Source organism: Dioscorea cayenensis, chromosome 6 (genome assembly GCF_009730915.1).
Source record: "Dioscorea cayenensis subsp. rotundata cultivar TDr96_F1 chromosome 6, TDr96_F1_v2_PseudoChromosome.rev07_lg8_w22 25.fasta, whole genome shotgun sequence".
Taxonomy (NCBI): domain Eukaryota; kingdom Viridiplantae; phylum Streptophyta; class Magnoliopsida; order Dioscoreales; family Dioscoreaceae; genus Dioscorea; species Dioscorea cayenensis.
The window spans coordinates 7,462,128-7,534,216 of NC_052476.1; the positions used below are offsets into that span (position 1 = coordinate 7,462,128).

At 32.0% G+C, this 72,089-nt stretch overlaps 3 protein-coding genes across 9 annotated transcripts; 2 read left to right on the forward strand and 1 right to left on the reverse strand.

The window, feature by feature from the left end:
• Positions 1 to 1,626: 1,626 nt before the first annotated feature.
• LOC120263096 lies at positions 1,627 to 3,852 on the reverse strand. Its single transcript, XM_039271005.1, has 4 exons — positions 3,250 to 3,852; positions 2,541 to 3,150; positions 1,850 to 1,926; positions 1,627 to 1,758 (listed from the first exon to the last, which is right to left on the reverse strand). Exons 1-4 carry the CDS (start codon positions 3,850 to 3,852, stop codon positions 1,627 to 1,629), a joined length of 1,422 nt encoding a protein of 473 aa, XP_039126939.1.
• Positions 3,853 to 38,696: 34,844 nt separating this feature from the next.
• LOC120263097 lies at positions 38,697 to 39,590 on the forward strand. Its single transcript, XM_039271006.1, has one exon. It carries the CDS (start codon positions 38,697 to 38,699, stop codon positions 39,588 to 39,590), a length of 894 nt encoding a protein of 297 aa, XP_039126940.1.
• A 4,306-nt stretch (positions 39,591 to 43,896) lies between these two features.
• Positions 43,897 to 54,753, forward strand: LOC120263353 (trimethylguanosine synthase-like). 7 transcript variants are annotated; one of them, XM_039271211.1, is made up of 12 exons: positions 43,897 to 44,016; positions 44,142 to 44,199; positions 46,781 to 46,832; positions 47,118 to 47,200; positions 47,332 to 48,436; positions 48,596 to 48,698; positions 48,795 to 48,922; positions 51,496 to 51,727; positions 52,134 to 52,269; positions 53,544 to 53,638; positions 53,720 to 53,843; positions 54,335 to 54,753. In XM_039271211.1, exons 1-12 carry the CDS (start codon positions 43,934 to 43,936, stop codon positions 54,401 to 54,403), a joined length of 2,268 nt encoding a protein of 755 aa, XP_039127145.1. In that variant the 5' UTR covers positions 43,897 to 43,933; the 3' UTR covers positions 54,404 to 54,753. The 7 variants fall into 7 exon arrangements, 6 of the variants coding, with proteins under 6 accessions (XP_039127145.1, XP_039127146.1, XP_039127147.1 ...); XM_039271212.1 differs by having other exon boundaries at positions 47,332 to 48,328; XM_039271213.1 differs by having other exon boundaries at positions 47,332 to 47,380.
• The last annotated feature ends 17,336 nt before the right edge of the window (positions 54,754 to 72,089 follow it).

The window sequence follows — 72,089 nt, forward strand, 5'->3', positions numbered from 1 at the left end:
ATAAAATATGAAAAAAAATCTTTGAAAGTTTCACCGGTGCTTTGGCATGAAAACCGGTAAAATTTCCACCTTTTTCACTAAATTAATAAAAACAGTACAAATGTGTAATGTTTACGCACACTTTAGTAATTAAAAACCAAAAAGTGCGCAATTGGGTAATTTTTTTTTCTAAAAAATACAATATTTTTTTAAAAAAACCACGATTTGTATTTTTTTTAAATAAAAATTTGATAAACCATTAAATTTATTTTAAAAAATACAATACAAGAAAATAGAACAAAAGAACTAAAACAACCACTATTACTTAGTACTTGGTATAATGGAATATTGGTTTAATTGCCGTACAGGTCCCTGTAATTGTGTACTTTCGGCCCTTTTAGTCCTTGCAATATTTTTCAGTACAACTAAATCCTCCTATTTTATTGATTTGGGCCTTTTCAGTCCGAGGTGCAGATGGCGTTAACTTCGCCATTTCTTTTGTACCGACGTAACTTTTTTTATTACAAAATAAGGTGTAAAGATGTTGACTAGGTGATAAGGTGGTAATCGGATCCGGATCCTAAACCGGATCCGAATTGCAAAAAGGGGAATTTGTTATCAAACCGGCTGAAGAACCCACACCTCCATCTCCCACCCTCGGTGCCGGTGGAGAACACTTGCCGTCCGTATGAAACCCTCCTTCCCCTCAACTCCGGTGAAGCCCACCCACCTCCAACTGCCTCGACAAACCTCCACTCCAAGCCCTCGTTAGTGCAGCCAGGGTTTTGCAAACCCTCAATCACTCCAAGGTGTCGTCGGTGCAGCCAGGGTTTTGCAAACCCCCCTCCATTCAAGCCGTTGCATCCAGGGTTTGCTTCATTCCAAGCCATCGTCGGTGCATCCAGGGTTTTTTAAATCTTGTGGTTGATCAGTCACATTGTAGTACAAACAAGATGATTTTCCATCAAATTTTGAGATGTGCCATGTAGATGTCAATGATTTTCTTAAACATGTTGTCATCTTGAATGCAAGGTTGTTCAATGAATTCAATAACAGGTATCCACGACAACACAACATGGAAAATGAACATTTAATTCTGATAACAAATTGGTGATCTTGAAAGTGTCTTTCCAACTCTTAATGACAATTACATTTAGCTAACAAATAATGAAGATTGAAGAGAGAAAAGGTCTTGAAGACTTAAATATTACTGTTGTATTAGCTTAGCAGCTTGTATTTCCAGTCCATCCACTTCAATTCGGTTTGACGAAGGTCTCAATAAACAGATAAAGAGTAAATCAGATTTTTTAAAAGCAACCTGGTGTGCATGCTGATGAAAAGCCATTTTTGAAATTTCACATTTGTCATAACATTAATTAAAGTAAAGAGTAGCTGCAAACATTGACTGCACAACAAACAATATTTCATTGGCATAGTTGAAATTTCACATCTGTCATACATATTAAACCACATAGGTTTGTGCATAAACAACACCACACCAAATGCCATTGTTTTTGTCAGCAGACAAGGAAATTACAGTATTGCATATCATTAGTTTTGGCAGGCAATTTACAAAACATCCACTATCCAGGGTTGAGTCAAAAATACAAAAGAAAAAGGAGGTAGGCTGAGAAGTGTTTCCTTGCTTCAGTTGTTATGCTCTGTTGTTATACTCTGTTGTGTTGGGAGATCTAAGTTTCGATCAATTGTTGTAGATGTCTGATGAGCACTTTCTTTACTTAGTTTTGCTTGTGCAGCAAGCCTTGCATCCCTCCTAGCCTAAATATCAGAAACCAAAAAATTGTGTTAATCCTCTAAAAAGTTAATGATGCCCTAAGTTGTGTATGATATGAGAACATAACAAAAATACCATTAGTTCACTAGCAGTAATATATGATGTGTCATGCATCATTTCCTTCCAACAATAACTTCTCCACTGTGAGTACCCTGCAGAATCAAGTAATTAGATATTGCATTTCATTGTAAGTCACAAACAGTTCATTAGAATTCAGTAAGCAAACACTGAGTATTGATAAACATTAGGTTGAAAATAGCGTAAATTTTACTTACTATCAAAATTCGAGTGGCAAGCATACTGCCTACTTGTCTTATTGGCCTTGATGCAACTGTGTCCTACACATTCATTGTAAATTTGTTTTGAGAACAATGAATTCACAATGGGAATAAATATGCAGTTAACATATTAATAGTAAAAAATATTTACTTTGTTAGGTTTTTTCTGACAAGTCAGCTTGTTGTGACCTTGAACTCCACAAATTCCACATTTGAAGATCCTACCAAATCTTGAAATTTTTGTATTGCTTTTTTTTTCCAATGGTTCCCTTCTCCTTTTCTTTGTAGGTCTTCCAGGCATCCTCTTGCTTATAGGAGGCAGCAGAGGACCTTCCTCACATGGGGCCAGAACATCCTGCCTCTTAGTGGACTCACTGCAAATTAGTATGCTTGTAGGTATTTCTCCTTGGGGAGCCATATAGATAAATAATTAAGTGGATCTCCTCCTTGAAAAGCAATTGCTGCCAAAGCATGCTGGCAGGGAATACCACTCTTGTCCCATTTCCCACAAGAACAACTCTTATTCTCTAACCTAACAAAATAACTTTCCCTCTCCAACAACAACATATCATCCCAGATAACTTCATGCTCTGCAGCCCCATTCCAGTCAACCTGCCATTTTGAGCTTTTGGTCCTCTCTTTCTCAAACTTCCTAACTATGTTTGGTCCAAAATTAACTTTCCATTTCATGGTATAGCTCTTCTTAACAACTATCCTTTGCATGACATACCTTCTTATTTCTTCAAGCATTGTTATTACTAGTTTGCTCCTAGCTTCTACCATCACTCCATTGAATGTCTCGCGCATATTGTTGTCGATAACATCGCACTTGACAACATCATTGAAGAAAGCTCCACACCAACCATTGGCAGGCCATTTCTCTAATAACTCCTCTACTGCCTTCTCTCTTCCATTCAAATTCCTCATCTGTTGTAGCTGCTTTGGAAACTCAGGTACAGTTGTAGCCCTAGTAATATTCCAAAATTGGATTTGAAACTCTTTCCCTTGGTGTTGCTTCCCCCATCTAGCATATATATGCCTTGCACACATCCTGTGCTCGATTAATGGTAGAAGTTCTTTAACTGCATGGATTAATCCCTGGAAGAAAGGCAAAACATTTAATGAATCAAATAAATTCAAATACAATCAAATAAAAAGTCAATCATAAATTTTTCTTAGTTTCTGCATATCACTAACAAGTGACCATCCGAGACCATCTTCAATACACAGATCTAACTGCAACAACTTAAGAAACCAACTCCAGCTTTCAATGGTTTCTTTCTCCACAATTTCCCAAGCTATAGGGAACATCTGGTTGTTCCCGTCCCTCCCTACTGCCACTAGTAATTGCCCTTTCATTAGACCTTTCAAAAAGCACCCATCGAGACCTATGATCCTCCTACAGCCAACCAAAAAACCTTCTCTAGCAGCTGTAAGATAGATATACATCTTTTGGAAGGTTGGTAATGCATCTGGACTCAACCTTTCAAAAACAATTACGACATTGCTTCCAGGGTTTGATGCTTTTAATTCTAATGCATAACTATTCAGTACCTTGAAATCTTCAATAAATTGCTGTTCAACTTTCTTAAGAACCAATCTCTTGGCATTTTTGCAGACCCAGTCAGTGACGAACACACAAGTCTCCTTCCTAACTAGTGCTTTTAAATGCCTTGGCTTAATGACGCGTATGGAAGCTATCACATCACCAAATTTCTTCACCACTACTTGTGCTATAACTCTTTTGTTCTTTGTAACACCCAAAAGGCATGAATGTGTAGAGACATAATGCTTCACCATATATATCTTTTTGGTACTACACCATGAGCAGAGAATTAACCAACTGCAATCTTTGCCAGAACACTTGGCCCTCACCCTCGAAGTATCATTCTTTATATACTTAAACTCAAAACTTTTCCTTGTGGAGAAATCAACAAGTGTATTCTTGAATTCTTTTAAATCTTAAAACCTAAGATCCAATCTAAATTCCTCCAATGGGATAGCAGGGTCATGGATTTTTCTGGTTGATTTATGTCTGACAGCATCATCAGCTTCCGATCCACTACTATTATCACTGTAACTGCCAGGGTCTGATGACTCAAAGTAGTCACTTTCATACCCACCAACTTTCCCAAACTCACTTCCTTGTGGTTCCTTGTTCGTAGCATAAGACTCTAAATTATCCCTTTCAGATGCAACTTCCTGTACTCTCTTTTTCAATTTGACATATTTGTTCACCTTCTTCATGGCTTCCTCTCTTTCTTCATCTTCATCTGAGTTTTTAATAAATAGTTGATCATCTACAATCCTCTCTTCATCATCTTCAGCTGAATCAGATCCATTCTCATTCTCCATATCATCATTCATGTTCAATTCCACATCACTTTCAGCTTCAACCATTTCAGATTCAATCATTATGCTTTCTGGTATAGTATTGTTGTGTTTAACACTTGAAAATTCAACATAAATGTCTGCTGTCCAGTGCCTCATTAAATGGTCAACTAACCCTATAATTCCCTCATCATCACTAATAACCTTCAATGCCCAGAAGCATCCATAAAGAACAAATTGACTGAATTTGTAATATCATGGCCTAATTCTTTTAAGTCTCCTAACAAATCCCAGTAACAAGTCTTCTCTAGATCAACAGTAACTTCATCAATAAAACCATTGACATATTTAATCTCCTCTTCCTTTAATAAAGTTCCTCCATGGTGGTACTTAATAGTATATTCTTTCTCAGCAGCCATGCTAAACTAAACAACACATAAATGCAAACTAGTTACTAATTTAAAAAGAAACTAACTATACCACTACAACAAACTAATAAGGAACACAACACAAGAATTAGAACACATTCAGTATTATAATGAAAAAAAAGTATTACACAACATAACCATGAGATGTCACAAATCTGAACAACAAAAATAACCAATCTGACACCAAAGTTATAAATATATATCATGGAGATGGCCCACACATAGAAACAAGCCATCAATGAAGCCAATATATGCCTTTCTAAATCATCTAAATAAGATCAGTCACTTTCATTGTAGGGCCACAAAAAAGACCTAACTTGCTATTGTTGGTACGCTTGCAAGTGAACACAAGCAACGGCAAAATTTACTAAAAAGGGAGAAAAGAGTGCAAAACAGGGGCATTACCATATTCTTTATGGCTATCTAGAGGGGTTTGCAAAACCTTGGCTACGTCGATGACGGCTTAGAGTTCAGGAGTGTTTGCAAAACCCTGCTACACCTACGACAGCTTGGAATGAAAGAGGGTTTGCAAAACCTTGGCTGCACCGACGACGGCTTGGAATGAAGCAAACCCTGGCTGCACCGATGACACCTTGGAGTGATTGAGGATTTGCAAAACCCTGGCTGCACTAACGAGGGCTTGGAGTGGAGGCTATCGGCCGGTTGGAGGTGGGTGGGCTTTAGCGGAGTTAAGGGGAGAGAGGGTTTCGTACGGACGGCAAGTGTTCTCCACCGGCGCCGATGGTGGGAGATGGAGATGTGGGTTCTTCAGCCGGTTTGATAACAAATTCCTCTTTTTGTAATTCGGATCCGGATCTAATTGCCACCTTATCACCTAGTCAGCATCTTTACACCTAATTTTGTAATAAAAAGCCACGTCGGTATAAAAGAAACGGCGAAGTTAACGCCATCTGCGCCTCAGACTGAAAAGGCCCAAATTGATCAAATAGGAGGATTTAGTTGTATCAAAAAATATTGCTGGGACTAAAAGAGCCAAAACTACATAATTACAGGGACCTATACGGCAATTAAACCTAGAATATTATAAGAATGGTAAATGGACATATCTAGGGTCAAATCTCTGAGTCGATAGTATTGTTGCAGTAGTTTGCATACACTATAGAATAGAAGATGTCGTTTTTCTCTCCTTCATGATTATATGGTAGGGGATTTTTTTGAACTCGGTTTGATTTCTATAATATCTTCTGGACGTGTACATAGAAGAACTCTAATCGCCTTATGTGATTTCTGGCCGAGTTAATAAAAAACAACAAAGAACGAGACTAGAGATTTGGGATATGAGGAATATTTTTTCTATAATATATTGAGAACAATAACTTTAGATTTATTTATTTATTTTAGACAAAATCTTTTTAACAAATTATGAATATTATTGAAGCATATTATTTATCTTAAAAAATTAAAAATAAATAAATAAAAAAATAATATTATTGTAGAATATTATTATTTATTTTTGACAAAATCTTTCACTTTATTAGCAATGAAACTAGCATCATTGCTATTTTTTTAATTAAAAAAAATTGCCGCAATAGTGACTAGGTCGTTAAGAAAGACAAGAGTGCAAGCTACAACAGAGTAAGTGGAGGTGAGGCCGCGCTCACATTTGGTGCTAAGACCATCAATGCACATCACTACTCACATTTCTAGAAAAATATGCTTTCATGTGTGATTCGAACTCTCACGTGTGAAGGGTTCTCATGAGAACCCAAATACTAATAGACCATTTGATTGTTGGTAAAATAAAAACCTTATTTATGGACTAAAACTTTAAATTAAAGAATCAAAATGAATTTGTTTATTATGTTCATAACAAAAGAAAAACAATGACATTAATTAAAAAAGAAAAGCAATTATTCTAAAATGAAATTAAACAAAATTAAAAACACATGATATAATACAATTGTGAAATTTATCCATTCGACGTGTTAGTTTGAGTTCTATTTTGAATTCAACTTCGTGATGATATTGATTCAAACTGAATTCAAACTAAATAAAGTGGTCCATGACTTATCTAGTAGAATCCTAATTTAACTCTAATTGGTACTTTGAATTGTGATCTAACTTAAACTTTTAAGTTGAGTTAATCCTTTGATGGTAAGGATTATATATAGACAGCACCAGGGGTCCCCAATCTATTATTCTTGCAAATACCTAGCTCCATTTGTGGGAGAGGACGGGATAGATTGGAAGAGTCCCTGATTACTTTTAAGCGTGGACTCAAGACTCTTGTCGTCTTCAATAATTTGCTGTGGCTGGAGGTAAGTGATCTCTGTTTCTGCATATAATATACAACATAGATGTCGTAATGGAGTTTGATGAAAATCTAACAGTTGGTATCAGAGCAAGGTTTTATACCTCTGCCTAGCATGATTAAATTTAAAACATGTATGTTTTTTGTCAGAAATAACATGCATGAATTAGGGTTTGTATGAATTAAATCCCATAATGTTTATGCATGCTTTGTAATGAAATAAATTATGATAATTTAGGGTTTGAAAAATTGAATATTAGGCTCAAAATTGAACCTAATATAAACAAGGTAACACCCTTGTCAGACTGCAGATGGGCCATGTAGCGCCAGCGCTGGGCTGGGCCATGCACGCTAGCTGGCCGCACGCCTAGCAGGCCCAAGCCACTCGCAGGGGCACAGTCTGCGCGCAGGCCATGCACATGCCTGCCCACGCACGCCTACCTGCGAGCGCAAGGGTACAGGCCGCGTGCAGCTTGCCCGTGCGCGGGACTTGCTCGCACGAGCCGGCCTGGCGACGCGTGTGGCGGAGGTCTGGCCGCCTAGTGCCGGCCGGCCGGCGGCAGTCTGGCCGGCGACTGCTACCCACGGGAAAAGTTAGGGTTTTTGTTTTTATTTTTATTTTTTATATTTTCCCCTAACATTAGATTTAATTATTTTATTTTATTAATTCATTAGTTTGAATGATCCTTTGAATAAAATATATTATTGGGTGTTTTTGCAAAAATTGCATTATTTTAGTGTATTTTTGCATATAGAACCCTGTTTAGTGATTTATTTAAATTGGAGGTTTTGTTTGTATGAATTATTCATACATTAAGTGCATTAATTATAATTTGTATAATTAATAATTAACATTGAATTTGTTTATGTATATGGTTAGTATGTCATGTGATCGAATGAATTTTTTGTTAAATTATGGAATAGCCACAATCTTCATGATTTTAATTTTAAAAATGGTAAATTACACATTATGAGTGTGATAGATCACATCTAGGTTAATTGGCATAAATTGTAATTAATTATGATTAATATAATAATTTTGCCCCACAGGGATTTTATTATATTTCTTATAATTAATTAGAATAAAATAATGAATAATTTTTATTACTTAAGTCGCCCACATGTATTAAGTAATTTTAATTATTTATTAGTTTTATCAGGTGGCAAGTTGCGATTAATTATGTTTGATATAATGAATTTTCTCCACAGGGATTTTGTTATATTTATGTAATTAATCAGGATGAAATAATGGTTAATTTTTATTTCTTAAGTCGCCCACAGGTATTAAGGAATTTTAATTATCCATTAGTTTTATCGATGGTTATGAATCTATTTTGTATTTATATATTTTCCCACATGCAGATTATGATAACAAATTGGTTCATATTTTTTTTCGGTATGGCTTGCATTGGTAAGCATACCAACTTGTTTTATTGCCTTGAATATTAAGATTAATATGTATGTTATTTTATTTATTGTAGCTATGCAATCAGATACTTTTGATAAAAAATGTCATGTTCCTATGTTAAGGGGTGATAATTATAAAGATTAGAAGGAGTTGATTCTCCTATAGTTGGGATGCATGGATTTTGACTATGCTATAAGGAAAGGTGAACCACCTGTGCCGACAAACAATAGCACTCCGGGTGCAATTGCCTTGTATGAACGGTGGGAGCGATCTAATCGCTTGAGCATGATGTACATTAAGATACGTATATCTACTAGTATCCGTGGTTCAATCCCAGATTGTGCAAATGTAAGAGATTTGCTGAAGGCAATTGATGATCAATTTGAATCTTCAGATAAGGTTCTTGCTAGCACTCTCATGACCAAATTATTATCCATGAAGCTCACAAGTGTTAAAGGTGTGCGAGAGCACATCATGAGGATAAGAGACTTAGTGGCTCAACTTAAGGCTTTAGAGCAGATCGATTTTTCAGATGCTTACCTTGTGCACTATATCTTGCACTCTCTTCCACATCAGTATAACGCTTTCAAAATCTCATATAACACACATAAAGATAAATGCTCTATTAATGAGCTTTTGACCATGTGTGTTCAAGAGGGGAAAGGTTGTTATTAGAAAAGAGTGAAAGTGCACATATGGCTACTCGAGATAAGAAGAGAGGACGAACCAACCTGAAAAAGGATAAAGAAAAATTACCTGTTCAGATCGAGAAGGTGTCCAAGTGCTTCTTTTGTAAGAAGAAAGGGCACATGAAGAAGGATTGTCCGAAACTCAAGATTCACCTTGAGAAGAAAGGTATTGAAATTTCTTTCGTTTATTATGAATCTAATATGGTTGATGTTTGTCATAACACTTGGTGGATTGATTCTGGTACAACAATCCATATTTCTAATACCTTGCAGGGCTTCTTAAGCCGAAGGATACCGACGAAGAGTGAACGGTTTATTTATTCAGGGAATAAAATTCGTTCACATGTAGAGGCAGTCGGGACATGCATATTAGTTTTAGATTCAGGATTTGTTTTAGATTTGGAAAAGACCTTTTATATTCCTAGTTTTTCTAGAAATTTAATTTCAGTTTCACAACTTGTATTATTAGGATATTCCTTTAAGTTTTATGAAACATATTTTTGCTTGTTTTATAATTCTTCTCTTGTTGGAAATGGTGCATTGTGTGATGGTCTTTTTCAAATGTATTTACAAAGTAATGTTTCTTATAATGTGTTGCATGATCAAGTAAATGTTGGTATTAAATGTAGTATTTTGAATGATAAATCTTCTATGTTATGGCACTAGATATTGGGACATATCTCCATAAAGAGAATTGAGAAGTTGATGAATGATAGAATCCTTGATTCTCTTAATTTTACCGACTTTTAAACTTGTGTGGATTGCATAAAGGGTAAGCAAACCAACAAATCTAAGAAAGGTGCTAGGAAGAGTTCATACTTATTAGAGATAATACATACAGACATTTGTAGTCCAGAGATGGACTCGTATGGTCAGAGATACTTCATCTCTTTCATTGATGATTATTCACACTTTATGTATCTCTACTTGCTTGATAATAAGAGTGAAGCATTAGATGCTTTCAAGATCTTTAAAGTTGAAGTAGAGAAATAATGCGATAAGCAAATAAAGATCGTGAGATCATATAGAGGTGGAGAATATTATGGTAGGTACACAGAGGATGGAAAAGTACCAGGTCCATTTGTGAGGTTTCTAGAAGAGCATGGTATTGTGGCCTAATACACTATGCCTGGCTCACCAGATCAAAATGGTGTAGCTGAAAGAAGAAACCGTACTTTAATGGATATGGTAAGGAGTATGCTTAGCAACTCCAAACTTCCTCGATATATGTGGATTGAAGCTCTTAAGACAGTAGCGTATATATTAAACCGTGTTCTGACCAAGGCAGTTTCTAAAACTCCATTTGAATTGTTCAAAGGTTGGAAACTGAGTTTGCAGCATATGCGTGTTTGGGGTTGTCCAGCTGAAATAAGAGTGTTTAATCCACATGAGAGAAAGTTGGACCCAAGGATTGTTAGTGGTTATTTTATTGGTTATGCCGAAAAGTCCAAGGGTTATAGATTTTATTGTCCATCATATAGCACTAGAATTGTGGAATCAAGAAATGCCAAATTTCTTGAGAATGACTTGATTAGTGGGAGTGATCAACCTCTAGACTTTAGTCTTGATGAAGATCATGAAGAAACTCTAGACACCAATCAAAGATTGATTATTTCACATGATAAATATCAAGATTTGGAAGACATTGAAATGACAATCATTGAGGAACCACATCTTGCTGATCTAGTTGATCAAGTCCCACAACATCAATATGAAGTTATTGAGCAACAACTTCATCAAGAAGATAATGATGTGGCATTAAGAAGATCGACTAGAATTAAGAAATCGGCAATATCTAGTAATTATGTTGTGTATTTACAAAAATTTGACTATGATTTTGGAGCCGCTGATGACCCTAAAACGTTTTCACAAGCTATTAGTTGTAGTAATTCTAAGTTGTGGTATGATGCTATGAAGGATGAGATGGAATCCATGGCACATAATGGTGTTTGGGATCTAATCAAGTTGCCTGAAGGGGCAAAAGCCATTGGGTGTAAATGGGTCTACAAAACTAAGAAAGACTCGCTAGGTAACATTGAGCGTTACAAGGCTAGATTAGTTACTAAAGAATTTACTCAGAAAGAGGGCATCGACTATAATGAGACTTTTTCTCCAGTTTTGAAAAAGGACTCGTTTCGTATTATAATGGCATTGGTTGCTCATTTTGACTTGGAATTACATCAGATGGATGTGAAAACGGCTTTCCTTAATGGAGATCTAGATGAAGAGGTGTTTATGAAACAACCTGAAGGATTCTTCTCTAGTGAAGGTGAAATCTTGGTTTGCAAGCTTAAAAAATCTATATACAGATTGAAACAAGCATCCTGATAGTGGTATTTGAAGTTCCACAATGTTGTCTCATCATTCGGTTTTGTTGAGAACATTAAGGATCGATGCATATACTATAAATACAGTGGGAGTAAGTTTTGCTTTTTAGTCCTATATGTTGCTGATATTTTGCTTGCAACCAATGATAAGGGTATGTTGCATGAGGTGAAGCGATTTCTCTCTAAGAATTTTGATATGAAAGATATGGGCGAGGCATCTTATGTCATTGGCATTAAGATACATCGAGACGGATCCCGTGGTGTTTTGGGTTTATCTCAGGAAGCCTATATTAATAAAATTCTTGAGAGATTGCCGATGGAAAATTGTTCACCTAGTGTTGCACCTATTGTGAGAGGTGACAAGTTTAACTTGGACCAGTGTCCTAAAAATAACTTAGAAAAAGAACAGATGGAAACCATCTCGTATGCTTCAACTGTTGGAAGTCTTATGTATGCTCAGGTTTGTACGAGACCGGACATTGCATATGTTGTGGGGATGTTGGGAAGATATCAAAGTAATCTAGGGATTTACCACTGGAAAGCTGCAAAGAAAGTAATGAGGTACCTTCAGGGTACGAAGGTGTACAAGCTTACATACAGAAGATCAGATGACTTAGAAGTCATTGGGTACTCGGATTCAGATTATGCTGGCTATCTTGACTCTCGGAGATCAACATCCGGTTATATTTTCATGTTGGCCGGTGGTGCTATCTCATGGAGGAGTGCAAAACAGACTTTGGTTGCTACTTCCACTATGGAAGCCGAGTTTGTTTCATGTTTCGAGGCGAGTTCCCAGGGTATTTGGTTGAGGAGTTTCATATCAGGGCTTAGAATCATTGATTCTATATCCAAGCCATTAAGGATTTATTGTGATAATTCTGCTGTTGTGTTTTTCTCTAAGGATAATAAGAGTGGCAGTCGAAGTAAACACATCGACATCAAGTATTTGGCACTAAAGGAACGCGTGAATGCCGATGAAGTAACGATTCAACACATTAGCACAGAGTTGATGATTGCAGATCCTTTGATGAAAAGAATCGCACCGAAGTTGTTTAGAGATCATGTTGAACATATGGGACTTGGTTCTTCTCTATGAACAATTAGTATCACTTTAGTATTGTACTCTTAAACATTTATTTATTTTTTATTTGTCTTCTCTTTGAGTGTATACATTAAGTTTGAGAATGACAATTATTAAGTTTATGCATTATTATTTTGCGTGTATTGGACCCGAATGAGCATCTGTCTTATTCATTATGATAAAATGCCATATATAGGTTTTACATTAAAGAGAGAGATTGCATCGTAATGCATGGAAGGTAATACTTGGTTATAATGATGACTTACCGCCATGATTCGTGTAATTTATTTCTTTGATGTAGAACATACTGATTTATAGGTTAATGTGAATGGATATTAAGACACCTAGATAAAGTTGGACCAAGTGGGAGAATGTCAGTTTGAGTTCTATTCTGAATTCAACTTCGTGATGATATTGATTTAAACTGAATTCAAACTAAATAAAGTGGTCCATGACTTATCTGGTAGAATCCTAATTTAACTCTAATTGGCACTTTGAATTGTGATCTAACTTAAACTTTTAAGTTGAGTTAATCCTTTGATGGTAAAGGATTATATATAGACAGCACCAGGGGTCCCTAACCTATCGTTCTTGCAAATACCTAGCTCCACCGGTGGGAGAGGACGGGATAGATTGGAAGAGTCCCTGGTTACTTTTAAGATTGGACTCAAGACTCTCGTCGTCTTCAACAATTTGCTATGGCTGGAGGTAAGTGATCCTGCTTCCGCATATAATATACGACATAGATGTCATAATTGAGTTTGATGAAAATCTAACACGATGAACATGTATCTGTTTTTCAATTTTGTAGTTTATATGAGATATGTGCATGATTATGTTGTCTATTGATGGATATCCTTGTTATTAAGTTAGATTGGAAAATTATTTCTTTTTTATTTTAAAAATACAAAATAAAAGAACGAAAAAAGAACCTATTAGTCTGATTTCACACTTTTAATTTTTTTAATTTAAAATAGTCCACTTAATTTTTATTTTTATTAATCTAGCTTATTCTATTCTTATCGCAAATAGAATTCCTATTACAACAAAACTTATTGAAAGATTCAGAGTCGAGTTAGGAAAAAAAATCTCCCACAACTCTTTTGATACGCATACCTATCATTTTACTCATCATCATCATGCATAATAGATAATTAACTGATAGAATAAGATCTAATAATCGACTATGAAAGAAGACTATGAATATGCCTCACATGCTTTTTCTATGTACCGTTAACTAGAGATGGGCACGGGCCGGTTAACCATGCTCGGCGGACACAACTTGTAACATGCCCACTGGGTTTAAAAAAACTTTTAAAAATAAAATTGTAAAATACTATTTTTAAAAATAAGAGAAATGTAAAACACAATAACAAATTTTTATTGTGCCTAGGATTGCTTTTATAGGTGAAGAAAATAAAAATTGGGAGAAAAAAAACAAAGTTATTATTTATGATCAACATGTACAGAGATACACTTTATACATAGGAGAATACATGAATATACATAGGAAGATCTAACATTAAAATAGCCTAAACATAAGAATATATGGCTATAATCTTCTAAACATAGGGCTGCTAAACTAAGAAAGCAATATACAAAGGAGGAAGTAAATATGTATACATATTAGGAAGATATTTGAGTATAATTCTTCCAATACTCCCCTTCAAGCTGGATCTAGGAAATTTATGGATCCAAGCTTGCTTAATAGCCGGTGAAACTTAGCAGAGGGCAGAACCTTTTGTAAATATGTCAGCAAGTTGATCATGTATTTGCACATAATAGGTCTTGATAAGCTTGGACTGAATTTGTTGTCGAATGTAGTAACAATCAACTTCAATATGTTTAGTCCTTTCATGAAATACTGGGCAGGTTGCAATATGCATAGCAGCTTCATTGTCACAAAAAAGAGTCATAGGAGTGGTAGATAAACAACCCAAATCATCCAGGAGAACTTTTAACCATATAAATTCACAGGCTGCTGCTGCCATAGCACGATACTCGGCCTCTACTCTAGATCGAGCTACAACATGTTGCTTTTACTTTTTCATGAGACAAAATTACCACCAACGATTGAGCTTCTTCAACCTTGAGTTGAATTATTAGGTTCTAAATTTACATCAGTTGATTGTTAATGGCAAAACTCAACATTCGGTAAAGGAAAGAAATCCTTTACAAACTTCCTCTGATCAATAATCTGAAAGAAAGGTCTTGTTTCAAAAAATCGAACATCTCTACTTACATAGAGTTTCTTTGAGAAAGATTCATAACACTTATATCCTTCCTTAGTCTGTGAATATCCCAGGAATACACATTTGATTGTTCGTGGATCAAGTTTGTCATGATGAACTGCTGGTAAATGCACAAAACAAGTGCAATAGAAAATTCTCAAATGAGATAAGTCTGGTTCTTTTCCATACAAACACTTAAGAGGAGATTTAAAATCTTGTATTTTACTGGGTAAATAATTGACAAGATAAGTAGCAGTGAGAACTCCGTAGGACCAAAAGGATTTTGGAACATGCATCTGAATCATTATTGCTCATGTTTTCTCCAACAAATCACAATTATTACGTTCAGTTACCCTATTTTGTTGAGGTGTATGAACAAAACTGGTCTGATGTAATATGCCATTAGAGATTAAATAATTTGTCATGTCATGAGATGTATATTTTGAGTTGTTATCTGACCTAAGAACTTTAATGCGAGTTGAAAATTGAGTTGTAATCATCAAGTTAAAATCTTTGAAATAACTAAAAACTTCAATTTTTGATTTCGAGAGATATATCGAGGCAACCTTCGAGAAATCATCAATAAAGGTTACAAAATATATAAAACCATCAATAGAAATCGAAAAAGATCCCCAAACATCTGAATGAATAAGTTCAAATGCTTGAGTAGATTTAGAAGATGATAACAGGAAAGGAAGATCTGGTGCAGTTGACTCATCATGTCCTTGATTGGTGGTTCTATCTTGGATAAATCCCTGACCATTTTTCTCTTGTAAGTACTTGGCAAAATCATTAAGCAAAGTAATGAGATTAGAATGGAAATATTCAACAGTGTGAATAGCCACATGAGCCTTGTGATTAGGAATTGGTTTTTTATTTCCTTCCTTCTTGTCCTTTGTAAAGATAGGCTTCAATTATGGGTGAAGATTCCAGTATTGATCCATTGTATGTCCAATTCACTTATAGTAATCACACTTTAGACATGGACGCTTACCTTTCTAGTTTCTTTGGTCAGCCGGTATGTCACGCCCCGACCGTGGCCGGGCATGTGGCAATCGCTATGATAATAAGGAGTGGACCCTACAACGCCCCACCTCCTAGTCGCCGTAAGGCTCAAAGCAAACCTGCTAGCACAACTTACTAGAGAAAAGCCAATAACAGTAGCAGAACTAGACAGGGTTCCAATTACAACCAGAAAGTACAAATACATGAACAATACACAAAATTCAAGCCTAGTGGATCCATAAAGTTTACATGCACACTACAAACTAACTTAGACAATGAGAAAAGGTAGGTTAGTCTATTGCTTACCCAGCATAGCCCAGCCCAATGTCACAGTCTGAGAAAGAAGAAAGAGAGTGGTGAGTAACAAATGTTATCCAGTGAGTGGTGACAGCATAGATATAACAGAGTAATAAAACATTTCAAATAATAATTACCACAACAATAATAATATAAAAAGGTAGCTCCAAGTATTCAACAGATTAACAAATAACACAATGATTAGAAATAGTACAGGTAAGTCACATTTTCCAACACATTGAGCACCGCTCAAAATACATGCTGGCCTCAAATAATTCCCAAGCTAATTGTGGTCTGCGACTAGCTACGGGACCACCAAGGTGTTTTAAGACATTTAAAAATTCACAATGCTGCTTTCCTTGGTGTCACCATCAAAATCCAAATGCTACAATGCAATTCTTTCGGATTCCAACTCAAAGAATCCAACATCCAAATGTCTAAATAAATATATATACATCAAATCATATTCCATGTATACATGTAAACATGCCCCTTTCAAGGTACATATGTATAAGTATACTAGAATCATCTTTGCCAAATAAGTCCATGCTCAAAATATCCATATATATATATATATATCAAATGAAATCTGATTTATCATTAAATTTGAGTTATGAAACACATAAAGAAATACAATAATACTCTTATTAAATCTATGGAATTACGAATTGCACCACTCACAAAACCAAACGTCTCGCATCGAGAAGGGCTCACGGATCGGCGATTTCCTTCCCCTTGGAGGGTCCTTCGCCACTTAGAATCAAGCAGGGAATCCAAGAACCAATGAACACAAGAATGAAAATAAAATGCGTGCGAATGCATTGTTACATGTCGAACATGTAACTCTACGGTTTTAGGGGAAAATAACGTCATTTTGGACCCAAACGACCTCAAACCGAAGTAAAACTAGTTCCAATGGATTCCAAGTAAGAAGGGCTTCGATTTGGACCAAAGAAATACAAGAAAAACCCAAAGTTTTTTGGTGTTACACTAATTTCGGGTTTGCTACACTAACCACAAATTTGCTACAGTAAAACCGGACCTTATTAGATGGTTTCTTGCCGATTTACAACACCAAATCACGAAATTTCTTTACAAGCATTCACACAAATGAATAACAACAACACTGGCTTCAATTTAAGCCCAAAAACAACTCAAACTAAGGTTTATTTCTAGGGTTTCAAAGATTTTCAAAAACTAGTAAATACGAAAAAATTACAAAGAGAAAACCTTGGATTTAAGCCTTACCGAGCTTAGGAGAATGAGAGGAAGGGAATAGGAGCGTTGATTTGTTGGAAAAATTTGACAGCGAATTTTTTTTTCAAAGATAAGGTGATCGGCCGAATGGAGGGAAACAAAGCAAAGAAGAAGAAGGAAATGGAAATGAAAGAAAGAGAGGCATCCACGTTGCTTTTCCTCTCACTTTTCAATTTTTTTTTGAAAAAGGGAAATTACCAAAATAGCCTTAATAATAGAAAATAGAAAGAAATGAGTCCAAAAGACCATTTTACCCTTGATTTTTGGCTGGTTTTCACATACAACCTACTATGCAATCATGCAACTATGCCATTAGTGCAAAATGACCATTTTGCCCCTAATGCATGCACAAAAATTGAAAAAGGCCTGAGGTCAAAAATCAGGACAGGGTACCACACGATAGATAACTGAGATAAGCACGTACTTCTGGAGAAATGGTTGTGGTACCACCTAACATAATCTTTTGACGAACTTCTTCCTGTTGAATTGAGGCACATACATTCTTTAAGGATGGCAAGTCAGAATTCATAAAAACATGGCTCCTAAAATCCGCCAGGACCAAGACTGGCTAATAATTGAAAAACATGATCTTCTTCACTCCTTTTTCGCAAGACAACTAGGTCAATAGAATGAGGGTGATTAACTTCCAATTCATTCTACAAACCTTTTAACCTCCCCAGTAAATTAACAAAAGATTTTCCATCTTGATGAAGATTAGTAATATCTTGCTGAATTTGAAAAGTACAAGTAGAATTGTTTTGATTACCATACATGCCTCGAATAGCTTCCCACAAATCCAAGGAAGATTTAGAATAGCTGAATATCTCTACAATATTATGTTCCATTGAGTTAAGGATCCATGACATAACCATCTCGTCTTTTGCCAACCAAGACTCATGTCCATGTGACTCAATAGATAGAGCTTCTTCTTTGCCATTGATAAATCCCAATCTTGATCTCCCACCAAGGGCAATAGTTACCGCTCTTAACCAAGGTATTCTTGCCTCAACAGAATTGAAGTCTATTTTTGAGACATGTTGACATCACTTTCTGTGGTCATGCTTGAGGAAGATACATCAATCACCTCTTTTGATGAATTAGATGATTCAATTCTTCCTTTGTCATCCATGATAAAAAAAAAATCACCAAAAGAAAGATGGGATCACTGCTCTAGTACCATGAAGAAAATAAAAATTGGGAGAAGAAAAACAAAGTTATTATTCATGATCAACATGTACAGAGATACAATTTATATATAGGAGAATACATGAATATACATAGGATGATCTAACATTAAAATAGCCTAAACATAAGCATATATAGCTATAATCTTCTAAACACGGGTCTACTAAACTAAGAAAGCAATATACAAAGGAGGAAGTAAATATGTATGCAGATTAGGTACATTTGAGTATCTTCTTCCAATAATAGGCAATTGCCATGTCCTTTTCTTAAGATTAGTTGATGTGGGACTAAATTTGAATAGTATAAGGCTTACTTATTTTTATATAATTTAGTAAAGGAACACTATCAATAAAAAAAAAATCTATTGTTGATTTGGCTAGAGTATTGGTATTATAAAGATGGTGTCATGAGTTCAAATCTTGTTAACTACCCTGTTCATATGCATCATCTATGTAAACATAAGGTAGGTACATCATAATTAACAGTTAGGCACTTTCAACATATAGAGATGAAAGAGAAAAAAAAGAAAAAAAATGAATAAAGAGGTTTCATGAATCATCCCAGTTGATATATCATCAAGAAGGTTGGGTTGATGAGAAAATATTTGTTTGGTGAACTTAAACAGATGCTTCCATCCTCTGCATTGGTTATAAAGCAAGGTATTCTAAGAAAGGCATGGTTGTGCACAAACTTTGGTGAAGCAAGTGGGATTAAGGTTCGCGCACACATGGACGCTGAAACACCCGCACACAACCACTACTCACATCCCCAGAAATGTGCCCGCACACATGATTAGAATTCTCATCACTTGTGAAGAGTTCTAATGGGTACTTTGCTATTAATATACCACTTGGTTATTGGTAGTCAGTAAGGTCACACTTGAAAAGACTATGTAGTGCTTGGGGACTATAATCCAAATGTAAGTAGAATTCATGGTTGTGGGACTTCTTATGTTGTTGTATATGATATCTATATATTTAAGTGGAAATTCTACTGATATGAAATTTACAACCTACTTCGATTCCCATTTAAGTTTTTGTACAACTTCATCATGACATGGATAGTATTCCTCTAATCATATTTAAATCCAAATAATGAACAATAATGGGAAAAAAACAAACATTTAGTAAATATTATTGAAAATCTTGTAAACATTACCTTCAGTTTCTCAATTAGTTCCTTTGCATTTGGAGCAAAGATGATATGGCGCATATTTAGTTTGATGAAACCTTCTTGTATGCCTTTGTCGATTTTTCAGTGAGTCATAGTAACCATCAACATTTAGCATTCCAATATGAAACAAAGGATAAGTTACTAATTTTTCTTTTCACAATTTAAACTATGTATATGTAGAATTAAAATTAGATTACCGGCTTGTTATATATGCCTATTTGTGCCTATGTCATAACCTCCTGCATTGTGATATAAACTCAAATGATGAGTTTATGTATTTCAATTACTTACTTCAAGAAAGTAAATATAAAGACCAGTGAGATTATTTGTTATTTCTGTCCATAATGGTTGATAAAAGAGTCATAACAAAATGGAAGTAGATAAAAAATATTTCTCATTTCTTAATGATAGTTCAATGTTTAATTACAATCATTAGTAAGCTCTAATGGGATTATATATTATATAGTAAGCAACACAATTATATGTATTTTAAGTAATACAAATGATGAAAGTATGATTCATTCAATTCTTTTATTATTTGGAAGTTTGAATGGCAACTATTAACATCCACTTAGTATAAAACATAGGGAGAAAATAGATAATACACTAACCTTGCAAAACAATAAAAGCATCAGAGTACCTTGCCATGGTGCATATTTGCAACTACCTTCACTTCTCCCACAATAGCACCAGTTATCTAACAATTTAAAAGGAAAAAAATAGTAAAATATTTGTCTTTGATATTTGAGCTTTGAGTTTTTACTTCTCAGGATTTTGTATTTTTTTGTTTGTTCATTGATGGGAACAATGCAATAATATGTTATCCAATGGCAGGGCCTGTAAAAAAAAAATCATACCTCTTTAACCATTAGAGTCTTGGGAATCACACTAAACAGATGGATAAAATATTTAATTAATGTAATCAAAATATTTTCATTAAATTAATGAGCTTAAAATAATTATTCTTTAAAAAAAATACCCAAGAACATGGCTTCCACCATTAAACACAGCTTAAGCAATCAAATCCATTAATCCAACACTCTCTCCTCCATACACCAAATCAATGGTTTTCAACACCTGAAACACCAATATTTGCTAAATCATTTCAAAGACCTGAATTTATTAACTTATTTTCAAGAAGAAAAACATGTAAGAAAGAAAGAAAGAAAGAGTAATGAAAAGAAAACTAAAAGAAAAAAAGAAGTTGAACCAATTCTTTGGCAAGATCATTCGTAGCATCCCAATAACTCTTATTCCCTTGGCTACTACCCCAAAAAACACAAATCCTCTTGAACTTACAGACATTTACTCCTTTCTCTTTGTCCATTTTCTTGCACACTCTCTCTTTGTTTAGATTAGAACATTGCAAATTAAAATAAACATCAAAAATAAAATGAACAAAACAAATTTTACTCTAATAAAGATTAAATTAATAACTGTAAGAAATCAAAGAAGTCAACTTGCCTTCGACCATGAGCTACTAAGAGATTTGCATATTGAAGAATGGCACACATTAAACATTACAAGGAAGTAATTTATATATATATATATATATATTTATGTTTTTTAAATAATTAACATATGAAAAAATTGCAAGCTATAGCAATACATGCGAGTTATCTTCTCGTTATATGTAATATTTTTTAAACAAAATAGTGTTAGTGTCCATAAATATTTTGAAAAATATGCTTCACATAAATATTGCCGTCATAAATACCATTTAAGGGAAAAAAAGGTGTTAGCATCATTTTTAAATGATTTTAAATAAAAAATAATTATGTAAATAGTACATTTATTAAAAACATTATATAAAAATATAAATATAGTTATTATATTTTCAATTTTTAAAATTTTAAAGTAAAGGAAGGTATATATAACTCAAAATATAAATTGTATTTCATAAAATAAATTGATGTCCCTAATAGATATGCCATTCTACTTCGAATATTTTAAAACATTTTAAAATATATGATTATGTCTAAAAAAATACGAATATAAAAAATTGAAATCTGGTAATTTTATTTACATCTTAAAAATTTGTTAAATTTAATTGTTTTTTATATCTGAAATAATTTAAGAGCTTAAATGATTAAATAAAACACCACATCAGAAATAGGTATACATATTAATAATATATTAATATTATATATATATATATATAATATTATATTATATAATGAATAAGGTATGGAAGACAATCAATTTAACTAATTATTATAATTTACGTTATCAATTTAATCTAATTATATTATTTTATTTATCTTTCTAGCTTTATTCTTACAATATTTTTCCATGTATTTTCAAAGGGATGTGGAAGAGGCCTTCACATAATTCTATTTTTTATTGCTGTGTATTTTGGAAGCTTAAATATAAAGTCATTAATCATTCTCTGTATCCACAAATATCGGTGCAATACATTTATTTAATATATATATATATATATATCGATTATTTACATATATTTATTTGATTTATTTATTTTTCCTTATCTCCTCCAGCAAGCCTTTATTTCCTAATGGATGATTATATTTTATATTGATTTATATATGCATATAACTAATGATTTATTTATGTGGAGTACATATGTCAAAAAATAGTAAGAATAAAGATAAAATACAGACAACATGACAATTTCAATATAATAATAATAAAAAAAACACATACAAATATCATCTAATACCAAAGTCTCTTTAAAAGGAAATAATTGTGTCTCTAAAGCAATTAAATATAAGAAAACTTTTGCCATAATTGAGATTGACTCATAAGACATGACCAATGAGATGAGATAAAGGCTACCCAGGCTGGACACAGGTCGGTTAACCGGCCCTGTGGGTCTGACCCGTTAGGTTGCGGTTCATCGGAACCCTAACCCGGACTCGGCTTGGCAAGGGTATAGAACCCGCTGGGTCGAGTTGAACCATCTAACCTGGCGGGGTTGGTCATAGGGAGACGAACCTGGAATCGGCCCGGCTCCCTGTTGACCCGGCGGGCTGGGCTGAACCACCGGGTGGACCTCTAGACGGACCTGCAAAAATGTTCTCTCTTTGTGGCAACCATGTGGATTCATCTTTGAAGTCATTTATGAAGATTGTTCTCTCCTTGTGGCAACCATGTGCTAATGTGCCCTTTTGCAAGCTGGATATCAGTGATCATGTGCCCAAACATTAAAAAAAAAACAATAGACTGATCTAGTGAACATGCAAAAATTGAAGATTGATTGGCATCGGTGCTATCATTGTCAATATTTATTAGCATAGCTAGGAATTAGAAGTTGTTTGTCTTTTCTTATTGCGCTTTTGTGTGTATTATATGAGACATAAACTTTGTATAGAAGATTTGGATTACTTAAGTGTCATTCCCTAGAGCTAGTTGTCAAAAAAATAATGGCAAATGAGTATTGAGATTCATATTTGTATTTTTGCAGTAGAAATTGTGTGGAATCTGCTCATGCTGCATCCAAGCTTAAGATTCAGGTTGGCGAATGGCCACTTTGTGCTATGATTTAACAACGTTTGTGTTTAACTATTCACTAATACTAATGAGGATACTCTAGATCCCATCCAGCTATCTATTTTCTTTTCAAGTTTACAAAAGATAAAGCTCTCTGATTAGATATTTCAATCCTTGATTTGGATGTAGTGGGATCCATGTAAAGATACCCACCCATCCACCATATAATTATTGTTTCTAAATTAATATTTAATAATTTATATATAGTTTATTTGTATTTTATCAAAATTTAAAATAAATGATATTATATTAAATATTAAATTTAAGGTGACATGTCCCATATTGATATAGGCATCCCAACTCTCATTAAAATTTAGAATTTCTTCTGTTTTGTGTGTGTGTCGGTGTGTCAAGTGAGATTTTTTTTAAAAATATATGTTTTTAGTTGTTACTAATTAAACCCTAAAATGTTAAAATTATTAGCATTAGCTAAGGTTTGAAATTTTATCACTTGCAAGCCCTTGAAGTAGACGGTTAAAGATAATCAATAAATTTAAAATGAAAATATAACCCTATAAGCGTGGAAAATTATTTATGAATACTCATAAAAGATTGATCTCCATTGAGAGAGGACATCCAGGTTTTGAAACCAAAAACATAAGTAGAAAATTGCATTTAAATGAATTACTAAAAATTTAGAAAATTTAGAAAATTTCAAAATATACTAAATTCGAAAATGAATGGCTTACACTTAATTTGTTTACTTGTCGAACCAAGTTGCCTACGTATCCTCCTGGGTGTGAGAGGAATCAAAGCCATGTAGTTCTCTCTTACCTTGTATAACCGGTCACCCACTTACCTATTCGTTAACATCTAGGTCTTAGTCAGACTCATTGGCTGTTGTCACGCCAGGTGTGCTCATCATGTTATCCATGTAGAAGAAATCAGTAACATATGGACTTTATTATTTTGTTTCTTGTTGCCGAACTTGAACACGTTTCCAGTCATCCATGCAAACTTGAATTTCAATATTTTGTGGGGTCAACTGCGAATGTGTTGTGTCCAACATGTTCCCACTTGTGCTAAAAGTCTGCTCTCAAGCTACTGTAGACATAGGGCACACAAAAATATCTTTTACCATTAGTGAAAGAATGGGGTACGAGTTTCCATAACCTTGCCACCAGTGGAGGATGTTGAAAGTCATGTATGTGTTGATTTCTTCTGAGAACTGAAAGGTAGTGTACAAATACAAGTCGAGCTTTGTATATTGTGATCTCCTTGACTTCTTCTTTGCTTGCCTCTGTCGGAATTATTCTCCTGCGCTATTACTAGATTGTCCTACTGCCTCCTGTGCAACCTGCGGAACTATATGACTATATCTAATACAATAGCTATCATATAATTCAACAAGTTGACTCTTAGCATTAGCAACAATTTTATTGACATCCACAATATTATCGAAGTCCAGTTCAGAATCTTGAGTATCCACGTCACTCATGGGCAAGCTCATGGCAACCGGTTGGGAATCTTGTCCTCCATTGAATTCTAAGAATTAGTAATTTGCTTCCAAATATTCTTGCAAACCTTCTAGTTTCTACCTTGGATCAAGAATGAATGCAACTAAAGCAATATGAGGTATATTCTTATAATAAAAAAACTATTTAATTTTCATAAAGATCAACACAGTAAACAATTGTGGATTTGTTCTAGACTTCCAAAATTGTTCAGCCACATCAACAGCACCATATAAAAATAAATGGGAAGTAGGAAAATAAACTTGAGGAAACAAATTAGTACATGTGTTAAAAACCGAAAGCAAATCAATAATATTAGTAATAACTACCCAGTTATACTCATATAAACAAAAACCAACCAACGAATCATTAATAAACTTAGTCAACAATGTCTTATAGGGAAATGTTGCACTAAGAAGCCGATAAGTAGAGTTTAATCTTGTTTTGACATCTTTAGGGAATTTTTTGATCCTCATATTATGTGCTTTACAATAGCGAGCCCATTGTTTCATGAGAATCATGCATTTTCCTAGATAAGCTATGACCTCCTTAGCAGGGAGTACAAATTCTTTAACCTCTTCCAAACCACTTCATAAGTTCAAAACATGACAAACACATCTTATATGAAAATATTTGCCACCACGTGAAGGTCTCAAAAAATTTTCTAGAGGTCTAATTGAGGTCGTATTAGCGGAGGCATTATCAAAAGAAATCGAAAAATTTTTAAGCATTAAACCAAATTCTTCGATAACTCCACAAATAAGTCTATAAATATTATCGGTGGTATGAGACTCCTTGAACACCCTAACAGTGAGAACACGCTTTTGGATATTCTACTTGTCATCGACCCAATGTGCCGTAATACCTATAAAAGAATTTTCATGAAAAACATATGTACATCGGAACATACAAAAACAGAAGAGTTAAAAGTACGAAAATACTTACAAAGTTGTTCCCTACCATTATTGTATTGTTTGAATATTGTTCTTTGAATTGTCCTCCGTGAAACCTTCTTGCACACTGGTTGTAGTGTGTCATTGATGCATTCTTGCACTTGACACCGTTCAGCGCTCGACGAAAATTGTCTCCACAATTTTATCCTTGTATTTTTCTTACGAAAATGTAAATAGAGATGATCGAGAACCTGTACATTCATCCACAATGAATCTAATTTGGGACTGTGATCGAGTATGTCTAAGCTTGTCCGGGTGCTTCTTCTCCATGTGTTTGTTGAATGTGCCATATCCTACGTCCTTACAATGCTTAAATTCGGAACCACAATAATTACATTTACCATGTGTTATAATGACATCATTATTATACAATTTTGAAAAAAGAGTTTTAAAAATGCTAGATTTGAGGGCGGTTTTCATGGAGTTGTTTGCTTGTCCGGTTTGTGAGGGTACATCGACAGGTACCGATTGTTCCATTGGGCTCTCAATATCCTGAAATGGATTGCTCTCTTGAGTAGGTGTGGGAGTGGAAGCCAACCCAACAATGATTTTTCCTCTCGAGTATCCGGCACGTGAAGCCATATTGTAATGTCTAAGAAAAACAATGAAAAATAATATATATCTATATATACACACAATTAAATTGACATATCTACAAATATTTAGAAAAAAAATACTAGAAGCAAATATTTACAACTAATAATTTCATTCAAATCTACGACAATAATTTCATGCAAATATTAATAAAAAGAACAACTCTACAACTAATAATTTTATTCAAGTCTACAAAAATAATTTCATGCAAATATTTATATAAAAAACAAGTCTACAAAAGGTACAAATAATAATTTCACGCAATTTTTTTAAAAAACCACAAGTTGAACTAATAATTAAAATAAATACATCAAGAATACAACTAATAATTTCATTCAAGTCTACAACAATTATTTCACACAAATATTTTAAAAAAAAACAAGTCTACAAAAACTACAAATAATAATTGCATGCATTTTTTAAAAAATCACAAGTCTAAACTAATAATTAAAATAAATATCAAGAATACAACTAATAATTTCATTCAAGTCTATAACAATTATTTCACACAAATATTTTTTTAAAAAAACAAGTCTACAAAAACTACAAATAATAATTGCATGCATTTTTCAAAAAATCACAAGTCTAAACTAATAATTAAAATAAATATCAAGAATACAATTAATAATTTCATTCAAGTCTACAAAAATAATTTCATGAAAATATTACAAAAAAAGTATACAAAAACTACAAATAATAATTTCATATATTTTTTTAAAAAACCACAACTCTAAAGTAATAATTAAAACAAATATCAAGAATACAACTAATAATTTCATTCAAGTCTATAAAAATAATTTCATCCAAATATTTTAAAAAAAGTCTACAAAAAATACAAATAATAATTTCATGCATTTTAAAAAAACCACAACTCTAAAGTAATAATTAAAATAAATATCAAGAATACAACTAATAATTTCATTCAAGTCTACAAAAAATAATTTCATGCAAATATTTTAAAAAAAAAGCTCTACAAAAATTACAAATAATAATTTCATGCATTTTAAAAAAAACCACAACTTTAAACTAATAATTAAAATAAATATTAAGAATACAACAAATAATTTCATTGAAGTCTACAAAAAATAATTTCATGCAAATATTTTTTAAAAAAACAAGTCGACAAAAATTACAAATAATAATTTCATGCATTTTTTTATAAAAATTACAACTCTAAACTAATAATTACAATATCAAGAATACAACTAATAATTTCGTTCAAGTCTACTAAAATAATTTCATACAAATATTTAAAAAAACAACTCTACGAAAACTACAAATAATAATTTCATGCATATTTTAAAAAACCACAACTCTAAACTAATAATTAAAATAAATATCAAGAATTCAACTTATAATTTTTTTCATGTCTACAAAAATAATTTCATCCAAATATTTATTAAAAAAAACAAGTCTACAAAAACTATAAATAATAATTTCATGCATTTTTTTAAAAACCCACAAGCCTAAACTAATAATTAAAATAAATATATCAAGAATACAACTAATAGTTTTTCATTCAAGTCTACAACAATTATTCCATACAAATATGTATTTTTAAAAAATTCTACAAAACTACAATAATTAATTTCATACAATTTTTCTTTTTAAATAAGACAAGCCTACAAAACTACAACTAATAATTTCATGCAATTTTTTTAAAAAAAACACAAGTCTAAACTAATAATTAAAATAAATAAATCATGACCAACCTTGTTAGTTGGCGACCTTCTAAATGAAAGAAATTAATAGATAATCCTAATTTGCACCACTCCAAGTCTCCAAGACTCCAAGTACCAAATTGCAATATTAAGCCTTGATAATGTTGAATTGAAATAATTAAACTCTAAGAATCCAAATCCAAAATCTCCCAATATTATGCCTTGAGAGAGTGAGATTAAGAGAGAATGAGAGTAGGAGAGTTGAGAAATAATGAGATTAAGAGAAAAAGAAAGTAAGAGAGTTGGGAAAGATTGATAATTGGTAAAAACTAAATAATGTGGGGATGAGGGATATATATAGAAGTTTATAAAAATTTTATAAAAAATTTTTTGAATTTTTCAAAATTTAAATTTTGAATTAAAAAAATAAAAAAAATTCCCCAATGGCTATTGCAACCATTGGGGAACAACGGCTCTCAACCCGGTGGGTTGGGAACCGGGTTTGACCCAGGGGGCCAACCTGCCGAGTCATGGGTTGGGGAAACTCCAACCCGTAACCGGTCCGTCTACATGACGGGTAGGTTACGGTTCATTGAACCGCCCTAGGTAAGGCTGGGTCTGGTTTCTGGACGGCCCATGCCGACCTCTATACCCAGCTGCTTCCCATCCAATCCCAATATCTAGTACCATTCACACTTAAGGGATGTTTGGTTATCTGTAAATGAAATTACATGTAAGTGAAATTACAGTGTAAGTGAAAATGCTGTATTTTAACTTACATCACAGTTGTTTGGTTTGCAATAATTTGAAATGTTGTATTTGCTTTTTATTTGTTTGGTTTGATGTAAGTTGAGGGGTATAATTATTATGTAAGTGAAGTGGTAAGATTACCTCTATCACATATTGTTAACACTAGCTATTTAATATTATTTATAATCTTTTTAATTATATACTAGGATTCAATTTTATCTTTAAATATTATTAATTACTTTAACTCTCATAATTTAAGGTTAATACTAATTTAAAAAATTAATTAATTTAGTGTTAATACTAATATTAATTACTTTAACTCTCATTAATTAATTTAACTCTCCATCCTTTACCTTAATATGAAATATATCTGATTATATTCTTTATTACTAGTATTGTTATTAATACTACTATTCTTGCTGAAATTATTGTTTTCCTTGTTATTAAAATTATGATTAATGACGATGTTAATATCAAATTCTAGTTAGAATTCTATCTATGACAAAATTTATGCAACTGGAAAAATTATTATTAAAATAAGAAATATTAAAAGATGGAAAACCTTATTCCTCAAATTAGTATAAGCTAATAATGCTCAAAAGATGGGTTTATTTACTCTTGAAAATAAGGTCTCTTACTTCAAAAATTAAAAAAATTATCCCTTACTCATCCATTAGTTAGTCAATATTTTGAGAAAGAATGGTTTTCTCTTACTTAACCTTTGCTGCAAAATAATAACAGAAGAAAAGAGATCATGCTCTTTAAATTACAAATTGATTGCCTTGAACATTCTCCCAAGTAATAGCTACTTAGAAAATTACTGGAACCCCAAAATACATAAAAAGAAATATGTAGGGCTCCTGAAGAGAAAATCATGAAGAATTATTGTTCCTTCTACATATTACATTAAACATTATAAATGCCAGCAGCTCCATCATAGCAAAGCCATCTCTCACTTCCTTTGTTCACGTTCCATCTTAAGAAGAAGAAGAGTGTGAGGAAGGAGCTGCGGATCCGGAGCTTAGGGCTTGGGAGAAGAAACGGATGGAGTCAAAGTTTGGTGAGAGGAAGGCGGAGAAGATGAGATTGGAGGTGAAGGAGTCGGAGGCTGTGGTATTGATGGAGATGATGGCGAGGTCGTGGGATGGTGGCATTGTGGATGCTGTTGATGGAGAGTTGTTGGGAAAAGTTGAAGGGCCGGGTGATGGTAATCTTTTGTTTTGCTGCATTTCCACTTACACCCAAATTCGCTGTAAGTCAAAATACAGCAAAACACTATCATGATGTAATTACTTTTACATGTAAGTGATGTTTTACAGTCAACTAAACACACTTTTATATGTAAAACAACTTACATCACAGCCACTTACACCTACGTACATGCAACCAAACAACCCCTTTAATAAATAAACTAAACTTATTTTCTTCTTTAAAAAAAAAAAAACATTGGATTATATGGAATTATTTGTTGACAGTCTTTCAATATCATCTCATGTAACAACAAAAGCATGTTTGATTGGATTTGATGGATATTTTATTTTAATCTCACATTCGTTGGCGCATTTCTCTTTCCTAACAATCTTTTATTAAATAAAGTGGATGAACTATACTATATATTAAAAATTTTAAAAATAAGATTCTAATAAGAAATTATAAATTGAGCTCCCAAGAAATAAATTACCAGCTCTAACAATTGTTTGTTAAAATTATTTTTTAATAAATTTTAAAATAATTTAAATCAAAATAGATATTTGTTTTTATTGTTAAATAATATTTGTTTTAAAATAATTTTAAAATATATTTAATGTTTAATAAATTTAGTTTACTTAATAAATGTTGTTAATTAGTTATTTTTTTACTATTATAATTAATTACATATATTATTAACAAGGTTGCTTATTTTAATAATAATAATTAATATCATCATTATTTTTTTTAAAATCATTATATATACATATACATATATAATAACAATGGAGAACATTCATTGAAAGAGAGGAAGAAAAAGATTTTTTATTTTTTTTTAAACACATCAAGACAATTTTTTAGCCAAAACCATGAAGAAAATCATGATTTGCGGGTGCTTTTTTTTTTTAGGATAATTCATAAGTAAATCTTCATTGCTCCCCGATTGTTCTGAAGCATCCTTTTTCATCTTGATCTTCAGCTCCTCCAGCTCATTAGTAAGTTTAGAAAAGTTTGGTCGTCAAGTTTTAGTATCTTTCAAATCCTTCATTTCATATTTAAGTCTATATAATTCTCTTTCACTTGTATTTTTAATGACAATATTATAAATATTCTGAAGATGACTTATAGCCCACAAAGTTGTTTCATTTTAAGCTTCTTTCGTTATATTAGCATCTTTCAAATCCTCCATTTCATAATTAAGTCCATATAATTCTCTTTCACTTATATCTTTAATGACAATATTATAAATATTCTGAAGATGCCTTATAACCCACAAAGCTGCTTCATTTTAAGCTTCTTTCTTTATATACGCCTTAAATCCATATTACTCATGTTTTCCAAGCCTGTCTTCAAATTTTACCTTTGCTAGAAAACTTGGTCCGTGATTTTAGCCACTTTTTTCACATTCATAACTTGGTGGTGGCAACTTTAGATTTTCAAGTATTTCCTTAATCATTACTTTAAATTGCGCGGTAACAATGACATGATCTTGATTTCCCATTTTGTTAAAAAATTTACCTGCAAGTAAATTCAATTATCACAATATTATAAACAATTATAAATGAAAAAAAAAATATATACATATAAATTGCTTGATGTCCATGTTTAAACTATTTAGTTTAAAAACAATTAAAAAAAATATCCAAATATAACATCAGGTTTTATAAATGCAAAATTTCAAACTAACTAAGAATATATGCATATTTGGCTTAGTATTGTTTTTAAGTTTGTTGCAAATTGATTAATGGATTCCTTGATTATATATATAGAAAGATTTGGAAAGTTTTTAATTATTAAGTTTTTAAATAGCATCATTATTTAATTACATGTGTGCATTTGTGCTAAATGATTCAAAAATAGTCATCTTGTGTTAAATAGCAGTTGACTTTTGTAACCTATATTAATAAAGCCACTCTAACCCATATTAATTAACCTCTATGCACGGTTACTTTGCCATAAATGCATCTTGGACATTTATAGATTGTACAATACATTATATATAATAATAAGCCTATAGTTCTAAATGCGTCCTTACCTATAGTTTGGACCATGCTTGCATGTGAATGTGACACTCCATTGTATATACATATATTAGTAAAGCCATCCTAACCTATATTAATTAGCCTCTATCATTAATTTGCCATGAATGCATTTACGGACATGTATAGATTGAACCATGCTTTGACACTAACACATTATATATAGTCATAAGTCTATAGTTCTAAATACTTCCTTGGACTTAGTTGGGACCAAACTTTGACATGTGAATGACACACTCCATTATGTATATATATGTATAATGCTACAATTCACTTTGGCATGAATGCATTCATGGACATGTATAAATTGGACCATGCTTTGACACTGATACACTATATATAATAAGTCTACAGTTCTAAATGCGTCATTGGACTTAGTTTGAGCAAAACTTTGACATGTGAATGCCACATGTAATGCTACAATTCACTTTGGCGTGAATGCATTCATGAACATGTATAAATTGGACCATGCTTTGACACTGATACTCTATGACCCCATTTGGATTGCAGAATAGGAATGAGAATAGGGTTAATAGGAAGAGGAGATGAATGGGAATTTGAATAAGGGAATGTGGATAATGTGTTTGGTTTGAAGGAATAAGGATTGAGAATAGAAAAAGTAAAAAGGTAAGATGTAGTAAAATTACATCAACCCTTGTAGATAAATTGTATGATATTATATAAGATAATGGATTATTTTTAATGAAAAAATATTTAACATTATTTATTATTAATTATTTATAATATAAATACATATTTCAATATATTATATATATATAATTAATGTTAATAGTTTATTTAACTATTATATATTTATTAAATTAGTTAATATCATGAAATATGTTTAATTAAGTTAATTTCATCTATTGATTTTAATTTTAATTTCTCAAAATAATTTAATTGAATTATTTAATAATTAAAGTTAAATATGTAAATATGTTGTAAATATGTAAATATGTAAATATTTAATTATATTATTTAAATTATTAATAAATATTTAAATTTAATATTTCATTTCAGTTATTTGTATTAATATAATTATTGAACTTAATCATTTACATTAATAATATTTTAAATAAAACATACAAAAAAACATAAAATTTTTATTTATGAAAAAATTCAATAATAGTACTTATGTCAAGATTATATCTATTTTAAATTATTATAATTTAATACATTTAATTAATAGAGAATGACCTACTAGGAATATAATAGTAATTGTATGGCTCAGAAATACTGCTTCCCCCATTTTTAGATGAATAGGGATGCCTTTCCATAGAGCAATCCTTTTCCCATGCATGGGAGTAACTCATGCCTTTCCTGGTTACCAAACAAGGGCTTGGGAATGGGATTCCCATTACCAAGCCTTTAATCCATGATCAAAATGCCCCCTATATATAATTATAAGTCTACAGTTCTAAATGCATCATTGGATTTAGTTTGAACCAAACTTTGATATGTGAATGCCACACTCCATTATATAGATAATATATAGCCATTGGCTTTAAGTTGTAATCTATATTAAGTAAGGCTAATCTAACTAATATAATCTATGTTAAGAAGGTCATCCTAACTAAAATTAATTAAAATCCATCACATGACTCACAATACACAATTTCTTTCTTTCTATCTTGAACATGAAAAGCATGTCATTGATACACTCAATTCTATATATATATATATATATAAAAAAAACTACAATTCTCTAAAGTCAACATAAGAAAAGACATGAAAGGCAGTATATGCAAGAAGGCTACGTTGTGTAGATAATTAGGGCCAATTCATAGAGCCATTTCATCTCATTTTTTTTTGAAGACAAATGTATCAAGTCAGATGTTGATGTGCTACATGTTTTATTAATGAAACTAATTAATACTTACATGAAAATTGATTATTTCAGAAGACTCTTCTACTTAAATCATGTTTGCAGTGTTAATGTTGAATCATGTTTGAAGTGTTAATGAAAAATTTGAAAGATGTATGAAGTGGCAATTATAAAAAAATATGAAAAGCTTTGTTATTACTGAGAATCAATATTAGTATGCCATTATTTCAAAAGGGTTTAACCGGTGTTTTTTTATCTTTTAATTTATTTGAGAAACAATATTGAGATTATTAAAAAAAATTAATATGTGAGTAATTGTAAATAAGCACATGTGATATGTGTTTTTCCATTGAAAGTAAAACCTTTTATCTATTTATTATTTTATCCATGTTCACCCTCTCCAAATTTGAAAATTTGTGTTTAGTTATTATGAAGCACAGTAAAAAGTATTTCAATATTTTTTAAATTACATTTATCTTTGATATCAATACAGATTTTTTTATATTGATTGTAGACCTTGTTCTCTTAATTAATTTTAAATTACTTTTAGTTAAATTTATTTATTTATTTATATTTTAAAGAAAAATATATTATCTTATCCCAGCTTCCCTGATCTGATTTATGGTTCCGTAACGCCCGAGAGAAGATCCTCACGAGATATTTGTTTTGGTTTTTAAATAAAAGAAGAGTAGGAAACCGGAGGAAACCCTATCTCCTCTCGTGTCACATGGTGACCTTGGTCTGAGGCTCTTGATATCTTCTCCGTTGAATTTTGTGACGAAAAATTCAAAGTAGATGCTTGAAATTTTTATTTTCATTGTGAGACCTTGCTTATCCTCATCCTTAGTTTCCACTTATAGACTACCATAAGGAATTTATACGTATTCATCGCCTTTTTTTATTCATTCATTTATTTATTTTATTTAGTATTTTGTATACATAAGCATGTTTCCCATTTATGTGTGGAGATTTTCTGATTACTTAGCCTTTTCTCTTGAATACCAATGCTTTTTCATTCATTCAATTTCACATGTCTTGCATCATTGACTTGGACAAGAATGAATCTTCTCATGGAATCTGCTATCACTTGGCTTTTCCTTATTTTTTCAAGGTATCCGGTTGACCAAAGTTTGGTAGAATTTAATGAGCTAGCTTCGATCATTAAATATCTTCATGGTTCTGATAATTGTTTTGGACTGATTTTAAGCTGCTGTATACCTTGGCCTTTATGATGTATTTTTTTTAGATGACCATTTTAGTCATTTTCACTGTTAGGTGTTTTCTTACAGCCCTGTGGTATGGTCATGTGCATCTCAGTATGCCTCTCTCACAAAATCTATGAGCTTATAATTTGGGGTTTTGTTATTCATGCACATGCTTAATTAATGTTTGTTAGGGCTTCCTTCGGGTGCTTGATTTTGGTAATCTGATTTGGAGTCTTGGAGTTGGGAGACATCTAGGTAAGTAACCACATATAAATTGTACTATATATATACATCCTTTGTCACTAGCTAAACTTGTGAATTAAATCATTTTAATTATTTATTCTATAAAATTTGATTACTGTTATTTAATCTAACTTTATTCCTTTAAGTGTTATTAATTTCGGACTTATCATTAAATTATTTAAAAATTTTTGAATTAAAGACGTTTAAACTAAAAGTTTTGGAACTATTTAAATGTTGATTTACTTAAATTCTGAATTATTATATACCTTATTTAAACTCTGATTTCCAGCGATCTTATCAAATCTGATTCTTTTAAAAACTTTGAATTTTCAGACAGTTCATTTAATTCCTGAGTTTTAATTCGTTTGTTCTCATTCAGATTATTTAACTTTTGAATTTTTGATTTAATTAAAAATCTGAATTTTTAATTCATTTTATCAAATTTAGGTTTTCAAATTTTTGAATTTCAGATATTTGTTTAATTTATGATTAATTCATGTATTTAAATTCAGATTATTTATTTATTTATTTTGAATTTTAGGTATTTTATTTAATTTCTGATTAACGAATATTATTATTTTTATTATATGTTCATGTTCGGATTCCATTAACTGGTTTATTTTGATATGATAAAAATGAGATCAAGTTACTGTAAATTTCTTGTGTTTTGCCCGATTAGTTTATTGTTTTGCCAACCGGAAGTATTTTGACATAGAAACCAGTCCCCAATTAACTATGCAATAACCATGTCACTGGGGGTTAAACACTGACAGTGTTGACAAGTATTTGATCTAGAAACTATAGTTTTCCACTGCTTGTCGTCGGTGAAGAATAGCGGCCTTTGATAATTTTGGCTCGGGTCACTGAGGGTAAAAATATGACTTTTGATAAATTTTGTCTCAGGTCACCGAGGGTAAATATATGAATTTTGTAATTTTGTTTTGGCAATAGTTTTTGGGGGTCTATATGCTCAAATTTTTGACATCTATGTTTACTTAAAATAAATTTGTTTTGTTGTTTTTGCGTTCTGATAAATTATGACTTTGTGTAAGTAATCCCTATATTTTTAGTGGGTGCTTACTGGGTTGTCAAGCTCATAAACATTATTGATATTTTTTTTCAGATCAGGGGTAGGGGTGAGTGGCAATTTAATTAGCATGTAATAAGTCCCGTTGTTGAATCTAGTACTAAAAATATAGGGATCACTTACACAAACTAAGTCCCGTTGCTGCCACTCACCCCTACTCCTGATCTGAAAAAAATATTAACGGGACTTATTACATGCTAATTAATTAATCTTGAATCAAAATCCAAACAAAAGATATTTAAATGAAAAAAAAAATGGTTATTGGAATCTTTTTCTCTTCAATCTAGTACTTGTCAACAAAAAATAAAATAAACAAAATTAAATATTGAAACAAAATTTAATGGGGGAAAACAAATAAACAAAAAATTTGAAAGAAAATGGTACCTTTTTGAGTTTTTTTTTCTCTAATATCCTATCCTTGTGACAAAACCATAACCAAAATCAAGACAAAAAAACTTCAAACTTAGAATCAAAATTCAAGAAAACATAATGAAGAAAAATAATACCTTTCTTTATGGTATTTTTTTTCTCCGTAATCTTATACCTTTGAAATAAATTTTCTATGGTTAATTAAAACACCAAATCAGTTATATTTGGATGAACCATCCCGAGATACTTTGCCCTCAAAAACCTAAATTATAAATTATACTTTTGAGTTAAAACCAATATTTTCCTTTAAAAAACTTCAACATCAATTCACCCCTAGTTGAGAATGGCCAGAGTACAAAGGTAGGTGAAGATAATGTCACGTGAGACTCATCCAAGCACTCATACCCAGCACGCATTGATGTTGCTTTGACATTAACAGTCGGCGGTGATGGTGATGGTGATGGTGATGGCAATAAAAGAGGAGGGTGGGAGAAGTAAGCCCTAGCTAAGGTACACGATTTACAGAGAATGCCATCCATACACATCGTATCATCACCTTCTCCCTCTCTTCCTTCCTTGGCACCTTCAACAGAGACGCCACCCCTCTTTTCGGTGGCCTTCCTACACACCTCTTCGTCGGAGTGCTCAGTTTTGGAGCTTGCTTTGCGGTAGCACTGAACTTGGAGTTTTGCTTCTTTTGAGCTTCTTTCTTTCTGAACTTCTTTTGATATGTTGCTTTTTCCACCGCTCTGGCGGTAGTGTCGGAGCTCTTCATAGACTTTAGAAGCGTACCATTCAATGGGGAACTCCTCTTCATACGATTCAAGAACCTAGTGGCGCTCTATTTCTTGCTCAGTGACACGGACGTGCCACCGTTCGTCGTGTTCTTCTCTCTTTTTGGCGTGGAATCAGCCTCTGGCGCCTCTGTCAATTGGGCATTGAGATTCGAGGTGGGATCGGTGTTAGAGTTTTTGGGAAAAGATCATATCTTGTTCATCTTGAAGCCATGAGAGGGAGTAAACGAAGATTGCTCCTTGGTCTTCTTCTTGTGGATCAGATCTTCAGTATCGTGCTCCTTTTTTCGATCTGACTCTGGTTTTTCCTTTTTCTCCTCCTTCCGATTCGGATCCGTTTTCACTTCTAGTCTTTCAATCTTCTTCTTGTGTTGACAATAATGGTGGAGAAATAGGGGCCTCATTTTTTTAGTTTTTATTTTTATACATTTGAAAAATATTTAAAAAGGTTTAGGATTTCTTCTCCTACAGACCATCAAACCTTTAATTTAAAATCCACCACGTGTCAGTTTTTAAAATCATTAGGGGATGAAATTAAATATATTTTGTTTTAATTTGAGTTAAAATAAATTATTTTTATTTTTATATAAGATCTTTTTTATTAGATACATAACACCAAGGAAAAAAATAGTACATATTGTTAAGATATCAATTATTAATTCATATATATATATAGTTATAACTTAGAACTATTCATTTTAATTTGAGTTAAAATAAATTATTTTTATTATTATATAAAATCTGTTTTATTATATACATCATTATTTTTAATAAATTAAATTATGAATTTTTTTATTTAAAATAAAGATATAATTGATTTTAATGAAAAAATTTATTTGTTTTTATATTAAAAATAAAAATATATCCTATATTTTATATCTAATATGGAATGTTATGTCATCCACTATAGAAATATTCTATATAAGTAAAAGAGAATAAAATTACTTTTGTTATAAAACATTTAAAATGAATGCCCATTATGTTTCTCTCAACTCCTCTTGACTCTTGGTTATTTATTTGCCAAAAGTTTTTTTAGTTTCTAATTTAACTCCTCTATATATATGTACCAAAAGAATGATAGAGATAATAAGAACAAGAAGGAGAACTTTCACTACTTTCCTTTGTTCTATGTTTGTCTTGCTATATTATATAGTTTTATAACATTGTTCGTCTTGCTATATTATATAGTTTTATAATATGTTATTAGCATGAAGCTTTAACCAAGCTCTGACTAATCCAATTTCTCGACAAATCCTTTTCACGTAAGTACACAAACATTTTTTTTGTCATGTCAAATCTTGCAAAACTTGATTTTGTTACCCTTGACATTTCGGTAAAAAATTATTTGTCATGGGTGTTTGATGCTGAAATACATTTGAATGCTAATGGACTTGGACAAACCATCAAGGATGGTAATCAAGAATCCTTACAAAACAGCGCAAAAGCAATGATTTTCCTCCGACATCATTTGCATGAGGATTTAAAAATTGAATATTTAACTGTGAAAGATCCACTTGAATTGTGGAAAAATTTGGAGGAAAGGTATAACCACCAGAAGATGGTAATTTTACCGAAAGCTCGTTATGATTGGATGCATTTACGATTACAAGATTTCAAAATAGTTAGTGAATATAATTCAATCATATTTCGAATCAGTTCTCAATTGAAATTATGCGGAGAGAGGATTGTTGATTCTGATATGCTAGAGAAAACATTCTCTACTTTTCATGCCTCGAATATGCTCTTGCAGCAGCAATATCAAGAGAAAGGGTTCACAAAATATTCTGATTTGATTTCGTGTTTGCTTGTGGCTGAACAAAACAATGAACTACTAATGAAAAATCATAAATCTTGTTCTATTGGCTCTGCTCCATTCCCTGAAGTGAATGCGATAACATATGAAAACTCCAAACGAGGACGTGGTCGAACCCATGGGCGTCGTGGCCATGGCGTAGTCATGGAAGAGGACGTGGTTGGAATAAATATCAGAAAAATTATGGTGATAATAAAGATGCATCTTACCACCAGAAGTGGACAAATTATGAAGAAAAATGGTTTAAAGGCAAAAAAGGATCAAGTAACAAATCAGAAAATATATGTTATTGATGTGGTGTACAAGGGCACTGGTTGCGTACCTGTCGTACACCAAGGCACCTTGTCGATCTCTATCAAGCATCAATAAAAGAGAAAAATGTCGAGGCAAATTTTATATACCAAAATGATGACTTCAACAATAACCCTCTTGTGGGTTTGCCGTCACATTTAGATGTTGCTGATTTTCTTGAAGATTCTCAGTTTAATGGTGGCAACCGAATTGACACCATAATTGTTTTTTTCCCCTATGCATTTTGTTTTAATTAATTTATGCATGTTTGATCTTGTTCTTACCCATTATAATACTTATGTACTTTTATTTATTTTGTGAAGAATATATGGATACTACCAAATCCATGGTTAGATTGGACATCAAAGATGAGGATGTATGCCTTGTTGATAGTGCAACAACACACTCAATATTTAAAAGCAAAAAATATTTTTCCCATTTAATAATGGGTAAAACCAATGTCAATATAATATTGGGCAGTATAAATTTTGATTGAAGGCTCCGTAAGAGCAAATATATTGTTTCTAGAGAAACAAAATTTATTATAATTGATGCATTATATTCTGCAAAGTCCCACCGAAACTTATTACTTTTTAAAGATATACGCCTCAATGGGTATCACATAGAGACGTCAAATATGGGAAATACTGAATATTTATAAATTACTATTGTTACTTCAAGTAATAAGCAGGTATTGGAGAAACTGCCCGCATTTTCATCTGGCCTTTATTATACATATATTCGAACAATTGAGGCAAATGCTATCGTAAACTAGAAGTTGACTAACTCAAATGAATTTATTTTATGGCATGATCAGTTAGGCCATCCTAGATCAATAATGATGCGAAAAGTACTTGAAAACTCATATGAACATCCATTAAATAACTTGAAGAATCTTCAATCAAATGAATTTTCAAGTCCACCATGCTCTCAAGGCAAACTTATTATCAGGCCATCCACAAATAAAATTGGAACTGAATCTCCTATGTTTTTAGAGAGAATTCATGGTGATATATGTGGAACAATTTATCCACAATATGGGTCATTTAAATATTTTATGGTTTTAATTGATACATCAACGAGATGGTCACATGTTTGCCTATTATCAACTCAAAACCTAGCGCTTTTGAGGTTGTTGGCTCAAATTATTCGATTGCGAGCACATTTTCCTGATTATGCAATTAAATCAATACGGCTTGATAATGCTAGTGAATTTACATCTCAAGCATTTGATGACTATTGCATGCCCATTGGAATAAAAGTTGAACATCCTGTTGCTTATGTTCATACACAAAATGGCTTGGCAGAATCATTTATTAAGCGGCTCCAGTTGATTTCTAGACCGTTATTAATGAAAACAAAGCTTCCGATCTATGCTTAGGGGCATGCAATTTTACATGCCGCATCACTTGTGTGCATAAGGGCAACAAGTTATCAGGAACTCTCCCCTCTTCAATTGGTTTCTGGGCAAGAACCAAATAAATCTCATTTGAGAGTTTTTGGGTGTGGAGTATACGTTCCAATTGCTCCAAAACAAAGAACTAAAATGGGACCTCAGAGGAGATTATGAATATATATTGGATATGAATCTCCTTCTATTATTAAATATCTTGAGCCGTTGACAAGGGATGTTTTCACAGCTAGATTTGTTGACTGTTATTTTGTTGAGACAGTTTTTCCAACATTAAGGGGAGAAAGTGGAAAGATGAAAATGTTGAAAAAAGAAATTACATGGAATGCTCAGAGTTTAAATCATTTTGATCCTTCACAAAACAATGTGAATTGGAAGTTCAACAAATAATTCATTTACAATGAGTTGCAAATCAACTACCTGATGTATTCTCTGATGAAAATGTTGAAAAAAGAATTAATGTCCCAGAAGGACCTCTTATAACAAATGAATCTAAAGTACGCCTGAAGCTTGGAAGACCAGCTGGTTCAAAAGATAAAAATCTTTGAAAGAAAAGAGAAACAAAAGATCATAAAAAAAATGTTGATAAAATAAACATTGAAATAAATAATAGTAAACTTCCTAAAGGAGTTTAAGATCCTGAAATTGAAGAGGAAAATCAGGAAATTTCCATAATTTATGTCTCAAATGGGAAAAAATGGGACATAAATGAAATAATTGTTGACAACATCTTTGCATATATTGTGGCAATTGATCTTTTGACAGAAGATAAGGATTATGAGCCTAAATTTATTGATGAATGCCAAAAAAGAAATGATTGGCCATAATGGAAAAATGCAATACATGCAAAATTAAACTGTCTCACAAAAAGAGCAGTTTTTGGATCCATAACTAAAACACCTGTAGATGTTAAACTAGATGGTTACAAATGGGTATTTGTGTGAAAATGAAATGCGAAAAATAAAATTGTTAGATATAAAGCAAGACTTGTTGCACAAGGGTTTTCGCAAAGACCTGGTATTGACTATAAAGAAACATACTCCCCTGCAATAGATACAATTACGTTTCATTATCTAATTAGTCTTGCAGTACATGAAAAATTACACATGCAATTAATGGATGTTGTTACTGCATACTTATGTGGCCAACTAGATAATAATATATATATGAAAGTCCCAGAAGGACTTAAGATGCCTGAAGCATATAATTCGAATTCCCAGGACCTGTATTCAATTAAGTTACAAAGATCTTTGTATGGTTTGAAACAATCTGGGCGTATGTGGTATCATCGCTTTAGTGAATATTTGTTAAAAGAATGGTATAAGAATGACCCTATTGGCCCATGTGTGTTCATCAAAAAATCCAAAAAGGGATACATGATAATTGGGGTATATGTTGATGATTTAAATATAATTGGAACTCCTGAAGAGCTTCCAAATACCGTTAATTATTTAAAGAAAGAATTTGAAATGAAAGATCTTGGGAGAACAAAATTTTGTCTTGGACTGCAGTTCGAGCACTTAGAGGGTGGTATTTTTATCCACCAACTAACATGTAAAGAAAGGGTTTTGCAACGATTTAATATGGATAAAGCATATTCATTAACAAGCCCTATGGTTGTTCGATCCCTTGATATTCATAAAGATCCTTTTAGACCAAAAGAAGATAACAAAGAATTACTTGGTACTAAAGTACCATATCTTAGTGCAATTGGTGCCTTGATATATCTTGCTAACTGTACACGGAGACATTGGAATGATATTAAACATATACTACGTTATCTTCGAGGAACAGTTGATATGAGATTATTTTATACACATGAATCAAAAAGATAATTAGTTGGATATGTAGATGCGGGGTATTTATCTGACCCGCACAAAGCCCGATCACAAACTGGTTATGTGTTTACAAATGGGGGAACGGCCATATCATGGCGTTCTATGAAACAAACTATAGATGCTACTTCTTTAAATATGTAGAAATACTTGCAATTCATGAAGCAAGTCGTGAATGTGTTTAGTTAAGATCAATGCCACACTATATTCAAGAAAATTGTGGTTTGCTGTCTCAGAAGGGCATACCAACAATATTATATGAAGACAATGCAGTTTGTATAGCTCAATTGAAAGGAGGATACATCAAAGGTGATAGAACAAAACATATACCACCGAAGTTATTTTTCACACATGATCTTGAGAAAAATGGTGAAATCCAAATTCAAAAAATACAATCCAATGAAAATCCTGCAGATTTATTCAGTAAGACATTACCTCACATCAAACTTTTGAAAAGTTTGTTTGCAAGATTGGGATGCGTCGCTTCAGAGATCTTCAATAATGTTCTCTTCAAGGGGGGTCATATACACGCTATACTCTTTTTCCTTCGTCATGGTTTTGTCCCACTTGGTTTTCTTGACAAGGTTTTAATGAGGCAGCAGATGAAGCGTATATCAGAAAAGTTGTACTCTTTTTCCTTCACTAGAATTTTTTTTTCAACTGGTTATTTTTTCTAGTAAGGGTTAAATGAGGCAATTCCTATATAATGGACATTCAAGGGGGAGTGTTATGAAACATGTAAAATGAATGCCCATTATGTTTCTCTCAACTTCTTTTGACTCTTTGTGTTTCATTTGCCAAAAATTTATTCAGTTTCTAATTTAAACTATATATATATATATATAATAGAGATAATAAGAACAAGAAGGAGAACTTTCACTACTCTACTTTGCTCTATATTTATCTTGTTATATTATATAGTTTTATAATAACTTTAATAAGACTGGTCTTTTATTTTATGCAAACAAAAAGTAGAGCTAATTTTGCAGAAAAGGGACATGAAAACTTGTTAGGGGTGTGGTGTGTAAAATCTCATCATTATAAAATAAACAAGGATTATTTTGTAAAATAAAGTTTTTCATGTCCCTTTTCTGCAAAATTAGCTCTACTTTTTGTTTGCATAAAAGACTAGTCTTTCCCGGCAGTGACTTCTCTAGCACCGGCGCACGGCGTCAATGGCGGCCACCGAGAGCGGAGACGAAACACCCGCCATTAGAGCCTTAGGTTCTCTCTTCAAGACCAGGGATTACTATCTATGGTGAGCGCTTTCCACTTCACTCTTTTTCTGCACTTCTAAAACCCTAGTAACAGTGCTTGAGTTTTTCCTTTCTAATCTGAATTTCATTCTTTTTGTGTTTTTATTTTTTGTGGCCGATCTTGCAGGGATGATGCTGTTGTTGACACAAGTGTCAGTTGTGAAGGATTTGCAGATCGGTACAAAGTAGGTCTTTTTTTATTTAATTTTCGTGGAATCAGATGTTTAGATTTTAGGTCATGGTGCTTTAGACGAAGAGAAAAATTACTAATATTGATTCCTTGTGGATGTATTGTTACTTGAACTGAGTTTTATGAGTATAAATAAAATTTACAGCTTTCAATAGGTTTTTTATGTTCGTATTGTAATTTTATTTATTTGTTTTTTATGGTGAACTGTGAGAGAATTGATGATTAATAGGCTTGATAGGAAATATCGACGATAGGAACGAAAAGAACAAACTTTTTCACTTGTAAATTGATGTTGAAAATTTCGGTTGGCCAGGAATATAAGTATTTTTTAGGAGTTTTTGCTGAACTGATGAATTATTGTTTAATATCGAACAGTAAAAATTATGATTAAATAAATGAACGTACCAAACTGACTGTGTGTTTTGATGTTATATTATTCTTTGTAGTGCCATGCAGTATTTTTTTTTAGTATATTAATTTTGTTATTTTTATGGTTCTAGATAGCTGATTGCATGTATAGTAGTACTTCTTGTTCTTAACACCTTAGAGAACTCTAAGACATTCTACCGTGCTTCTCTTTTGTTTTTTCTTTGGGCCCTTTCAAGATAAGCTTATCAACTTTTAACTAAAATATCTATGAGAATTAAGTTGTTTCTATTATAAATAAATGGATGACGTTGTGCATCCCAAATAATTGGTAATGGTAATTTAGTCCTACAATACTTACTCAAAAGATATTGTTAGTGAAATTTGCTAACCTTTCTTATCCAAATGAGTTTCTAAAATCATAAGTTGTAGTAACAAAATTTTGTTCACTGTCTAAGTTCCAAAATTTTGTAGAGGTATCCCTTTTAAATTGGATTCTATTGACTTAAAACCAGTGCTCTCGACATTTGTTGTCAGCAGTTTTATAAGGTCCTATACCCTAGACATTGTATCTTGCCTTTTCTTTTCCTTCATCTAGTTGGATGGATATCTTCCTTCGAGCGACTAGTTATCCTGATGGTATGATATGCTGTTATACCTCTCATAACTAATCATCATGGTGGAAAGAGATTATCAACATTTGACATTATGTATTAGATCAATCATGTTTTACAAATTATTTGATATGCTTTTTGTGCAAATAACTTGAGTTGGCAGATCACAGCGAATGATATTTCTCATGACTTTGTTGGCATCTCATATATGTTTGTCAGCGAACTGGTTATGTATCTATTACTTTTTAAATTTGCTTTGTTAGAGATACCCCTGCAAACTCGGTGTAATTGCACATGTACCTCTTAAATCTGGTGTATATGGTCTACCATTTGTAAAATGCTATTTAGCTTTTAAGCCCATAAATTCCATGTATTTATTATGATTCTTTGGTTAGGGGAGAAAATCATAGTAAAGATGTCTTCTTTGAAAGTGGCTGAACCAAATGTATCTTTTGAAGAGTTTTATCAGCATTTTGGATGCACTTATTTTTTAAGTGTTTATTTCGTGCTTATTTTTTAAGTGCTTAAACAAGTAAGCTTAAGCAATTGCATGTTTGGATGACTCATTACTTAAGCACCTTGATTTTATTACCTATTTGGATGTGTGCACGTGGAAGTATTTCTAAAGTGGTAAATTACCTCTAGATCAAATTCCACTAATATTCAAAATAACCAAATCCTATTCAAACTCAATCTAGAGAAGCACACTTTGATTTTCAATAGGATTTGGTTATCTTCGACATCTCTAACAATAACTTGTTTAGTGATTTTTGAAATAGAAATGAGAAATAGATTTTTATTCCATTGAAGGGACTCTTTTTGTAATGTATCTATACGAGTAATTGTATAACATCTCAATGAAGCAAGTTTCAAATTCGTAGACACGATTAAATAATTATATAACATTAAAATATCATAGAGAACTAGATTCTGATGAGGCTTTAGATAGAAATGACTAGCTCTTGAAGTCTGACTAGGCTTGAAGGAGACTGCTGGTGGTGAGACTTATAGGAGATTGGGAGCCTCTGAACAAATTGAAGAAGAAAGTGATAAGTTAAGATACACTAACTATATATAGGGATATGATGGGAAAATCTTTTTTTCTCCAGGAGCACTTTTTCACAATTTTAATCCGAGTGCTTTTTTCTACTGTTATTAGTGTTTCTTAGAGAGACATCAATCTCATGACTTTTGGTAAAAGCCACCTAAACCACTTTTGTTGTACTTTTCTTTTCTTTTCTTTTGAGAAGCCACCAATCCTAACATGCTTTTTATATCCTAAGAAGCATGTGTTTCTAAGTGAATTGCTTATTTAAGTAAAAAATGAATCCAAATGGGGTCTATAACTTTCCTGACTTTTCTATACACCATTTCCTATCTGCAAGATTCCTGTACAGCAAGTTGGCACAAATATTCTGAAGCAATAATATTTTAAATCTTTTTCATGATAACATTTACATTTAATATTTGAGAAGTCGGGATTTATACTCAAAGGGCCTAAAAAATGAATTCTAAACTTAATCTTTGCTTGCTTCTATTATCTCTACAAGATCTGGTTTTCTTTCTTGCTATTAATTGTGGTTTAAATTATTGCAGGATTGTTGTAGGAATTTGGATGCCAAGTCACAAATTGGACCTATCACAAATGGTAACGGTTTTTTTTTATTTTTTATTTTATTTTTTAATTATTATATCTCATATTCTTGTTTCAGAAGCATCTCTGCTATGTTCTATTTTGGTTGTTCTGGTGGTCTAGTACAATTAAATTGTGGCATGTTATTTACTGAATTTGTTTTTAAGTTTTTTGGATGTTATCATCTTTTGTTGATAATATTTCATAAGGTTTTTCTCTTAATTGGCTAAAAATTTGTATATTTATACTGACTACAGCAGTAGTGTCATTATATGCTATTCTTCTTCCTTTCACTTGCAGAGTATCCTACGTCCGAAGATTTGGAATTAGCTCAAGAGAGAGAAGCTTTAGGTCTCCCCTTAGCCTTCAGCACGGCTAAAGAGGCAAGTGGTTGCCCTAGAATTTGGCCTTATTACTTTTCTGTCAAAATAACTTTCAAGTCTATGAGATTTTTCTACCACTGATCTCTATTAATTTGTGGTTTACATTGTTGCAAACCTTTCATCATATTCAGAAGAGGAATTTAACTACTAGAAGAAAAAGACATGGAGCACAAACATACGGTAAATCTGTCTCTGTTTCTAAAGACATTGAAAACAAGGTATCTGAACCTTTTGGGATTAATGAATCAGAAGAGGTGGCTTTAACAAGAGTATTCCATGATAGAACAAACAACAATGAATATATCTTGTTGAAGGAAGGTGAAAATGACGCCATTTGTTTTGGAATTGACGTCAAACATGTTGGAGAAGTTGCCTGCTCTGATAGAGAGTTGTCAAGTGTGAGTACTGTAGTCCTGGATAAATTTGAAAAACAGCGTTTCTTTGTTGATGTCACTGATTTGAGAGTGAATAATACTATAGATAAAGAACTTACATTGGATGGTGTAGAGTTAGGGAAGAATATAGAAACTTTAGAGTGCCATTTAAGTGTTGGTATTGATGATTGCCCTGAAATGATTCTTGAAGATGCTGTGTTAGGGCTTCATCTTGAGAGGGAATCCTCTAACAAAGGAAATGAGAGTGGATGTTCTGAAGTTTCCTGTGTATCCTACAATGGAACTTGTGTGGAAACTGATTGTGTTGACACCAAATATTCAAAGCCCTTTCATAATTCTCCTTCCCGTGATTTGGATGAGTACAGGGATCAAGAATGTCCTGATAACTCTGTTTGCTATGAATTTGGTGACTGGAAGGTAGCTTGGGATACTTTCTACATGAGATACTACTTCTACAACTGTCAAACGCAGGAATCAACATGGTCTCCTCCTGAAGGCTTGGAGTTCGCTTTTAGCTCTGGAAGCACATCTAATTCGAATGATATGACTGTTTGTGCAGCTGAAGATGATAATAACCTTGGTTGTGCTTGTGATACGCTCTGTTATCATGGTGCATCAAGTTGCAGAACTGGGAAATTGCAGGAAAACATATGTGGTACAGAAGATTTAGGTCATTCATCAGCAGAAGTTCTATTTGGTTTAAATGAAACTTCTCTAACTTCAGGCTTTAAAGGTAATCAAGTTACTGCAAACTATGAAACAAATTTAGATAGACTTGCCATGAAAATTTGTGAGAAGCAAGGTCCTTGCTGTTTTTCAGGTGCTGATTGTTCTGTTAAAGGTTGTAACTTTGTTCCATTCAATATCTTGTACATTATCATTTGGTGATAGCTTTTGTATGCTATGCCTGTTTAGGTTTTACGGCAACAAGCAGATATAGTTTTAATGTAAGATGAGATAAGTCTCGAGTAAACTATTTACAAGTGATGGTTTATAACAGATGAACTGGATGCCAGTCAATGTATGGCTAAAGAGGAGAATGACACTTGTGTGAAGTTCCAGGATGTGCATGATGTTTTACTTCAACATGCTGTGAATAATAGGTAATTTAACTATAAGTTGAAGTCTTAGGTTTTTTTTCTTAAAAGGCTGTTATTGGTATTCTCTTTATCTCTGCCCATACTTCATTTTATTTGCAGTTTGAGTGCAAACAATGAAGATGGGGAGTTCCACTGCCCAGAAATATTTATCTCAATGACTGATGGTGAAACTCTTATTCAGAGTGCAACTATGAGAAGGAAGAAGAAATTAAGAAAGCGCCAATCAAGTAAGAAAATGATATCTAGCAGTTATGCTACCAATATTGATAATGTTGAAATTTTATTTTTAAGCTATTCATGAAATGAAAATAAACCCAATAAAACCCTCAAGCATTCCTAGTCCTGACCATAGTTTTTAAGTTCATGCCCTGTCATTGGCCAACTTTGTCAAAATTTGAATAGTTTCGTATATAGAAACATGTTTTTTGTGTTCGTTAACATTTGAATGTTAGCTGTTGCTACATATGGGAATTTGGGAGTCTGTTTTAGTGACTTATGAATAAGATATTGATTATATTGATTAGGTGAAGCAAGAGAAAACAAACTTTATAACCACTAAAGACGGCTTAAAATTGGTGGTAAGTTAAATATTTTACTTGTTATCCCTTCTATATATATTAATATATATGGAGTGGATTGCAAATTGGTTTGCAAACATTTGTTAAACCTTAACCTAATCTTGTTTAAACAAGTGTGCTGAAACACGCTCTCTGGCAATATTTTCAGTGTGTGTTTGGGTTTGAGTATATATGCGAATAAGGGGGTAAATCTACAAGATTTTGGGCAAAATAGATGTCAAAATAGCTTTTTGACCATTCTTATTGAAACAAGAGCAACTTTTCTTGGTTATCTGAGGAAGAAGAAGATTTTTAATTTCCTTGTTGAGATTTTAGTTTTCTCATGGTGGAATCTTTCAATTAAAGAGCTCTGCTAGATTGTTTGGATAGCTTTGAGCATTGTACCAATATCAGTTTGTGGCTATTAATGAACTATAAAGGCTCTTATTTTCAATATCTGGTTTTCAATATGAGATACCGTATATGCCAGGACTTGGAATATTATCATGCTAATTTTATATTTAATTTTTTGATGACACAGATGCATGGGATGCATGCATGGCATGTATCACTTGATTCCTTATCTAGTTCACAAATATGGTCAGGTTTTAGTAATTCTTGTAACAAAATATTAAATATACCTTTTGGCTTTGAAAATCAACTTGCATAAGTCTTACTAGGATTTACTGTATATGTAATCTAATTTGTGAAATTTACAAATCATATATTTGTTTGTTGTGATAGCATTTTACACCTTCGTTTTATGATTTAAAGCATCTCTACATACAAATGGCAATTAGCTGCTAACTTAGTATATTTTTCATGCATGTGAACACTAAATGTGCAATTTTTGCTGCATTATGATCACTAGCAAATAGTTTAGTTTCTTTTTTTTTTTGGCATGTATTTTAGGTTGTCATTAGAGGTTTTCCAAAAATGATATTTCTTGTCATTTAGGTATTTGTTAGTTGCGAATTTAAATTTCATATAACCTAAAGAAGTGAATGTATTGGTCTATGCTGCAAATTAAGTTAGTAGTTATGTTTTGGTTATGTGCCATTATAAGATGATATATATATACTATAATTTAGTACATGGTGCAGTTTGAAACAACACCATGTATGTGGCATTATAAGATGATATATATATATATATATATCTTACATGTTTTGATCTACCGCTTACCAACCCACCTCTAAATTGTGTTTTCCATGTATGTGGATTATCATCAGACCATTTACATTACATATTTTAGCATCCTGGAGACTATGGCAAGATCTAACCAGATAGTAATTATATGGAAATGTTATTTGGAAGTTGGTCGGAAAAGATTTTCTCCCTTATAGGTTCCTCATGCTTTCTATATTTTCAAAAAGCCCCTCATTTTAGAGTCACTTTCATTTTTAGACCTTCACTTCCTTTTCTTGTAAAGTGAAAGTTAAACAGCAACAAAGACTAAAACAAGGAATATTGCACATAAAAAAAAAAGTAGAGAAATAAGGAAGGTAAGCCTGGAATACTAAGTGGAAACAGAAATATTGAAGAAAAATGGAGAAGTGCTACAAAAGTCAGGTACCAATTGGAAGAAAGGAAAATGTAAGTGTCATACGAAAAAGAGTTTTCTGCAGGGTTAACCACTTACCTTCATCATATTGGTATTGTTTATTGATTTCTTATTATGCATTTTTATTTGAATGCAATTTCTACAGGAATTGACTGATTAGTGATTGATGATTCACCATCATTTTCTTGACTTTGCATTGGACATCTTTCCATGTATGTAACTATGATGGATGTTTCTACGCTAAATGCTCAAGTGTGTCTAAAACATACTTGAATGGCTGTGTTGTTTGAAATAGCCATGTGCACCATGGCAGTTACTTACTGGCAGCATATATATTGGAGAAAGCAACTTGGCACTGTGATACACTAGGCTGAAAACAAACAAAGTGTTGTGCGCATAAATTTGGTCAGACTTGCTGTTTGATGTTCAAGTATGGGTTTAGCATTCTAATATGCCAATCAAAATTAAATTTGTGTTCAATGGGCATTGTGCTTTTGTAGGACATTTTTAATGTTTACACCAATAAGTTTTGTGTTTTGAAGAGATCTTATATTGAATTTCATATTCAGATCATGCAAGCATGGGATATTTTCCATATTTTATATTGCAACTTCGTCTTCTTTGTGTTTTTCTTTTCTTTATATATATTGATATCTTTAAAGTCTCTGATTTTTGCCAGCACTTACTATGGAAGGAGATGTAGGAGATTTTCCTGCTAATGTTGCCAAATATTGGTGCCAGAGGTATTTACTTTTTTCCCAATTTGATGATGGTATAAAGATGGATGAAGAAGGGTGGTTTTCTGTCACACCAGAATCTATTGCTAGACATCATGCATCGCGTTGTGGTAACGGCACTGTGGTTGACTGTTTTGCTGGAGTTGGTGGAAATTCCATCCAATTTGCCTTTAAGTGTGTACTCTCTTAAAACTTAATTAGCATTATTTTGTATTCTTTATGATAACTCATACCTGTCAGTTCTGATTGTTTGTGACACTTGATTCCTGGACTTTGATTTGCCATTGTCATTGTGAATGCATTCTAATTTATATAGTTGCTGTTAGGACAACTGATTATATATGTATATATACATATATAATGTTCATTAGATTGTCTCATTTGCATCTGTCAGGACTTTATTTTTCTAGGTTAAACACAGATATCAGTTGCATCACTACTTCCTTCCAATAATGCTACTTTTTTGACTTAGTTTTGACTGTTGCATCTTAACTAAGGCTTACATTTGTCTGACTTCAGTATAACGTTCAAGTTGTTATTTTAATTTTAACTTTTTGGTGTGTTATGCATATCATTTCAGGAGTAACCATGTTATTGCAATTGACATAGATTCACAAAGAATTGATTACGCACAGCACAATGCAGCCATATATGGAGTTAGCGATAAGATAGATTTCATAAATGCTGATTTTTTCCAAATAGCCCACTGCTTGAAGGTAAATTTTTATTTAAGTTTGTTGCTTATAATCATTTTCTAGACTATTGTGATCTGAGGCTAACATATTTGAAGATGTGTCAGTAATTCTAGATGGAAGACAGTTATGTGAGCTTTTTATTAGCTGCACAAGCTAATTTCAATTTCATGTTTATTCTTGCAACTCCATCCTGTGAATTTCTGTTTGATTATTGATGAGCCATAGGTTCACATTATGACTTTGGTCACCAAAGACTATTGGATAATAGTACAGCAAGTGGCTGATTTCTTTTGTAAAATTATCTTAGGTCATCATCAGTGCCAGAGCAAGTAGAAATTGCTTTGAATAAGGTGTTTTCATACACGGGTCGCCGATAGAGCTCTCACCGAGTGGTGAGAGTTCGATTCTCGGCTGAGGGCACATTTCTGGGAGTTGTGAACAGTGGTTGTGTACGGGTGGTTCCAGCGCCCACGTGAGTGCGGCCCCGTCCCCATTTGTTCCACCGAGGTTTGTGCACGTCCCTGGGTTTCTAGTGGGTTCGCCCCGCTCTTTCCCAAAAAAAAGATGCAAATGCAGTATTCAGACTGTGTTGGGTTTATCTGATATAGAACTGTTGTCAAAGCATTATAGATTAACTAGGACGTGGGGGACAATAAATTTGAATTTTCTCTATTCCTTTGGGTTTGAACAGTGTCTGAGTGAAGATCTATGGAATAAAAGGAGCTTGAACAGAAGTTTGAGGGCTCTTGGAAATTTACAGGCCAATACCGAAACCTTTGAAACTCAATAACTGAAAATGCTTTCATTTTCATGCCCTTTGTTTGATATTTTTATTTTTTTAAGTTTGTTATCTGGAGAGTTCACTTCTTTGCGTAGGTTTTCTTTTCCTTTTTTATCATTTGGCATCGTATTGATGAATCCCAAGTGTTTTGATTACATACATATGGGGGAACAAGTGAATTATAAGAACAAGTGGATCTACAACTAGCACAATTCCTTTGTGCAAGGATGGTTATCATAATAATGTTGATTTTGTCATGCATACATTCCATGATGAGCAAGGGTAACATTTAGGCATGCATGACATACCAGATGCATGGCATTTCTAATAATTGCAATTGATTAAAAGATGGTTTTTGATGTTAAGAACTTTTATAATCTAGTGCAGAATAATAAGCTGGCTTCTCAATCGAACATTTAATACAGATAGTAATATAATATGACCAAAAGTTCTTAAGTTCATTTGATTTTCATTTGAGTTCTTCAAAATTTATAGCTTCTTAATTTTGATGTAGGGTGATTCTGTTTTCTTGTCACCTCCTTGGGGAGGACCAGACTATGCCAAAGTTCAAAAATACGATATGGAGACCATGCTTAAGCCTCATACTGGGTTTGCCTTAGTTCACCTATCTTGTTGTCAATCTAGAATTTTTAGTAAATGTACAATTTAAGATTTTTGTTCTCCCACCAGATCTTTCCTCTTCAAGATTGCAAGCAAGATGGCACCTAAGGTGGTAATGTTTCTTCCTCGTAATGTTGATCTAAATCAATTGGCTGAGCTAGCTCTGTCAGCTACTCCCCCATGGTCACTTGAGGTATGCTATTCAACGTTGCCTGATATCTTTGTTGGATGCATCTATACGAGGCATTCAAGTCTCATCTTATTCATTTAATAAAAACCTATGAGACAAACATTTTCTAGATTGAAATCGATATATCAATGAATGACCCAAATTTGGCTCTGCTAACATCTGGTGAGCCAGTGGATATCTTCTTCTTCTTCTTTTGATATGCGCCAAAGCACATTATTATTGTCTGAAATCTGAACTGCTCACTGTTTTTTTAGTGGAACTATATAACAAAAACATCATTAACAATGACTTACTAAAATTGAGATATAACAAGTCCCATTTCAGTGTTTGCAGATACAAACAACATATAGTTTCAGGCCATTCTTCATTTGAACTTTTGACTATGTGATTCTTTGGTTTGCTACATCCATCCTTAGCTTGCACGCATCGCAAACAATACATAATGCTAATTTGTCATCTATGGCGAAGTTCAATATTGTTGTGTCAACTTGCAGGTTGAGAGGAACTTTTTAAATGGAAAGTTGAAAGCAATCACTGCGTATTTTGAAAATACAGCTAAGTAGAGGATGCATAATTCAATCAATCTGAAGAGAATTTTGGATGACAAGAGACCAGAATTTTGTGTACTAGCTTTTATGGGTTGAGAGGCATTCTGATGGTTGATAGATTCAATATAACTGTGATGCTCTGAAATGCCGATGAACATCAAACAGAATGCAGTAAATGCACTGGACTTGGGACATGCTTGGGAAGCTTTTGAATATAAATATTGGCGAATTTCTGAATGTGTATTACTTTGTTTTTTATTTGTAAAATGTAAAAGGAAAAAAAAATGTTAAAAAGAATCAGAGAATGCTTGTTGAAACCCCTGTACAATTAAATTAAATGATTTATTTGATGTATTATTGCTACATTTATCTGCCATTATTTGAATAATTCATGAATATTGTTACCATGCCTAGGTAAGCAATGGTTCAAATGACTGAGGCACTCTTGAACTGTTTCTTGTGGCTGGTTGATGGATCTCAATGCAAAAATTATTGGCATGATTTATGTGAGAATTTGTATTTTTAGTAAGTTGTTCTTTTTTTTTAATTGTCAATTTGATTTTTGGATCAAGGTTTTACCCTATTTTTAACCTAGTCATAGTTTATATATTGTCACATGATGCATATTTAACATTATGTTTATATCATACATCAAGTTACATATTTGTCTCTATAGTTTCTTTTGGAATATTAGAATTTTCATCAATTTATACTCACCAATTTGCATGGTAATTGGTACCCTTGCCATCTTATTCTATTGACCAATTTGTACTGTATGGTATAACCTCTTATGTAAAATCTTGTCCTATTATTATTATTATTATTATTGTTATTATTTTATAAATATAGATAAATTATGTGTTAGACATGAGCACATACATGAAGTGTATTTGTGATCATAAGCTCCATAATATATAATATATGTGATGTGATCTTATTTTACATAAACTAAAATTTGAGTTTGTCTTTTTAGTTAAACAAAAATGGTTGTCGGCATATTTATTTTAAATTTTTATATTAACTTAAAAAATCAAGTCATGACATGGATTGTGAGAGCGTTTCATAAATTTCGTCATTGCAAACTTCAAATCAATGCATGATCACGCATGCATATTCTCCATTTAATATATATATATATATCCATTAAAAACTTTTCCAACACGTGTCACACAATGTTTTGTTTAGGATGACATAATTTGAACATCATTAATACTTGTCCAAGCTTAAAAAAAAAGTAGATTATTTTCAAAGAAAAGAATGCTTGCAATCATATAACATCATCAATAAAACAAAGGCCATTAATTAATTTGATGTTTGAAAACCTCAATCAATAGATAAAAAAAAAAATACAAAAATACAAAAATAAAAATAAAAAACCAGTCAAGCCGTCCCATGTGCCCTATGAAATGCTCTCAGAACATGGCCTTCAATGCACAATGAATTCCATGATTTTTTTTTTTCTATTTTTTTTTAAAATAATTATATTAAAGTATTCATGATCCCGGAAAGTTTATCTCATAAATTATTGTAATTCTTAAAATATAAAAAATTATAAATAATACAATATTTTTTGTTTTAATTTCTCCAAGTATTAGCGTTCTTGTTAGATTAAAATATCAAAACAAAACATGTATAGTTGAAGGATCAGAACAAATACATTTATACTATTTAAAACAAAAAATAAATATTTTTATATTTTAGAAGCAAAAAGGAGCCTGGCTTTTAAGTTTTAACTCAAAATAAATCATGAAAATTTCAAAATTTATATAAGCTTTTTTTTATTTCGAGACTTACTTTTAAAAGGTTCACTTTTTATTGGTATACGAAATTAGGCATTCAAAACTTATATAAAATATTTTTTTAGTTGTAAAATTTAATTTTAAATTTATTTATAAAATACTTATTCCGTATCCTCATGGAAATTTTCTCCCAAAACTAAGTGGACATAATTATGAGATTCCTAAGAAAAAGGTCAGAATAACTAAAAGATGGCAAGGTAAGGATTAAAAGTAAATTGACTAAAAAACAAAAGGTTTGATAATTATAAAAATAGATAAAACTATTAAGTAATTTAGCTCTATGTATAAATATAGAAAAGTGACCATTAACTGATTGAGAGAAAAGATGCACATTATCAACGGGTTTGATACCAAAATTTGCATTTGGTCCTTATTTGATTAGTCATGGAATATATATATATATATATATAAAGAGAAAGAGTTCATTGAATTTGTTCTAACATTGATATGATTATGATTATGATTATGAGCCCAAGAGAAGGACACATACAAAAAAGGATGGGGTAGGACTAAAGTTGGAAGAAAGAGGGAAAGTAGGCAAGGGGAGATGATAAGGCTTTGAATGGAGTTGGTTGGAAGTGTGGATTTGGGACTTGGATGGTATGATGGAGCAACTCCTAATGATCATTTGGGACTCATTTGTCCCTTTTGGCTAGGAGGGATGCATGGACGGGGATCAAAAGCATTAGCAAATCTTTTTAAGATCTTTGTCCTTGTTTGTTGTTGTTGTCGACATGTTTGTTTCTATTTTATTCATTTTATTATAATATCTATTATTTATTTATTTAGTAAAAGGGGTTGAGAGCAGAGCATTTGGAATGTGGGTAGAAATGATTATAAATACACACATATTATATATATATATATATATATGACAAATACAAGGTTTGGGTTGGAAGTCGTATGTTATAATCGGGGATATGTTATTATCACTACGTCTAATGAGACTTGAACTCGGGGTTTTTAAATTGCCACATCATATCTTCCATAATGGGGCCAATGCCACTAGGCTATAAACCCTTGGCTAAATTAAATTATTTTATTTGATTGATGTTGACTTAATACTAATAAAAATTAAATATTAAAAATTTAAATTTTATTCATTAAAATAATAATAAATATTTGTTAATATTTTCTAAATTAATTATTAAGTTTATTTATTTAAAAAATTAAATTTTTATAAAGATATGTTTATAACTTATTGTTAACTTTTTAGCTGTTTGCTTGTGGAAATATTACTTATCCCTTGGCCAAACAAGGTAAAAGAGTTTTTAGTACATATTCAAATAATTTATTAATACTAAAAGAATTATCTAATCAATATCAAATGCTTGCTAAAATAATTGTAATAAATGGGTTTCATAAAAACAAATTTTATAAAAACTTGAGAGAAAAGGTCTAATCTACTTTTATTATTAAATTTCTCAAGATTTCTCAATAACTTACATTTCAAATTTTTATATTTTTAAATACGTTTGTATATTTTTTTATTTCCTTTTTTTTTAGATAAGTACATAAATCTCCTCTATTATTAGATTATTTTCAATTTTTAAAATAGTAATAATTCATGCTTGATTTGTTTTTCATCGTGGGGTGGCTCTCTCATCTTCAATAAGATCCTTCCTTTCTTGTTCTCATGTGCGTATGTTTAAAAAAAAGAAACAATAAGGTACATGATATGATTGGTTCTCATTATATGATGGTCTGTCCAATACAATAATTTAGATTGTTGCACATCTCCACTATTACAATTTTCATAAGGCATGGAATGTTGTAGATTTTTAAAATAAAAATATGAATGTTGTATTTAATTATCCTTTTCATATGCATAGAAATGTATATTATATGCGAATTAAAAGTGTAATGGTTAAGATCTATAACATTAATTCCCTAATTCATGAATTGAACATCAATTTCATACACATCAAAGTCCAAATCATGTATTTCCTTCGTGTAATTGTCCAATTGAAAGTGAAAGGGAATGGATACTGTAGATCATGAAATTATCTATAATTAAAGAATTCTATTTATCTAAAATTAGGGGAATCAGAAGGATTGTAAATTATTGATGGTGAAATGACATTTTCTCTCTCTTGTTATAACTTAATTAAATAAAAATAATTAATTCAAATATTTAATTATAATAATTAAAGTAAATAATAATTAAATGATTTGAATATTTTAAATATTTAAATAGAATAATTAAAAATAGATAATAACTATATGAATTATTTAATATACATATTAAATTGCAAAAATTAAAGTCAAATGATGCTTTTGCCCTTGGTAAATATTTAATTAAATACAAATTATTAATTTAAATAGTTAATTAAAATATTTAACGCTAATGATGGAAGTGAGATATTTAACTGAAATATTTAATTATAATAAATATTTGCAATAAGGGCATATAGATAATTTTTTCACATTTTTTTATTTCAATTTCTATTTCTATAGTTTCATTTCTATTTCTCTCCCATTCCCATTTCCTTCCCATTTTATAAACAAAATATGGGCCCACAAATTTTTTTTTTTTTTTAATTTTAATGTTGTTGGGCTCACGTTTAAATACTTATCATTAGTTTTTAGTTAGTTTTTATTCGAAACCCTAGCCCTTCAATTCCATATGTTTTAGAAGTTTAAGAAAAAGTGAGATTTAGCATCTCTCCTTGGTTATAACGTGATTCCGGCGACGAAGATGAAGAACTCACCTCCGTGGGTGGTTGATTGCGAGTGGTTGAGGTAAGGTTATGATTTATTCTTTTTCTTCTCCTTCTTATAATTGTTTGTAAAGTGATACTAGTTAGAGTTAGGATTTGATTTATTTGAGGATAAGATTCAGAAATTTTCTTTTAGAATAGCAGAGATTTCTCTTTAATTTGGGTGACTTAGAGACTGAATTTGGAGGTGTTAAAAATAGAGAATTTGTAGATCTTGTTCTTAACTAGCTTACTGCAAAATTTCAGATTTTCTCCATGTGTATGATGTAAGTTACAACCTTTAAATTCAGGTGCCGTGGATAAGACTTTTGTGCGGATCTTGAAGAGTTATTGATTTTTTTCATAACTTTAGAGTTTGAATTAGATATAGAATTATATAAGAAAGTTGTAGAAGTAGACCTTATCTATAGATCTACATAACTTCAGAATTTAAGCCTCTGTAATGTTTGAGTTATAGCCATATTACTAAACTTGTGCTCAAATGACATTTTTGCATAAAGCATAAAGATTGGTGAGACATTTTCATTGTCTTAGTTTTGGAATAAGGTCATATATTCAATTAGAAAGTTGTTCCATTTTGAGTTAGCTTTCTGTTCCTAAAGTTTGATTTAATTTGAAGGTTTATGCTGCCAGATATTCTTGTTAGATAGTGTATGTCTGAATTTTTTTTTCTAATTTGCAGAAATACGTTTACTCATATTCATGGTTTAAATTCTGTAGATCTCAAATCATTGTGAAATTTGATGCTATTATAGCTGTAGATGTCTAGTTTCTGGGAAGGTTGAAATTTCTGATTTGGATTGGAATTCATGAATTTACGCCATTTTCTATCATCAAGGGTATGATGGAGTTGATTATTAGCCATTTGTCTTTTGTAGCTTTATGGGTGTCATGGAATTGTTCTTGCATATCTTTTGTTATTTTTTTATTCTTGTTGTCAATAAATCTGATAGGGTTTCTTCTCAAATATAATATGGTATAATATCCTAATTGGTCCCTCTACTTTTCTCTCGCTTCTCTTTTGGTTCCTCTACTCAGAAATGCTCCCGACTAGTCCCTTTACTTTTGAAAATGTGCCCACTTAGGGAGAAATACTCCCAACTAGTCCTTCTACTTTTGAAAATGGGCCCACTTAGTTCCTCCACTTAGTCCCATTTTCAAAAGTAGAGGGACTAGTTGGGAGCATTTCTCTCTAAGTGGGCACATTTTCAAAAAGTAGAGGGACTAATCAGGAGCATTTCTAAATAGAGGGATTGAAAGGGAAGAGAGAGAGAGAAGTAGATGGACCAATTCAGTATTATACCATATAAAATTCCCCGAGAGAAGTTAATTGGCGTGAGTTAGAGTTTTTGTGCGTTGGAGAGGTAAGTACCTACATATAAATTTTGTATATAATATATGCAAACTTTATGTTTTCTGCACTCCTGGAATTTTCGAGGAAAATTCGGATTTGCATTTAATATTTTAATCAATTACATATTTATTAGGTAATCTTTTTGATGATTATTTTTGTTATATAATTTTAAATTATCATTAACTTATGTAATTGAGTTATTAGTCGATTTGTGAATTCTAATAATAATAATAATAATAATAATAATAATAATAATAATAATAATAATTATTATTATTATTATTATTATTACTATTATTATTATTATTATTATTATTATTATTATTATTATTATTATCATCATCATCTTAGTTGTTAAATCATGTGATCTTTTATTATCAAATAATTCGAGTATGTAGTTAATTATTTTACATGATTGTTGTTTTTGTATTCATTTGATATTTGCATTATGAATGGTGAAGTAACTTTGCAATAACCCTATCATTGGGGTTTAAACATTGACCATTTCGACATGAATCTCTGACTCTGATAAGAAACTATAGTTTTACACCGTTATGTCGGTGGAGAATAATGGCCTGTGATAATCTGGCATAGATTACTAATGGTAAATAAATGAGCTTTGAAAATCCGACTCGGGTCACCGAGTTTAAATATATGAATTCTGATGCTTTATTTTTGGCATTAGTTATTTGGGGGACATATATGCTCCTTCATTTGATAAATTATATTTGTTTGAAATGTTCTGATTTCTGGGTTTTATAGCTAATAATTATTGTTTAATGTCACACTTATGTATGATTTTGAAATTTATGAATTTTTATGTGATCCCGATATTTTTAGTGGATGTTTACTGGGCTGTCAAGCTCATAAATAGTATGGGACCATTGAGTGAACACCAGTTGATTGGCATGTAATTAGTTCTTCTCTTTGTGAACTTGGAGCTTTTATTTTTTAAACTTCGACTCTTGTTTTTTTCTTTTTTCTTTTAATTTTCCCCTGATCTATAGTTGTAAACTTGGTCATTGTATTTCTTGAATCCTTGTGCTTTTGTGAAGTTGGTACTTTGTTGTAAAGAAGATATTGAGGCCTTGTGTGCCCACTTGGTCTCAGCCTGGTGGGTATGCGGCTATTTGTCCGCGCATCGAGTGTGGTGAGTCGGGTTCAGGGCGTGACACAAAAAGTAACCTAAATGATTTATTTCACGCACACAACAATATCTTGACAATGTACCTCATTTTTGTAACCTGCAAAAATCAAATTGCAATTGTACAGATGTATAACATTACAAATCTAACTAATGTATTTAATAAAAATATATTATATACAAATAATAGTCTATATGCTTGGGGATGAGAAGGTGATTGGATGTTTTGAAATAGAAGAGCTCTTCATAATTACAAATTGATTTAGTGCACGCTTGAGGGATAGAAACCATTATTGGAATGCAAGGCACACTATAACAACCATGAGGATCTTAAAAGATAATGAGCTCCTAAAAACGAATATGCCTTGCAAAAACCAATTTTAGTTATTATTTCATAATAAAATAGTTCTCAGGTCATCACATACATAGTTATGACTATTATATTATTCATATTTGATAATATATTTTATTTATGGTTTGTACTGTATAAATGAAATTAATGGCAGAGATTATTAAATTGAAATATGATTCTCTATGTTTTTTTAGGTTTAGTCCCTAAACCTAGTTCCTCTAAGTAGGTCAGGTTCCCCTTTTAGTCCCCTTGTTCTAATTTGGCCACGGAGGGATGGGGGAGTGATGTACTTTTATTATCTCAATTAAGAAATCTCAGTCCACACCCTAATAGACGTTGGGTTTTCCTTCCATGATTGCTACAGTTGCTTTTTTCCAGATTAAAATATTGTTAAAAAATTAAAAAAAATCAGCAACATTTAACTAACACCCATTTAATTTTTGGATTCGGAATCCAAATCAGATCCGGACCCAAAACCTAAACTAATCCCCTTCTCCTCCTCGACCCATGGACTATTTCTCATCCAATGGACATTGACCGCCTAGTGGCCAGCACCATCGTTATCAATGGTGGTGCCACTACTACCACCTCAAATGTTATCCACCTCTTTCCCTGCGCTCACCAAAATCCCTCATCCATGCACCACCATCTCCATGTTATCCATCCCCATATAGCCTCAATCATAGGACCATGCCCCATACCCTTGAATTAGAGGGATAATTGAGGGCCAGAGAAGCAAATCAGAATATGATCAAAATAGGTTTTGAAGGAAATATGGCAGGATTTGTGCTCATCTAACCTGCTTTCTATCTCAACCTAATTGGCTAGAGAAACTTTTATTATTTACTTTTTTTTTACCAATTAGAGTTTGTATTATGGATAGTTGATCAAAAGCAAAGTCAAAACCATTCCAATCTAAATAGAGTGTACAACATGAAAAATTCAACCCTTTGATAAAAATGGATAATTTTCTCTTGCAAGTAGGATGCTATTATATTTAATTTGATGTATAATAGTAAAAAAGCAATCAACACCTTAACAATCACATATTAAATAAACCAATATGCAACAATGTGATAATGTACTCAATTTTCATTCAAAACAATCAGCCATGTTGAAGTACACTTTCAAACTAAAAACAATCCACAGCAAAATATTCACATTTTGAATAAAACAATCACTAGTAATTTCACAGTATACTCACTTGATAATTTCCATGAAAATATTCACATTGTATTTGCTCTTGATCTCAATTGATTATTTATATGGCCTTAATTTCCTATTTCCTAATAATAATAATAATAATAATAATAATAATAATAATAATAATAATAATAATAATAATAATAATTGCATTCCATTGAGTATATTATACAGAGAAAATCACGAGCAGAAGCAACAACTTTTATTTCATTGATTATATGAAATTTAGAAAAGCAACATTTTGCTTTCATAACTATTGCACATATAAACAAATCAACAGCTTGTGAAGATGGTACAAGTATTTAAGAAGATTGAAACAAAAATAAACCTTGCTATAAAAAAGCCAACCCTAAATAACTATTTCATTGCTTTAGAATTTAGGAGTTTCTTTAGTTGCAACAATTGTGATGCTTTACTATGTTGAGAATTCTGGAGCATCAAATGCTTCAATAGTCTATTAATTAACTTGGTTCTTCACTCTGCTTCTACCTTTTCTCTTGAATGACCATGCTATTCCTTCTTGCCTAACTATTACAAACCTCAAAGAATATATGTTAACAAAAAGTGCAACCATTGTTGAGTTGGGTTCAAACTTTGAAGAAATCTTATAATCAGTTTACTGGTAATAATGAATGAAGTAGAATGGGGAGCTTCTCTTCCAATAATGATTCCACCAGTATGAGCATTCTAGAACACATGAGAAATAAATTTCAACACTTTGTAACCAGGACATTGCAACAAGTTTATTCAAAAAGATTAGAATTATTTAACTAGTGTGCTAACATTGCTTGAATTGTTTCTTACTCTCAAAATTTTAATTGAACCATGACTAGTAGTAGGTGTCTTTTTTTTCTTCCCTTTGGATGCAACACCCATCTCTTTTTATTTTATTTGCTTTTCTTCATTGGGTTCCTACAACAACAGTTTTCCATCGATGAGTTCTCTTCCCACCTGAACTAATTTTAACAAGGTTCTGATATTGGAGTTGATTCATGTTGGTTGTCATTAGTGTTAACCTACAAAAGCACAGTTTTTAGATTATAAATAACATAATTGGCATGGATATGAAGAAATTAGTAACCTCATAGGCAGCAAGGAAGCTCACAAATTTATTAGTTGTTTTTGAATAGCTTAGCTTTTTGTGGCCTTCAGCATGGCTAATGTTGCATTTGAATACCCTGGCTTCGTTAGATATTTTTGTTTTTCTCTTAATTTTGTTTTCTAATGGCTTAATTTTCCCTTTTTTGGTAGGTCGGCTAGGCATCATTCTAACCATGGAAGACAATGCTCTTCACTTGTTAGCCAAAATAACTTGCTTTTCATTAGGTTGACAAAAAATTGATACGCTTTTTATGTATGTGTCCTTTCTGAACCATTTAGAGACATAGTCCAGTGGATATGCTCCATTAAAAGTAATTGCAGTGATTGTATGCTAGCAAGGAATACTAGTTTTATCCCATTTCCTATAGGGGTACATGTGGTATGCTAGCAGAACAACATAGCCTTCTCTTACGTGTCATGGAATGCACCCCATTTCATTCAACCTGTGATTTGGCACCTTTATTCCTTTCTTTCTCAAATTTAGCAAGTATATTAGGCCCACAATCACACATCCACTTCCTTGTATAGTCTTTCTTGACAGCTATCCTGGTCATGACATATTGCCTAATGTCCTCCAACATACTAATAATTAAGTTACTCATAGTATAAAGGATAATTCCATTAAATGTTTCACACATTTTGTTATCTATTACCTCGCACTTGACTACATCAACAAAAAAAACTTGACACCAACCTGCAATTGGTTCCTCCACAATCCTCTCGCTTCCTTTCAGCTAAGTCATTTGGTCTAGCTGTTTTTGAATCTTAGGTTGGTTAGTACTCCTAGAAACATTTCAATATTGAATTTTTAGCTTTTTTTTCCTTGGTATTTCTTCTCCCATTTTGCATAAATATGCTTTACACGCATCCTATGCTCAATTAATGACAAAAGAGCATTGATTGCATTGATTATAACCTGCAATGAAGACAATGATCAAATTAAAATGTAGTATTGGTTAATGAAAATTTTCAATTGATATGTTTTTAATATATCTTCTGCATTTCACTAATCATCAATAAATCCTTCTCTAATAGCCATCAATATGATTTTCCTACAACCATCAATAAATTTTCAAGAAACACCCTTCCAGCTATATGATTTTCCTACAACCATCAATAAATCCTTCTCTAATAGCCATCAGGCATATGTGCATCTTTTAGAAAATAAGCAATTATTTCCTATTTTGCCTTTTAGATACAACAATCACTATACTCCTTGGATTTGCTACCTTCAGTTCTAGCGCATAATTATGTATCACCTTGAAATCCACCCTCAACTGCTCTTCAATTTGTTAAGGACTAGATCCCTAGCATTTTTAGATACCTTGTTTGTGATGAAAACCAACAATTTCTTCTTGATCATTGTCCTTAAATGCATAGTCCTCGTAAGAGGAATGATAATAATTACCTTACCAAATCGTTTGGCAATTATTAGAGCTATCACCTTTCTATTCATTACAGCTTCAACGGGGATTGAGTGGTATGAGACATAATGTTTCATAATAAGCATTTTCTTTCCACTACACCATAAGCATAGGATCAACCAATTGCAGAGCACCTAGCCCTAACTATTATTGCATCATTTTTAATGCTCTTAAACTCAAATGCCTTGTTGAAAATTCAACAAGTTCACGTTTAAACATTTTGAAATCCTTAAACCTAAGATCTAGGAAGAAATGATCCAAAGGAACATTGAGGTCATAAATCTTGCTGATGAACATATGCCTTTTTGCATCATTTACTGCATAATCCTCATTGGTATCATCATAACTACTTGGATATGATGACTTTATGTATTCACTTTTATAACTATTTACTTTAATAGTGTTAGCACCAAGTCTCACACTGTTTATAGCACCTCTATCTTGAGTATTGTTAAGGTGCCCTTCATCTTGATCTCTATCTTAATTTTCATCAACATTTTTACCATTATTTTCACCATCTTCTTTTTTTGCATCGTCTTCTTCAGCTTAACATATTTTTTGACCTTGTTCCTAAGCCTGCTCTATTTTTTCATCAACACTTGAGTTGTACTCTATAAATGGGACATCTGCAAGCCTCTCTTCATCATCTTCATTTCACTCACTGTCATTGTCACTCTTATTGTCCTAACTAACATCTAAATCCATAGTTTTATTCACATTTTTATCCATGACTCTATCCACAGCTCTGTCAGAATCATATAGTAATCCTTTTGGTAATGACTTCTCATGATTGACACTTGATGATTCCACATAAACATCCGTTGCCCCCTGTTTTCTTAACAACTCAGCTAAACCTAGAATTCCCACATTATCATGAATACTTTTCAATATTCCCCTATTATCCATATAAAAAAAAATCCACAGTCTTCTTAATATCTAAGTCTTTGAGATTTCCTAACAATTCCAATAATAGAGTTTATGTAAGTTAACACCAAGCTTATCTACTTTCCCACCATTATATTTAAATCCCCCTTCTCTTACCAATGACCCTCTATGATGATATTTTATAGTGTACTCATCACCAGCAACCATGTTATGCTATATGGGAAATAAATCTAACTCAAGTCATTGCAACTAGTAATTAGCTATAGTAATTAATTTAAGCAAGGTGCACAATCTCTGGAAAAAAATACAAGTGACACTTGTTCTACAGGAAAACACATTTAGTAGTCCCAGTTAATAATCATTACATGGTTCATGGATTTTGTGAATTAACAAGGTGCTCTAACTAGTCTTTAGGAGGCATTACATAATGTCCATGACCTTCAATCCTATTTACATGATTTTTTCCCTTGAATCCCTAATAGTGATTTACAATGCTATCATCTAAGACCTAAGTAGAGGTTCTTAAGGAAAAGAAAGGAAAAATTCAAAAGGACTAGAAGCATTGAGAAAAGTCACAAGCTTTAGCATAACACAGATCATTTCGCATTAATCTGGTTGTCATAATCATCTGAAACAATAGTAGTTTGAGAAGCAAAATTTACATGGAATAGTTAAATTTTGTGTTCATTTTTTCCACTAATTCTCTAAGAATTATTTATTTAACTACCTTTTTCTGACCTACATAAAAGCTAGAATGAAGAAAAATTCAAGGGGAACAAATGCTTTGAGAAAAGTCTCAAGATTTGGTAGAGCACCCTTTTTGGTTCCTACTATTATGTAGAATGCAAGAGCAAATCATGTTGTCCATGCTCTTACTATCAAATGCTCTTTATTTTTTTTTAAGGACCCTTTGTTAACTAGGGCCATGGAGTGGGCTATTAAACACTGTTGAATATTAATCGCCTTTTTTATTTTTTATTTTTATTTTTTTATAACAATGCTTGATTAGTTGATTCTGAATACAAACCTTATGTTTATGTTATATGTGGATATATATATATATATATATATATGGTGGTCCTGCCTCCCTAGACAAAACTAAGACCCATGTTAGACCACATATATATTGGTATAGTGGTCCTTATTTCTATGTTTATTAAATGAATAACATTTGAGAGTTTTTATTGCATTATATCCATTAGTTTATGTCATGGTCTCTCATTGGACTAAAGCTATTACATAGAATCAAAATAACATCTTGGTGGTTCAACTCTAGAATATTAAAGGTTTATTATAATTTGTCACATATGTAGTGTATGCTTTTTGTTGATATATATGTACATTATTTTCTCCATCATATTATTTTCAAGTATGAGACAAAATAAACTAAAAAATAAAATCCAGAATTAACAAAAAATATGAGACAAAATGTCAATGTAGACAACTGCATTGCTAAAAAAATGGATTATGTAAAGTTGCAGCAAAAAAAAAAAAATTACAGAGTTCTTCATCATTTCCAATCTAAAGCGTGACAAATCTTATTACTACCAAAAGATATCCAGATTGCATTCCATATATCACATCACTTAAATCAATAAAATCAAATTCAAACATAAAGAGCAAAAACATAATGCCAAATAATCAATGCTTGCTTGGCCACTTGACTAGGGGACTGATTGGGCCAATTAAAAATTGTAGAATGATCAGTTAAGGTTGTAAATGCCTTCATGAAGGTCTTTCCTAGCTGGTGATGGTCAAGAAGGGGTTGAGGAGGAGCTCAATGTGAAGGATATCATTTTCTCTCTAGTGGTGATGGAGCTTAATGTGAAGAATATCATTCTCTTGCTGGTGGTGATGAAGCTTAACATGGGGCGTTGTTGCAGTATAAGGATGCACTATCAAGAGTAAGGTTTTGGATTTATGGGATGGGGAGAGGGTGAAGGAGGAGAGGGAGGGTTTAGTTTAGGTTTCAGGTCCAAATGTAAAAGATTAAATGGGTGTTAGTTACTTAATTAATTATTGCTGATTTTTTAAAATTTTTTTAATTATATTTTAATGTACATTATTTTCTCCATCATATTATTTTCAAGTATGAGACAAAATAAACTAAAAAATAAAATCCAGAATTAACAAAAAATATGAGACAAAATGTCAATGTAGACAACTGCATTGCTAAAAAAATGGATTATGTAAAGTTGCAAAAAAAAATTACAGAGTTCTTCATCATTTCCAATCTAAAGCGTGACAAATCTTATTACTACCAAAAGATATCCAGATTGCATTCCATATATCACATCACTAAAATCAATAAAATCAAATTCAAACATAAAGAGCAAAAACATAATGCCAAATAATCAATGCTTGCTTGGCCACTTGACTAGGGGACTGATTGGGCCAATTAAAATTGTAGAATGATCAGTTAAGGTTGTAAATGCCTTCATGAAGGTCTTTCCTAGCTGGTGATGGTCAAGAAGGGGTTGAGGAGGAGCTCAATGTGAAGGATATCATTTTCTCTCTAGTGGTGATGGAGCTTAATGTGAAGAATATCATTCTCTTGCTGGTGGTGATGAAGCTTAACATGGGGCGGCGTTGTTGCAGTATAAGGATGCACTATCAAGAGTAAGGTTTGGATTTATGGGATGGGGAGAGGGTGAAGGAGGAGAGGGAGGGTTTAGTTTAGGTTTCAGGTCCAAATGTAAAAGATTAAATGGGTGTTAGTTACTTAATTAATTATTGCTGATTTTTTTAAAATTTTTTTAATTATATTTTAATGTGAACATCTGTTAGGGTGTGGATTGAGATTTTTCAATTGCAATTTTAAAAGGTGCCCCTCGCGTCCAAATTGGAAGAGGGGGGGGGACCAAAGGGGCAACCTAGTCTAGTTACAAGGACCAAATAGGTGATTCAACATTTTTAACTTTAGGATAGTTTATAACCTATTAGATGAAATATAATTTGATATTTATTGTTAGTTACAACATGTTGTATTACCATATAGGATATGATGGTATGCCTCAACCACTGAAATGGAGACTCTTAGTAGCATTATTGGAATTTGTAGCTGCCAAATACTGAATGAGACCATTACTAAACATTTACTCTAAATACTGTTAGAGAGAATGCTATTTTATTATAAAAAGGCTTTATTACTTAAGGGTGTTATTAAATCTTATGTACGAATTAAATTACTTTGATATTATTAACTAGTGATGTCTAACTAAGGACTATATACCAATATGTCGGGTTATATATATAATGAATACATGAAAGTTTGTAGTCATTTGGAATGGGATCTAACAATATTATCATAAGAGAGAATATTTATATTGTGTTTTTTTATGTGTTGGATGAAAAGTTAATTTTGAAAACATTTTATCATATAAAATGATAAATTATTAGAATTTTTTTTGAAATTGTTTTTTGTTCAATATAGTAAAAAGATATACATATAAGTAGTGATCAACAAAGTCATTAGTGGGCTAATGTCACGCCTTGAACCCGGCTCACTGGACCATGTGCTTAGACAAACAATCTCATGCCCACAAGGATGAGACCAAGTGGGCACACAAGGCCTCAATATCTGTCTCACAAGACAAAAAAATAAAACAAAGTAACAACTTCACAAAAGCAAAGGAATTCAAGGAATGAAAATAACCAGGTTTACAACTATTGATCATAAGAAAATCTAAAATACAAGAGTCAAAGCTTTAAACAAATAACAAGTTTCAGGTTCACAAGTAGAACTATTTTCATGCTAATCAATTAGTATTCGTTCAACGGTCCCCACTAAGCTATTGACCACACACTTACTCTTGATCTGAAAGAAGAAAATAACTATTTATGAGTTTGATAGCCCAATAAGCACCCACTTAAAAAAAAAATACTAGGATCACATAAAATTTTTGTAAATTTTAAAATCATACTTAAGCATGACATTGTACAATAATTATCAGATATAAAACCCAGAAATCAGAATATTTCAAGTAAATATAATTTATCAAAAATGAACTAGCATATATGTCCCCCAAATAACTAATGTCAAAACAAAACATCAGAATTCATATATTTAAACTTGGTGACCAGAGTCAAAATTTTAGAGCTCGTTTATTTATTTTCGGTGACCTGAGCCAGAATATCATAGGCCGTTATCCTCTACCGATGGAATGGTGCGAAACTATAGTTTTTATGTCAAAAGTACATGTCGACATGGTAAGTGTTTAACTAGCGACAGTGTTAGTGCATAGTTAATTGGGGACTAATTTTAATGTCAAAATACTTCATGTTCACAAAACAACAAACTATCAAAGTTTAGATTGAGCAAAATACAAAGTAATTTGCCAAGTAAAGTTTTTAGCAGTCGCGTGATCCATTTTTATAATATGAAAAATAAGCCAATTATTTGAATGCAAACTTGAATAGATAATTTATACAATTTCCAATTAAATGAATAATTAAAATAATTCAAAGAAATATAGTTATTCAGAAATTTAATAAACTAAATAATTCATGAAATATATTATAAATAAATAAAAAATCAGAAATTTTATAAAATGCTTAAAATAAATTCAAAAAAATAAATACCAAAAATTTAATATATAATTTGACAATTCGAAAAAAAAAAGTTATACTAGCATTTTAACAAATGTTGAAGTATATGTATATATAGTAGGATTTATATGTGATTACTCACCTGTCTAACGCCAAAAATCTAAAAACACCCAGAAATTAGGCTTCAATGGAACACCCTATATTTAAGAGCACATTCCAAGGACATTATGAAGTTAATTGGTAAAAAAATGTCCTAGCTCCTATATAACTCAAAGCATAATATGACTTTTGATGCAACAGGTATCAAGTAGCACATAAACAAGCAACTAAATTCTTTACACAACTACTATCACTCTATATGAAAATCTATGTTGGAAAAGATGTTATAGATTGTTGGCCTTACGTGGTCTAGGTAATATTATGAGGAAAGAGAAGCAACTATATAATCTATACTGACAACAGATTAGCAACTCAGAAGCCACCAATATCTTGGGAGAAATTTAATACTCAGTAGTCTACAGCAAAAATTAGCAACCATGGTTATTTTGTTATGCACACTAACCAATCAGTCCACACATTTCCATATGACTAGGAATTAAACCTGAGAACAATCCAGAAAGGATGTTATGCACATATGCTAATCATAATGGATATGGTTTAAATCCAAGATGATGCCATAGAAGAAAGCAAACAAGAGACAAATATGAGCAGGCAATACCTAACATCAAAATTAATCTCAATCTCTTCAAACAAGAAGCTAACCTAATTCATCAATCATTAACATCCTACATAAAAAAAAATCAAGACCTAGAAGAGAACAATGACAATTCTACAACTTGGCCAAAGATCCAAGGAAGAGAACACTTACCTCACAGTAACAGATGAGGCTAGGTCACACTTTTCGTAAACAGTGATCAAAAATAGAAGGAGGCGAAAAGGTGGCAAGGGTTACGAAAAACTGAAAACATAAATATAGAAAGTTTTTAAACATAACCACCTATCATTAAAAAAATAAAAAAAGATTATTGTGGGACCCACATCTAATCATACTTATTTATGTAGAATGTTTATTGATAGAGGGATTGATATATAAACTATTACATGAATGTCTCGCATATAAATATCTTGAATTAAATTGTAATTTGTTGATAGGAATTGATTATTAAAATTA

Excerpts from the sequence above, each read along its gene's own strand:
- LOC120263353 (XM_039271211.1), top strand. The coding sequence starts at position 43,934 with ATGGCGGCCACCGAGAGCGGAGACGAAACACCCGCCATTAGAGCCTTA. Across the intron at positions 48,699-48,794 it reads CAACATGCTGTGAATAATAG|TTTGAGTGCAAACAATGAAG; the intron begins GTAATTTAACTA and ends TTTTATTTGCAG. Across the intron at positions 48,923-51,495 it reads ATTAAGAAAGCGCCAATCAA|CACTTACTATGGAAGGAGAT; the intron begins GTAAGAAAATGA and ends GATTTTTGCCAG.
- LOC120263097 (XM_039271006.1), top strand. The coding sequence starts at position 38,697 with ATGTCAAATCTTGCAAAACTTGATTTTGTTACCCTTGACATTTCGGTA.
- LOC120263096 (XM_039271005.1), bottom strand. The coding sequence starts at position 3,852 with ATGGTGAAGCATTATGTCTCTACACATTCATGCCTTTTGGGTGTTACA. Across the intron at positions 3,151-3,249 it reads ATGGTCTCGGATGGTCACTT|GGATTAATCCATGCAGTTAA; the intron begins GTTAGTGATATG and ends CCTTTCTTCCAG. Across the intron at positions 1,759-1,849 it reads TTACTGCTAGTGAACTAATG|GCTAGGAGGGATGCAAGGCT; the intron begins GTATTTTTGTTA and ends TCTGATATTTAG.